This window comes from Hippopotamus amphibius, chromosome 2 (genome assembly GCF_030028045.1).
Source record: "Hippopotamus amphibius kiboko isolate mHipAmp2 chromosome 2, mHipAmp2.hap2, whole genome shotgun sequence".
Lineage (NCBI taxonomy): Eukaryota > Metazoa > Chordata > Mammalia > Artiodactyla > Hippopotamidae > Hippopotamus > Hippopotamus amphibius.
In genome coordinates, this window is record NC_080187.1 from 147823089 (window position 1) to 147894384 (window position 71296).

The 71296-nt window shown below is 49.6% G+C and overlaps 1 protein-coding gene and 1 pseudogene across 1 annotated transcript; one reads left to right on the plus strand and one right to left on the minus strand.

Annotated features, from left to right (window-relative positions):
* Positions 1-30515: 30515 nt before the first annotated feature.
* Positions 30516-36952, minus strand: LOC130845772 (myeloid-associated differentiation marker-like). Its single transcript, XM_057723479.1, has 2 exons — positions 36912-36952; positions 30516-31668 (listed from the first exon to the last, which is right to left on the minus strand). Exon 2 carries the CDS (start codon positions 31613-31615, stop codon positions 30596-30598), a length of 1020 nt encoding a protein of 339 aa, XP_057579462.1. The 5' UTR covers positions 31616-31668; positions 36912-36952; the 3' UTR covers positions 30516-30595.
* An 88-nt stretch (positions 36953-37040) lies between these two features.
* On the plus strand, positions 37041-38602 carry LOC130844105 (myeloid-associated differentiation marker-like; annotated as a pseudogene).
* The last annotated feature ends 32694 nt before the right edge of the window (positions 38603-71296 follow it).

Consider the following 71296-nt stretch of genomic DNA (forward strand, 5'->3'; position numbering starts at 1 on the left):
GCTTCCACCAAGATCTCATGTGAAAATAAGATTGGAAAAATTGGAAAAAACCCAAGTGCTCATCTTCAGGATTCCGGTTAATAAACCAACCATAGTGGAGCCATAAGAGGGTTTCCATCCTGTACAGCTGGAAAAAGTGAGGCTGCTCTCAAGTAATGATAAGGAAATATCTGCAGGATATATTAAGTGAAAACGCTAAGATACAGATCAATGTAGAAGATGCTATTTTTTATGTAATTAAAGGGGGAGAAATAAAATTAAAGACATCTGTATACATTTGATTTGCATTAAGAAGCACAGGAAGGGCCCAGGTAAGTGCAGTGGAGCAGTTACCTGGTACTGATGGGGGCAGGGAGCTGCAGGGAGTGTGGATGGGGCCACACGTAGAAGGGAGGTTTCTCAATGTGTGGCTTTTTAGAGCATTTAGATTTCGAACCATGTACATATATTACCTTTTTAAGAAAATAAAGTTTAAGTTTGAAAAATATACCAAGTGGAGAAGAAGGGTCAGAGGAGGGAGAGTTGGCCAGATGGTCTCCATATTCCCTGCAGCCTTGATGGACAGGCTGCAGGAGAAGCTGAGAGATGCCCACACATGCCTGTTTTGAAAGGCAGAGGGAAGGGAGGTGCCTTGGGTCCAGGGGTCTGGGGAGGGGAGCTGCGGCCCCCAAGCCCACCTGCTGGGCGGTCAGGGCCTCCCCCCCACCCTTTAGCACACAGTCAATGAATCAGTCCCCAGGACTCAAGCCTCAGGTCTTTTCAGTGCTCCCTGCCTGGCAGGACTTCCTGTCTCCCGGGGCAGAGGCCAGAGGCTGCCCTCATCAGCCAGCCAGAGCCTCCTCCACGCAGGGGTGGCTCCAGCTGACGCCACCCCCAGACTGTGGCCTGAGCCGCATCCAGAACAGAGCCCAGGGCACAGGTGTTCCCATTCTCTGGCTCTGCACCAGCTTGTTGGAAAAATCAGAGCCAGCCTTCCTCAATCCACCTTTGAGAGGAGCGAGGAGGGGCCCTTCCCTCCTGGGGCCTCAGGCACTTGGCTACCAGCCTTGAGTGGGGGGGGGGTCAGTGTGGGCAGCTTCCACTGTTAATCTTTGCTGCCTTGTCTGTGCCGCTGAGTCCTGTACAGAGGTCCCTGTAGAGAGGCTGGTGGGCCAAGGAGAGAGTGTCAAGTCTCCATCAGGTCCTGCCGAAGGTCTCCAAGCTCTCTCTGGCGCTTTCGGTTGGCTTGCTAGTGATGTGATCTGACTGGGACGGGGGCGCGGCTGCAGGACCTCTGGGTGGGGCACTGCAGCCAGACCAGGACTCACAGGAGCCAGGAGATGATTCCTGGACCCAAGAGAGGAGGGAAGGGGCTCAGCATGTACTGAGGTTCTATTACCTGCTGAGCTTCGCAGGAAGACACACCTGTATTCAAATGCAGGCTCTGTCAGGGGTCTGTGTGACCTTGATTAAATTACCTAACGTACACTCAGAGCCTCAGTCTCAGCATCTATGAAATGCTGATGGTCACAGTAACACCCCTGCAGGCGAAATGAAACAGAGGTCACACGTCACCTGGTTAGACAGTGCAAAAACGTACTGGCTACTCTCCCTTTGGGTGTAAGTTACAAGGTCAATGCCAGGCAGAGTTTAACCTCCTGAAGCCACATTCCTGGTTCCAATCCCAGCTCTGCCACTTTCTACCTGTGTGATCCTGGGCAGTTACCCTCCCTGTGCCTGTGAAGATGGGGACAGTGAGCACAGAGTTCATAGGGCTGCTGGGAGGGACAAATGCATCCAGAGCAGTGCCTGACCTGCAGTGAGCACGACACGTGGGACCTCTTAGAATTGTTGTGTCCACACCTGCCCCGCTGCAGCCCACGTCCTCAGGGACCCTTTCTTAGCTGAGAAAACCTGTGCGCTGTAAGCTGAGGTCTCTACTGGAGCCAGGCTGGGCTGGTGAGGGTTTACCTCAGCTGGTCTTTTCTGGGTCTGCTCCTGACCAGGGGTGGGGAGGTGGGGAGGGGGAGCGCAGATCAAGGCATCCCGTCACCCCCACTCCAGCCAGCATCTGTTTCCATAAACCCCTCCAGGGCTTTGTCTGGAGGGAGAATGAGTTTCCTCAGGCAACAGTTTTCTCCAAAACCACCCATCTGGGCAACCAGCTGCTCATGGGGTGGGGGTGGGGGGTTCCTCTGGGCCTCCTTCCATTCCCTCATTGGCCCTGACAAACCCTGTTAGCACTACTACCAAGTGTAGTCACTCCCCTTGTCCCGGCTGCAGCCCACCTGCCCCTTGGGCTCCCAGCTGCCCAGTGCTGCCAGCAGCACGCCATTCCTCAGGCCCCCTGGTGACCCCAGTGGTCCAAGTCCATGCTGAGCTGGGCCAGCTGCCCATCAGCCTGAAATGTTGCAGAAATCGGTCCATCGAGAAACCAAGCACCACACTCGGAGGGTTGGAGAACTCAGGTTTGTTAAGCTGGAGCCCCCAAGTGAGCTAATGCTCCAAAGTTCTGGGCCCCAAACTCAGGGGGAGCTTTACTTTTATAGTGCACATGTTTACAGACCATGGAAGTTTCCAAACAGAAACTTACAAGGGCAGGTGCAGAACATTCCATTTTTTAGCAAAACATCTTAAAGTTACATTGGATTGCTAGGTCATCCTGTTTTTTTGCTTTTCTTGGCAGAGCAAGCGTATTTCACAAAAGCAGAACAAGCATGGAGTTATTTCTAGCTGATTGTAGGTTTCTAACTTTCCTCTTCAATCCCCCCTCTTGAAGCCCCTTAAATCCTATAAAGCATCAACTTCTTGATCTTCTAAGCCCAGGGGATGATAACCTCTTAGGGCTAGGGGATGTGTGGTGGCCCTCCTATCTGCAGTGGCCTCAGCTAGGCTGGAAACTACCCTCATGAATAAGGGCAAGAGGCAAGGTAAAAGGAGACAGGTCTCAAGGAGGAGTAGGACTATTCCCATAAGCATTTTGAATCCACCTAGGTAAGAAAACTAACCCCCAAATAGTTCTCCAGGATTCCATCCTTTCCAAGTCTGGACTGGGACATGAGCTATTTTAGTCATCTTGTCGATTATCTCTTCTATAACCTTGCCCTTGTCATCTATCTGTAGGCAGCAGTTACTGAGATTGAACTTCCCACAGACGCCCCCCTCTGCAGCCAGTAAGTAATCTAAGGCCAGGCGATTCTGATAAATAGCATTACGCAGCTTGGTTTGTTGTCCTGCCAACAAGTTAAGAGCCTTGGCCGTTTCATTAGTAATGATTTCAACCACTGCCTGGAGCTGGATAATTCTGTTAAGCATGTAAATTGGGGTTCGGTAGCCCCAGGACCTATCTTCTGCCCAACTGGTTGGCCCATAATATTGGATTATGCGTTCAAGAGGCCTCTCATCATTTTTCCAATTTCCAATCTGTAGAGATCTGCGCTTCCTGGTGAGGCCTCTGCCTTCAGAAACTGGGAACCCTAATGATTCACCTTGGGATAAGGGGAGTAGGAAAAAGGAGAGGCGGATAGTCCCCAGTATGCATACCCCTGACCAGTTGGCTGGCAGGACTGAAGGCATTAGCCCCACAAATCCAATATAACCCTTCTGGAGCAGGCCACTGGCCTTCAGTGGACAAGTCATTCCATCTGGTCTTTAAACTGGGGAAGCTTGCTAGAGAGTGAGGATTGGGCTCTGTATAGTTTGGGCTTCCCCACCAATCAGAAGTATGAGTAGTTGTATTATAGTGTTTTTGGCCTAGGCAAGTGAGATTTCCTACTGGAATATTGAATAATGGGCCCCACCGCGCTAGGCAATTCGTGCTGATTATGGAAGTCTTTAAATGCCAAACCCCGACCCTGGTTGTCTTGAATACCCCTGAGTTGTGGAAGGGTCTCTGGGGATCTAATTCTTTAGCTTCCCAGGGCCATTGGTCTCCCATATTAGTTCCTCCACACACATAGCAAGAGGTAGTCATCAATGTCTGGGCGATGGTTTCTGCTAGGGCTATGAACAGGTTGTTAGTTCTGACTGAAATAGGTGGAGGACCACTTTCTATCTCTTCATAAAAAAGAATGGAAGAGCTTGTGTGTAGAAGCCTGGAGTGGAAGAGAAATACTCCAGAAACCCAACACAGCTCCCGGGTCAATACCCCTCCCGTTGCTATAAATACTGATTTTGAGACCATTTTTCCATTTTGAGTCTCCGGGGTGGAAAATAGTGAAATTGACAGGATTACATGTCCCTAGTTTGCAGTGGGGGTCAACAGCTTCTTTTTGAAGGAGAGCTATCTTGCTTTGACTCTCCCAGGTTGTCCATGTGACACGACTCCAGTAAGGGCAACCAAAGCAGGTGGATGGGGCTGGGGCCTCTTCATACCTATATTTGTCATTGAGTCTATACTCTTGTTCCCATGACAAGCCCCCACATTTTATAGTTGTCCGGGGGTTCTCGTTAATAGCGACACACACATCAATGTGTACCGACACCAGACATTCTAGATTTGTTTTTTTTTTAAATTTTATTTATTTATTTATTATTTTGGGGGGAGTACACCAAGTTCAATCATCTGTTTTTATACACATATCCCCGTATTCCCTCCCTCCCTCGACTCCCCCCCCCACCCTCCCTCAAGTTCCCCCCACCCTCCCCGTCCCAGTCCTCTAAGGCATCTTCCATCCTCGAGTTGAACTCCCTTTGTTATACAACAACTTCCCACTGGCTATCTATTTTACAGTTGGTAGTATATATATGTCTGTGCTACTCTCTTGCTTTGTTTCTGCTTTCCCTTCACCCCCCGCCCCTCCCAAACCTCGAGTTCTCCAGTCCATTCTCTGCATTTGCGTCCTTGTTCTTGTCTTGTCACTGAGTTCATCAGTACCATTTTTAGATTCCGTATATGTGAGTTAGCATACAATATTTGTCTTTCTCTTTCTGACTTACTTCACTCTGTATGACAGACTCTATGTCTATCCACCTCATGACATATAGCTCCATCTCATCCCTTTTTATAACTGAGTAATATTCCATTGTATATATATGCCACATCTTCTTTATCCATTCATTTGTTGATGGGCATTTTGGTTGCTTCCATGTCCTGGCTATTGTAAATAGTGCTGCAATAAACATTATGGTACATGTTTCTTTTGGGATTATGGTTTTCTTTGGGTATATGCCCAGGAGTGAGATTACTGTATCATATGGTAGTTCTATTTGCAGTTTTTTAAGGAGCCTCCAAATTGTTTTCCATAGTGGCTGTACCAACTTACATTCCCACCAACAGTGCAGGAGAGTTCCCTTTTCTCCACACCCTCTCCAACATTTGTGGTTTCCAGATTTTGTGATGATGGCCATTCTGATTGGTGTGAGGTGATACCTCATTGTGGCTTTGACTTGCATTTCTCTGATGATTAGTGATGTTGAGCATCTTTTCATGTGTTTGTTGGCCATCTGTATGTCTTCTTTGGAGAAATGTCTATTTAGGTCTTCTGCCCATTTGTGGATTGGGTTATTTGCTTTTTTGGTATTAAGCTGCATGTGCTGCTTGTATATTTTGGAGGTTAATCCTTTGTCCGTTGTTTCGTAGGCAACTATTTTTTCCCATTCTGAGGGTTGCCTTCTAGTCTTGTTTATGGTTTCTTTTGCTGTGCAAAAGCTTTTCAGTTTCATGAGGTCCCATTTGTTTATTCTTGATTTTATTTCCATGATTCTAGGAGGTGGGTCAGAAAGGATCTTGCTTTGATGGATGTCATAGAGTGTTCTGCCTATATTTTCCTCTAGGAGTTTTATAGTGTCTGGCCTTACATGTAGGTCTTTAATTCATTTGGAGTTTATTTTTGTATATGGTGTTAGGAAGTGTTCTAATTTCATTCTTTTACATGTTGCTGTCCAATGTTCCCAGCACCACTTATTGAAGAGGCTGTCTTTTTTCCATTGTATACTCGTGCCTCCTTTGTCAAAGATAAGGTGTCCATATGTGTTTGGGCTTACTTCTGAGTTCTCTGTTCTTTTCCATTGATCTTCCTTTCTATTTTTGTGCCAGTACCATACTGTCTTGATCACTATGGCCTTGTAGTATAGTTTGAAGTCAGGAAGCCTGATTCCACCAACTCCATTTTTCCTTCTCAAGATTGCTTTGGCTATTCGGGGTCTTTTGCATTTCCACACAAATCGTAAGATTTCTTGCTCTAGTTCTGTGAAAAATGCCATTGGTAATTTGATCAGGATTGCATTGAATCTGTAAATTGCTTTGGGTAGTACAGACATTTTCACTATGTTGATTCTTCCAATCCAGGAACATGGTATGTCCCTCCACCTGTTTGTGTCGTCTTTGATTTCTTTCATCAATGTCTTAAAGTTTTCTGCATACAGATCTTTTGCCTCCTTAGGCAGGTTTATTCCTAGGTATTTGATTCTTTTTGTTGCAGTGGTGAATGGGAGAGTTTCCTTAATTTCTCTTTCTGCTCTTCCATTGTTAGTGTATAGGAATGCAAGAGATTTCTGTGCATTAATTTTGTATCCTGCTACTTTACTAAACTCATCAATGAGTGCTAGCAGTTTTCTGGTAGAGTCTTTAGGGTTTTCTATATATAATATCATGTCATCTGCAAAGAGTGACAATTTTACTTCTTCTTTTCCAATTTGGATTCCTTTTATTTCTTTTTCTTCTCTGATTGCTGTGGCTAACACTTCCAAAACTATGTTGAATAATAGTGGTGAGAGTGGACAACCTTGTCTTGTTTCTGTTCTTAGAGGGAATTCTTCCAGTTTTTCCCCATTTAGAATGATGTTGGCTTTTGGTTTCTCATATATGGCTTTTATTATGTTGAGGTAATTTCCTTCTATGCCCATTTTCTGGAGAGCTTTTATCATAAATGGATGTTGAACTTTGTCAAAAGCTTTTTCCTCATCTATTGAGATTATCATATGGTTTTTATCCTTCATTTTGTTGATAGGATGTGTCATGTTGATTGATTTGCATATATTGAAGAATCCTTGCATTCCAGGGATAAACCCCACTTGAGCATGGTCTATGATTTTTTTAATGTGCTGTTGGATTCTGTTAGCTAGTATTTTGTTGAGGATTTTTGCATCTATATTCATCAGTGATATTGGTCTGTAATTTTCTTTTTTTGTGACATCTTTGCCTGGTTTTGGTATCAGAGTGATGGTGGCCTCGTAGAATGAGTTTGGGAGTGTTCCGCCTTCTGCAATATTTTGGAAGAGTTTGAGAAGGATAGGTGTTAGCTCTTCTCTAAATGTTTGATAGAATCCGACACCAGACATTCTAGATTTGTAATTTGCAATTCTGATTGATCAGAAGCCCTCCTTCTTGGTGCCAAACCTCTAGCCAATTCTCACTGGGGGGAGGGGAGAGATTGGAGGTCTAAACAGATATATTGACCTGCTTGTTGATAAATAGAATAGGTCATTTTGTTATGTACACAGGTTCCTTGGAGCTCCCCTTGGCAGGAGAAGTAAGTAAGGTAAAGCAAGGTCCAAGTGACCCCCCCAACCTGATCTAGTCACGTGGATGCATGGAGTACACGAGGGGTCTATTTTGTTTTCCAATGTATTACAGCTCAGTAGAATATAAATCGCTACTACACAAAACATTTGATCCCACTTAATAATTCCATTACCTTTGGGTAGATTATAGCCAACACGGCCCCTTGTGTTTAGCTTATAGAAAACATCAAGGCCAGTGGTGCAACCAATTCCTACAAGGCAGGGTATCGTTGTAGCCCTGACCCTCAGATGTTCCTCGTCGAATTCCTCAAGCTTCAGCCATGCATAGACCAGTCAGTCCTGGAGTGACTGGAGCAGGGCTGAAGATCTCAGTCGGGACTCGGTTGTCTCCGCAAGGAGACCCAAAGCGGCTGGTTCGGATGAGCCTTGACAGTCCAGGTCCCTCGCCCTTCTAGAGGTTCTGCTCTCTTCACCTGGGTGTGGTGGATCCACGGGGTGACTCCTGTAACTTTAACAGCAGTAGGGGTCACCAGGACGACCGTACGAGGGCCAGTCCAAACTGGCTGAAGTGGTTCCTTCCTCCGATCTTTTACCCTTACCTCATCTCCTGGCTGATAGGGATAAACCCAATTGCCCTACGGAATGGGAGTCCTTTCTAAGGTTTCTTGAGTGATACGGTGGAAGACCTTTCCCAGGGCCTGGAGGTGTCAAGACATCTCCAGGTCTGCTAACTGTCGGGGGTCTCCCTTGAGCTTCCCTATCACTGGAGGAGGTCTCCCGTATAAGATCTCAAAGGGAGAATAGCCTGAGGACCTTGTGGTGCATCGGGCTCAAAGTAAGGCTAGGGGTAGCATGTCGACCCAAGGTAATTGGATCTCCTGACAGAGCTTAGCTAACATAGTCTTGAGGGTCCGATTCATGCGCTCGACTCTCCCTGAGCTTTGTGGCCTTTAAGCTGTGTGGAGCTTCCATTTGACTCCCAGTGTCTTGGACAAAATCTGAACTATCTCAGACACAAAGGCTGGTGCATTGTCAGACTGTATGGAGAGAGGTAGCCCATATCTGGGGATTATGTCTCTTAGTAGGGCCTTGGCCACCTCTCGTGCCCATTCAGTGTGCGTGGGGTAGGCCTCAGCCCATCCCGAGTAGGTGCAGACTTATAGCCTCAGTAAGGCTTGACTTCAGTAAAGTCCACTTCTAAATCTTCAAAGGGCAATCTCCCAACTGTCTGCACGCCTGGGCTGGGTCTTTGTCCTTGGCTGGCATTTTTTCGTGCACAAGTCATGCACCTAGCACTGATCTAGGCACACAGGGTTGGAAGCTTAGGAATGAAATAGTAGCGCCTCTAGACTTTCTAGTGCAGTTTTCCCTACGTGAGTTGTCTCATGGTGTTGCTTCACCAGCTGGACTGCTATAACTGGGGACAAAGAGTCTTTGGTCTGGAAGCTTCCACTAGCCCTCTTTTTCTTTAGTTCCTCCCTCACCTAAAGCCCATTGATCTTCTTCTTTGCTATATCTCGGGGATGAGGACAATTCTGGTGCCAAGATGACCTTGGAGATTGGTTCAGGGCTCAGTGTGGGACTTGGTTGGGTCTCCACCTCCTTGACTGCCTGGTCAGCCAACCGATTGCCTTTGCTAACTGGATCAGTTCCTCTGGTGATCTTTGCAATGGATGACTGCCACCTGGGAAGGCTTCCAAATTACCTCTAACACTGAAGGATTTCTTCTCTGTTTTTGATCCCTTTTCCCCCTGCTGTTAGTAGTCCCCTTTCTTTACAGATGGCTCCATGAACATACAAAACAGCAAAGGCATACCTTGAGTCTGTGTAGATGTTTACTCACTTCCCTTGGGCGTGCCCACAGCTCAGCCTGCTGTGCCAACCACCCCTGTGGCAAGGCCTCAGCCTTTATTATCTCATCTGTTGTTGTTATTGCATAGCCTGCTTTGCGTTGTCCTTCCTGGACGAAACTGCTTCCATCAGTGAACAGTTCCAGTTCTGGGCTCTGGAGGGGAGTGTCCGTCAGGTCTGTCCTGTGTGAGTAGATTTCATCCAGGACTTCTTGACAGTCGTGATTGGGGGTTCCCGCCTCCATAGGTAAGAAGGTGGCAGGATTCAGCGTCCGCACAGTCTCGAGGCGGACCCATGGGTTTTTGCAGAGCAGTCCTTGCTAGTGAGTCATTCTGGTGCTGGTCAGCCATTTATGTCCCTGGCTGTTCATCAGCATGGTAACAGCATGGGGGACTTTCACAGTTATGTTCTGTCCCAGTGTAAGCTTGTCTGCTTCTCTGACCAGGACCACTGTAGCAGCTACTGCCTGGAGACATGGCAGCCATCCCGCGGCCACAGGATCCAGTCATTTGGACAGATATGCAACTGGGTGCTGCCATGGCCCCACTGTTTTTGTGAGGACCCCCAGTGCAGTATGATTTTTCTCATGCACAAAGAGGTTAAAGTCCCGTGTCACATCTGGCAGCCCTAATGCTGGAGCACTGGTTAATAGTCTCTTTATCTCCTTGAAGTCTTTTTCTTGTTTAGGCCCCCACTCTAGGGGGTCCTTACCAGACCCTGTCGTGGCCTCGTACATTGGCTTGGCAGTTTCAGAGAAACCCGGTATCCAGATCCAGCAGAACCCGGCAGCCCCGAGGAACTCACGGACCTCTTTCTTGGTGCCACATGGTTTCTAGAAGCTCCTGTCGCTCTGATTCCCACGTCTGGCTGTGGGCTTTTGAGCTTGTTGGTTGGCCGAGCAAAGTGGCCGCAGGCTTGGAGGGCGCTCTGGATTTTGAGGCGATGGAGACACAGATGGCGGAGGGCTGTCTGGTAAAGGGTGAGGAGGCTAACAGGAACTGGTGGAGCAGCTGGCATATAGGGCAGAGGCACAGGGGGCTCTTCTTCAGGGTCTTCTTGGTGGATAACTTTTGCCTGCTTTTCTTTGCTTGTCCTCAGAGCCAGTTGGGCCATGAAGATCCTACACTGTCCCTGCCTATTTGCACAGAACCGAACCCAAGGAGGCAGCTGAATGGCGATTTGCAACCAGGAATCTATGTATGGAAACTGGTCTGGGTGCCCAGGGGTCCCTGTCACCACCCGGTACACAGCTCTAACTGTAGGAACATTTAGAGTACCCTCCATGGGCCATCCCACCCCAAAGGTGGGCCATTCTAACTCCCACAGGGTGTGGAGCTTTCCCGAGGTCATCTTAACCCCATAGTACCTGGAAAAACCTTTCTTAAAGTTTTTCATCATACAATCCAAAACTGTCAGCTTAGAGGAACTTCCCCCCATGTTGACAAGTGTAGTCTACGTCTTTGACCAGGGAGGAGAGGGACACGCACGGGAAGGGCCTTGTCTTAGCGCCTGATAACCCAGGTAGTGCTGATGTCACTACTCCTGGAAAGCCCAGTATTCCCAGACAGTACGCGTACGTGCCTCCTTGAAGATGGCCCTGAGCGTTAAATGTCTCAGGGAGACAGGGCTGAAAGGAGGCGGTTTTTTTTTTTTTGTTTTTTGTAATGGGGTTTGCGGAGGAATAAATTCAGGTGGGGCTCTGAAGGGGGTCTGGGGTGACTGACCCTCTTGTGGGCACTGAGCAGGCCGAGGGAGCAAGTGTGTGTACTCCTCACCTAAGTGAAGAGCCTGAAATCCTTGGGGAATCAGGGGATTATGAAGGAAAGGTGACAGAGGAAAGCAGCCTTGTAATGAGAATCCAAAAGTATACAAGAACACGTCAGAGTGTGCTGCTCTGTACGGACTGGTCCAGGGGACCAAGAGGGAGGGAGGTACAGATCTGTCTGGCAAACGGGGCAAGCCTCTCAGGGAAAGTCTAACTTCTCAATAAGTCGGCCCAAAGAGTCAGCTGACAGAAGCAGAGAGTGAGCCTTAAAATTTTAAGAAAATAATCTTGGTGGAGGGCCCTAGGGCAGAAGGGCCATTTGGACATACACAATTTCTAAATCAAATCAGTATTCAATTGTCCCCTCCCCCTTTCTCTGTCTATCCCGCCCTGTGTCAGTGTCGCAAAAAACAAGGGTGGGTGCCCCCTCTAAAGAGGAGACCATTCAGGTGCCCTCCTGGCTGTGTCCCTGTGGGTAACTTATGTGCCTCTTAGCTTTGGCAGGCTAGTGCCAACTCCTGCCCTGGATCTGACTCGCAGGGAGGGACTGGGTCTCCCAGAGACAGATACCACCCTGAGTCATATGAGGTCACCACGGAACCGCAGGTTAGGGCCCACTCGGACTCCGTAGCCATGAAGGCCATCAAGCCACACAATTGCCCTGGAATGAGGATGAACCAGGGCACTCACTCACACACACTTTCACACCAGAGTTTATCACAGTGCCTCCCCGCTCTGGGAAGGTCCCTAACTGGTGGTCTCCTTACTGAAGACCGTAGGAGGTGATCAAATTCCTCTTCCGTCCAGAGACAGGATCTGACTGGGTTCTGTGCCCCAGGGCCTTACCTGATCCTGTGGCCATTTCTGGTGAGTTGGTCCATCCCTCCAATGAGTCCAGTTGGGGCCCAGCCATCCAGAGAGTTAGAGCACAGGTCCAAAAGAGAACCCAGAATACCATCAGGTGGTGCGCCTCCTTGTTCGCCTCAGGGCTCCTTCTCTCCAACTCAACCTAGCCATGGGTTGGGCGGCTCAAGGGGCTGGCATGGTTGGCATCCGGCTGGGGCCCCCAGAAATGTTGCAGAAAATTGGTCTGTCGAGAAAGCAAGCACCACACTCGGAGGGTTGGAGAACTCAGGTTTATTAAGCTGGCGGCCCCAGATGAGCTAACGCTCCAAAGTTCTGGGCCCTGAGCTCAGGGTGAGCTTTACTTTTATAGTGCACATGTTTATAGAGCATGGAAGTTTCCAAACAGAAACTTACAAGAGCAGGTGCAGAACATTCCATTTTTTAGCAAAACATCTTAAAGTTACACTGGATTGTGAGGTCATCCTGTTTTTTTTTGTTTTTCTCGGCGCAGCAAGCATATTTCACAAAAGCAGAACTAGCATGGAGTTATTTCTAGCTGAGTGTATAAGTTTCTCACTTTCCTCCTCAAGGCCACTGCCCCCAGGAACCCTCTTGTTGCTAGTCTGGGACCACTCCTTACGCAAATCCCTTAAAAATAAGAGCCTGTGGTTATTTCTAGTGTTTCAGGCGGGAGGAGGAACTTCTAGAATATTCTGTTCCTGAACCCTGCAGAGGCTGGCAGGGCCCCAAATCTCTCCATCATCCCTCTCACCCTCTGCCCCCCTCCCACAGGGCCTTGACACCCCAGCTGTCTCCTCCCCTCCCCAAACTCAGTTTAAGCTTTGTTCTTGGTGTCAGCTAAAACATGCTCAAATATAGGCACATAAAGACACAGTTTTCTGTATCTTCAGGCAAATAGGGAAGTGCAGCCACCAGCCTATTAGTAGGAAGTCATAACTTTTGTATTGAAACAAGCCCTGACATGTTATGGGTATATTATTATGACCCTATTACAAAATAAAATGCAAAACTCCGCATTCGGTTTCAAATACAACACGAGGCTTCAAATATAAATGTGGGAAAACATTCAGGTGTTTTTCTGAATCCTTGAGAATGTAGCAGAAAATATGGCTAAAAGTAGTTAATGTACTTGGGCTTATCAGGTGGGGTCAGGATATCCTGCTTGTGCAGTGGAAGAGAGAAGGGTGCGGATTTAGGAATGCCGGCCGGGTCAGCGTAAGTTAGAATGCTGCTTGTGTACGCACTGATTCTTCTTGTGCTGTTCTTGCAAGGACCACTGTCCAGAGTCACGTGAGGCCCTTTGTACAAGGAGAAAATTGGTTACTACAAAGAAAACATTAATTGTAGGGCGTAACTGGGAGCAAGGGAATCTTACGCTATCTTACTTCCTGGATGCCGAGCCGAGAGCTCAATAAAAGCAATGTGGGATGAATCAGTGGGGCTCTTGACCCTAAAGGACTTGAGTTCCCCAGTCCCATCTTTCTCTGAAGTCTGTCTGTGTGTTTCTTTATGCTTTGCAGCACCCATCATTCGCCCTGAGTTGCTGAGCTGGTCTCAGCATATTAACACTAGAGTATAGATCCACCAAGCAGAGGTATCTTCTTTGTTCACTGTTGTTTCCCAGTGCTAATGAAGTCTGTGAGATCCATCTAGGGGAACAGATTCCCGATCTCTGGAAGAAAAGAATTTCTCCTCGGGATCAATAACAAACTGTTGCTCAGGTTTAAGCAAAAAGTAACAGTTTATTAGAGAGCAGTTAGAGAGAGAGAGTACAATAGCTTCTGGCACAGACACCAGAAGGGGGTGGAGAGACCCACAGAGGGGGTGTACACGGGTGTTTTATATCCCCTAAAAGAAGAGTTCTTTTGTAAGTTTTACAAACATTTTAGATAAAGGCCAAAGAGAGTTCTAACACTTAGTGAAAGCCTCCCTGCACCTGCTAACTATCATTCCGGTTTAGTTTGTGTGCTTATGTGATTTAAGAGGAAGGGTTATAAATGAGATGTATACAACAGGCCCATAAATTCTCCTAATAAGGTGTCACTTCTTGCTTAAGCTTATCTTATTCCCATCATATTCCTCTCACTAAGAAGAAGGCCTCGCACATTGAGGTGTTTGCTGAATGAATATTACACGAGCTTACAGCCTCAGAATCCATGCTGGAGCTCCTGACCAGGGTACATCCCATCCCTTCCAACTTTAGGGGAAATGTCTGAGAATCAGTGCCTGTGTGTTATCTCATTTCATCCTCCTAACACCTCCAAGGTGCTGTGAGATGGACACCTCCTTGCATGGATCCACTGAGAACCTGAACTCCCCGCCACATTTGGGGATGCCCTCCTCCTGTGAGTCTTGGAGAGACTGGGCCTCACCCTACTAAGAAACTTAAGAGCCCGGATAAATATTTGATCTGACCCACAAGTGGATCTTGGACACACACCTAAGGAGCAGGTGACACACAGACTCCAGGTCAGATCAGAATTCCTTCAACTTCCAGTGTGCGCTTCCAATGGCCACAGTGCCTGGACCAGCTGCCCTTGGCTGTGCCCTGGCTGCCCAGCACCCCTCCCCCCTGGTCTGAGCCTGTTCTCAGGCTGGCCCCTCCTGATAATTCTCCAAGCTATCCAGCATCCTTCTGATACAGTTGTTCTCTGCTTAAGCTGCCAGAGATATTTTCTCCAGGATGTAATCAAGAATCTTCATGTCAGGACTTCCCTGGTGGTCCAGTGGGTAAGACTCTGTGCTTCCACTGGAGGGGGCACAGTTTGATTCCTGGTTGGGGAACTAAGACCTTGCATGGTGCGGGATGTGGCCAAAAAAACCCAAACAATCTTCATGTCTAAAAACAAGTGCTATTATTTCCATTATCTGGATGAGGAAACTGAGGCTTACAATGGCATTGACTGGGCACAGGACTACCTTGTGCCAGGCTAAACTCTGGTCTCAGTTCAGGGATGGGGGGCAGGATAGACATGTAAGGGGAAAGGCCCTAAGATGTCAAAGAGGAATTGGAAGAAGTTCTCAGTGGCTGGAGAGGGAGGTGATGAGGCAGGAAAAGTAGAAAGGGCTCTGAGCTGGCAGGGCTTTGGAGGTGACATTTGGGAGTTTGTGTTTTATCTTAAGAGAAACAGTCAAAGGTATCTTAGTTTGAGTTCAGCCCAAGCAGACATTGAGGGAAAGAATGGAAACAGGCATCTGCTGGCAGCTTATGGCAGGAGCGCAGGTAAGGGGAGGGATGGACCACAGGTGCATCTTTGTTCAAGGCTGCCTTTCACTGGGCCCCCACTCTGTGCCCGGCCCTTCACTTCATTGTCTCTGACCCTCACACTCACACTGGGAGGGTTATTATTATCTTCAATCTACAGATCAGGAACCAGAACGTCAACGGGGCTAGAGCTCAGGACCTCCCAGCCCGGAAACCACTGAGCAGGGCCTGGCCTCCAGCCACTGCCCACCAGGTCCTGCCCTTCCCTTAGCTGCTCCTTGGGCCAGGCTCCTGGGGCTTCCAAATGGCAGGTGACCCTCAGCCGTGGACGCTGTCTTCTAGCCTTTTCCTGTCCCTAAGAGGAAAGATGCTAGCTCACATAGAAAGAATTTTTATTAAAAATCTGCCCCTCCTTTCTGTAGACTCCAGTGAGTCCTGGGTGCAGTGAGATCTGAACCGACAAGCCCTTCCAGCTCCCCCTCAGCCTGAGCTCTTCCTCCAGACGGAGGGTCTTGGGTGGGGGTCTGTCAAGCAGAACTGCTCCAGCCTCCACTGGAGGACACCGCGGGGGTAGAGCTGGGACCGGCTGGCAGGGCGGAGTCTGCATCCCTCTTCCTGTATCCGAGCCCTAAACACTGGGGGATGGGCAGGACAATGAAGAGGTGAGGATGCACAGTCTTGAGTGAGGGACCAGCTCAGTGCCTTAAATTAAGCATCCCCTGTTCTCCCCAGAATCTCAGAACAGATGCCAGTTGTTCTACCAGGAGACAGAGCACATGGCTTGAACTCAGGGTGCTGGGGCCAGGCCAGCATTTCCCTTTTCCTCCACGTCTCAGGAAAGCTGCTCAAACCCTCTCATCCCCCAGCAGGAAAAGCATATGTCCTTTCCATATAGAGGAGAAGTTGTTCCACGAGTGAGTTAGCTCCTTGGCTGTGGAGCCCAATGCAACCCACTGCACTCTGGGCAGGAAGCAGGCCCTGGTCCTCCCACTCCTGGGACCAGACCGGGCTGCATCCTCACCTTTGGAGACATCGGGCTTTCAGATGGGGCCAGGCACTGGGGAGCAGCGGTGGGTCGTGTGCCTGAAGACAGTTAGCAGGTCAGGTTAGAGAATCCTTTCCCTGAATAGAAGCCCTTTTCTCCATTGGGCTGGGCTTGGGGTGGAGGAAGGAGGAAAGGAGGAGCGGTTACAGGGTTTGAGAGGGGCGGGCGCCCTTTCCAATCCCCTCATTCCAGCAGCAAATAAACTCTGAGTCAGAGGTGACTCAGGTGTGCTCAGCGAGGCAGGGCCACTTTAGACAGTCCTTTCCAGACACCCCAGATTCTTTTTGATGCCTTCAGGGTGAGGTGGCAGGAGATGACCCTGTCCCCATGTCATAGTTCATTCTGCCAGAGTCCTGTGAACATACAGGTCTTTCCAAAGCCAGCCCTGGGCTGGAGGACGCTGCTTGTTCCCTGGCTCAACAGAGTCCTGGTGTCTATTTGACTCATTTATTAAGAATCCACTCAATGGGGCTTGATGGACGTGGGCAGAGAGGGGATGGGGATGCCAGGGTGTTGGGGTGGGTGGTGGGGCAGGGGGGAAACGGGTTAGGCTCCACATAAGGGGAAAACATTGAAGACATTGGGGACATTTAAACTAGAAAGTCAGAGACTCAGGTTTAAGATGAGAAACATGAAGGTGATGTGAAGATGGGTGACAGGTCACCATGTAGAAGTGACCCTGGATTTATCCTGGGTGGAAGCTTCAGTGGGGAAAGCCTTGAGTGTATAGCTCAGGGACCCCAACCCCCCAAGGAGCACTTTCCATACAGTGAATCGTTTGTCCTTAGACACATCCAGTCCAAGGGTCCATGGCCCCTAAGTGAAAGGAGTCAGGTGGCAGGTGGAAGGCGGACTAGAGCTCAGGTCTCAACCTGGTGGCCTGTGGTCCAGACACAGACCTGAAGGTATTCCCACGGGCCAGCATTTCTGCACAGCCAAGGTCAGCTGGGCTGAGTAGCAACTGTCAAGTGCAGCTAGGCCTGCACTTCCGGTTCTGACAAACATCAGGCCGGGGTCACTCACGTGTTCCTGGACGGGCCCCTTAGGCATTTGGGGTGTGAGCCTGGGAGCAGAGGCCCTGACCACACGCATCACCCTCCCCCTCTCTAGGTTCACCCACAGGCCCACCTGGGGCAGGAGGGGAGGCGGCAGGTCCTTCCCATGGGCTCCGGTGAGAGCACAGGGCAGGAGTGCCCGGCCAGGACTGCGATGTCAGATGGCCCCCACCCGGCTGGAGACCCCCCTGCCCGTTCCTCCTCCCCCTCCTCACGCTGCCATCCTGCCGTGGTCTATGATGGTCTCAAGGATGGGTTCTTACCACCCAGAACAGCAGAGTCACTCACGGGGCCTCCTGCCCTGGAGCAGAGACAGTCCCCAGGGTGTTGGGGGCCCAGGAAGGGCCCCAGGGCAGGTGCTCTGTGAGCTGAGATGAGGGACAGTGTGAGGATGTGCGCCCTCCCCCTGGCCCAGGAGGATGCCCAGGGCAGGATGCTGACAGCAGAGGGGCAGAGGGAGGGTGGGGTGGAGCAGGGGACAAAGGGGGCTGGACACTCACCTGGGGAAGCACAGTGGGGCAGCTAAAGGGCTTGGGAAGGAGAGACCAGAAGGCAAGGTGGTGCTGAGAAGCCCAGCTCTCCCTTCTTTCTGTTGCCTGGGGTGGACCCTCACCTGCACTTTTCAGAACTGAGGGCAGAAGCCCAGGAGGGAGTGGCCTCCAAGGGAAGGAGATTCTAGCAGATGCCTGAACAGGCTGGAGCAGGTTTCACCATGGCCCCATTTGTTTCCATGACAACTTATGGGAGTTAGGACTAATATCCCCATTTCACAGAGAAAGAGACTGAGGCGGGAGTTGCCCAGGGATGAGTAGAGCCACTAGATAAGAGCAGGGCTCCTGGGTGTGTCCCAGGTCCGCTCTCTGAGGAGCTGCTCTGGGCCACCAGGAGGGGGTCTGCTGGGGAGGACAGAGCCTGGGCTCAGGAACCAGGCTTGGTTCCTAATCGATAAGATGGGAAATAAACCAGCCCCAGACAGGGTCCCTGGAGGACAGTATAAGATGCTGTGTGTGAAGCACAGAGCCCAGAACTAGTCACACAGCAGCCACTCAGCAAACATCTCCTTCCCTGCCTCCTTCCTTCACAACCTCGGTGAGGAGACCCGTCATTTGCAGGCATCAACCCCAGGTGTGTGGGGACCCAGGTAGGTCAGGCGTCTAGAGGGGCAGCAGGAGCAGCTCTTCCTTTTATTAGGATCAGTGGTGACGGTGCTGTTTATGGGTCCCCAACACCCCCAGCCTGGTGCTGGGCCCCCTGCCTGTGGGACCTCAGTCCCCTTCTCAGCCCCTCTGATGGACGGGGACCCTGAGCTCACAGAGGGAGACACTCCAGCCAGGTGGGCTGACTGAAGCTGGGGTCTCTCTAGAGCATCAACCCCTGTGCTTCCCACGTGACTGTTCCTCCCTCCACTGAGAAGCTGGCTGTGCAGGAGGCAGGGAGCCCTAGAGAGGGGGTGGAGTCACAGCACATGCTGCCCTCTGGGGTCCTGACCCTCACCTTGGGGCCCACCTGGGAGGTACGGAGGGCCTCACCAACATTTCTTACACCTGGGGGCATCCAAGCCCTAAAGCCGGAAATAGGAAGTCGAGGTAGAGATTTCCTTTGGAAAAGCTTTTCCTCTGGGAATCCTGGTTCCTCTCCTTTCAAGGAAGCTTAAGCCCTGGAAGGAAACTTGGAACATATGCTTTTCCTGCTGGGGCATGAGAGGGCTTGAGCAGCTTTGCCAAGACATGAATGAAAAGGGAAACGTTGGTCTGGCCCCAGCACCCTGAGCTCAAGCCATGTGCTGTGTCTCCTGATAGAACCACTGGCCTCTATTCCCAGGTGCTGGGGAGCCCAGGGGATGCTGGTCGGGACCTTGGTTTAGGGCCCTGAGCTGGTCCCTCGCTCAAGAATTGGTGTCCTCACCTCTTCATTGTCCTGCACATCCCCCAGTGTTTAGGGCTTCAACACAGGGAGAGGGATGCAGACTCTGCCCTGCCAGCTGGTCCCAGCTCTGCCCCCGCGGTGTCCTCCAGTGGAGGCTGGAGCAGTTCTGCTTAACATACCCCCACCCAAGACCCTCTGTCTGGAGGAAGAGCTCAGGCTGAGAGGAAGCTGGTAGGGGCTGGTGGTTCAGATCTAACTGCACCTGGGACTCACTGGAGTCTACAGAAAGGAGGGGCAGATTTTTAATAAAAATTCTTTGTATGTGAGTTAGCATCTTTCCTGTAAGGAACAGGAAAAAGCTGGAAGAGAGTGACCATGGCTGAAGCTCCCCTGCCATTTGGAAGCCCCAGGAGCCTGGCCCAAGATGCATCCCAGGGAAGGGCAGGATCTGGCGGGCAGAGGGCTGGAGATCAGGCCGTGCTCAGTAGTTTACATGCTGGGAGGTCCTGAGGTCTAGCCCTGCTGAGGTTCTGGTCCCTGATCTGGAGATCGAGGATAACAATAACCCTCCCAGGGTGAGTGTGAGTGTCAGAGACAATGAAGTGAAGGACCTGGCACAGGGGGTGCCCAGTGAATCGCAGCCTTGAACAAAATGCACCATGGCTGTGCTTGGGGTAAGGGTGGGGACTGGTGGCCAATGAGGGTGGGGGATGGCACAAAGCCTGGAAATATTTGGTGGATGATACCTTTCGTCTCAGCTCTGTCATGCCTGCCCCTTAGGCTGTGATTGGAAAAAAACACTAACTATACACATTGTGCCTTGTGGTGTATTGTCTGGACCCAGTGTTTTGCCAGGTTGGGTTGTGATAACTTAACACCCTAAGCTAGGCAGGTTAAACAATAGCCATTTACTTCTCACAGTTCTGGAGGCTGGAAAGTTCAAGATTAAAGTGCCAGCAGATCCAACATATCTGTGGGCTCTCTTACCAGTGTGTGGACCACTGTCTTCCTGCCACCTCTGCATGTGCTGGAAAGAGATCTATCATCTCTCCTGCTTCTTCTTATAAGGGCACTAATCCCATTCATGAGGGCTCCACCCTCATGACCTAATTTCTTCCTAAAAGGCGCACCTCCAAATACCCTCACATTGGGAAGTTAGGCTTCAACATATGTATTTTGAGGGGACGCAAACATTCAGTCCACAGCACTCAGCATTAGAAGTCACTTTTGAATTTGAATTTCTAGGGGAAAATCATTTGAACTCAGGTCCAGAGCCCAGGCCAAGAACCAAAAGGACCAGAGTTTTTGGTCAGATTCTGCCAATAAAAAGCTCTTTGACTCCAGACAAGTCAGTTCACCTCTCTGAGCCTGTCTCAGGCAAGCAGAATCTTAGAGACCCTCTCCAGCCTTTGCATCCCCCCAGCACAGCACTCACGGGGCCTCCTGGGAGAGTGGGTGTGGGGTAAAGTGACCCATCAGGGCCTGGCTCACAGCAAGTGCTCGAAAGCCAGTCGCCCAAGTGTGGTGATGAAGCTGCCCTCCCCTCAGCATGTGTTTATGGAGCATCTCCTGGGCACTGAGGGCTGTCCTGGGCCCTGGGGGTCACGGAGGGGGAGGAGCTGGCCGTCCCCAGGCTACCCCCACCCATCTCCCGACTTAGCCCTCACAGCTGTGCTCCTGGGTTTCCCTCTCTCCTCCTCTGCTGCTCTCCTGTGAGGTCCTGGAGGTCGGGGCTGCTCCTCTGTTCATCTCATCATTCCCAGAACTTGCCCCAGGCCCTGGTACTCTGCCGGTGAGGGAGGAGAAGGATGGAGTGATGGAAGGAAGGACAGATGAGGGATGAAACCATCCTTACCCGACATTGGAATAAGATGTCTCATGTCTGACTTAAGCATCCTTTCCTCCTTAAGCTCCCCCACCTGACAGAGCTCCTCTCCTCCCTGAGCAAGTGCACGTCACACAGCCCAGCACAGCATGAGGACCAAGCAACACAGTGGCTGACATTTATCAAGGGCTTGCTGGGCACCAGGCACAGTTCTAAATGCTTCACATGTATGATGTCATGTATAGTAGGTGCTATTATTCTGCTCATTTTAGGATGAGGAAGTTGAGGTACAGGGAGGTTAAGTAACTTGGCCAAAGTTATACAGGGATTAAGTGATAAGTCGGGGACTGAATTCATATTAGGGGAAAAGATACTTTGGAATCCCTCACCTATGTAGGGGAACTGACAGATCAAATCCCTTCTCCTTCTGTAGCAGCACAAGTCCTGTCCCTGGCTTGGAGAGGATAGTATCCCAGGACAATGGGAAAGCGCCGTTCAGCATTCAGGCAGCCTGGCTTCCAGCACCAGGCATTGGAAAAGGGAATTTCACCAATATCTATTGGCATCTGCTATTAGAAATGTATGTTTTAGCATCTCTCTGTTTAAAACAAACAAACAAAAAAAGGCAAACCCTTGATCCTATACCTGCCCAGCTATTTTCCTTTGCACCATTTCTCCACAAGCATCCTGAACATGACCTACACCCCCCTCTCCATTTTCCCTCCTCTCATTTGCTCTAACCCCATCTTTGCCTTCTGTTCCCACCGCTCCATGGAAACCATTCTCACCAGGTCACCAGTGAGCACCACGTTGGCCACTCAAGATAGATGTACCTTCTCATCACTAGGTCTCTCAGTATCACTCACCTGAGTCAGGAAACCTTCCCTGGAGTGATTCTCCTCTTGCTGCTCAGCTTCTCCTCCATCTTTCTCTCCCTCCTCCTCCTCCTCTCCCATCGTCTGAGCATCTCAGGTCCTCAGGGCTTGGGTCTAGACCACCTCTTCTCTGTGCACCTTCCTGTCCTCATCCAGTCTGATGGCTTTAAGATTCCACGCAGCAGACAATTGTCATTGTGCACCGAATGTGTGCCAGGCACTGCTCTAGGCGCTGGACAGAGAGCAGAGAAGAGAACCAATAGTTCTGCCCTCACGGAGCTTCCACTCTGGTACAAGAGATGGAGAATATGCAAATCATATGTATCAGGTCACTGGGTGATAAACGCCATAACAAAGGGAAAACAGGTGAAGAGAGAGTTACTGGAGGGTAGAGGGTGGGCAAAACTGCTATTTTAGGTGGGTGGACAGGACAGGCTGCTCTATGGATGTGACATTTAAGAAGATTCTTAATGCAGTGAATAGGCTGAATGATGACAACTCCCCAGTTCCTGCCTTTGGTGCTAATCTCTATTGAGACCCAGAGTCACATCCAACGGCCTCCTGAGCTCTCCGTCTGGCTGTCTCAGGACACCTACACTCACCATGTCCAATCCCACCTCTTGAATCCACCCCCCGCCCAACACACACTGATCCTTCCTCATCTTTCCTTCTCACTTAATGGCACCACATTCACAGATGCTTCTCACAAAATACTTGTTGACTCCACCCACTCTTCTTCATCTCTAGAGCCACCCCCTGGTCCAGATCCATCTATCCCCTCAGACGCCTGCCACAAGCTTCCAGCTGATTCCTCTATTTCCATTCTTTTCCTAAATGTTTACTTTTGATTGAACTCAAACTAAGATAGCTTGGACCACTTCTCTTAGGATGATAGACACACTCCAGCACGTCACCTCCAAAGCTCTGCCAGCTCAGAGTCCTTTCTACTTCTCCAGCCCCATCACCTCCCTCTCCAGCCACTGAGAACGTCTTCTAATTTCTCCTTGTCATCTCAGGGCCTTTCCCCTTACATGCCTAACCCACCCCTATCCCTGAACTGAGACCAGAGCACAGCCAGGCACAGGGTAATCCTGTGCTCAGTCAATGCCACTCAGTTTTCTCATCCAGAAAATGGAGATAATAGCATCTGCTTTTAGACATGATGGATCTTGATTACACCCTGCAGAGAACATCTCTGGCAACTTAAGCAGAGAACAACTGTACCAGAAGGATGCTGTGTAGCTTGGAGAATTATTAGGGAGGGACCAGCCAGAGAACAGGCTCAGACAAAGAAGCAGGGATGCTGGGCAGCCAGGGCACAGCCAAGGGCAGCTGGTCCAGGCACTGAGGCCATTGGAAGCGCACACTGGATGCAACTGCAGGCCCTAGCAGAGGGAATTCTGATCTGACCTGGTGTCTGTCTGTCACCTGCTCCTTAAAAGTGTATCCAAGCCTCACCTGTGGGGCAGGTCAAATATTTATCTGGCTTCTTAAGTTTCTTATTGATGGCAAGGCCCAGTCTCTCACCAAGACTCACAGGAGAGGGGCATCCTCAAATGTGACAGAGAGTTCAGGTTTTCAGTGGTTCCCCTCCATGGAGATGTCCATCATACAAGGCCATGGAGTGTTAGGAGGAGTGACATGACCCAATGATTCTCAGACATTTCCCCTAAAGGCGGAAGGGATGGAATGTATCCAGGTCAGGGGGTCCAGCCTGGATCCCAAGGCTGTAAGCTCGTGTAACATTCATTCAGCAAACACCTCAGTGTGCCAGGCCCTCTTCTCAGCACTGGGAAAACATCAGTGAACAAAGAAGAAGATACCTCTGCTTGGAGGATCTATACTCTAGTGTTTATCTTTGAAACCTCATGTTTTACTTGAAAGTGCACGTGGAGTTTTGCATTTCATTTTGTAACAGGCACATAATAGTATACCTGTAACACATCAGGCTTGTTTTAATACAATAGTAATGGCTTCCTAATAATGGGCTGGTGGCTGTGCGGCCGCATTTGCCTGAAGATACAGAAAACTGTGTCTTTATGTGCTTATATTTGAGCAAGTTCTGGATGACACCAAGAACAAAGCTTAAAACAAGTGTGTGGGAAGGGAGAAGGGAAAGCTGGGGTGCCCGGACCCTGCAGGAGGGAGGCAGAGGGTGAGAGAGATGACGGAGGGACCTGGGGCCCTCCAGCCTCTGCAGGGTCCAGAAACAGAATACTCTGGAAGTGCCTCTTGCCTGATGCAGCAGAAAGAACTACAGGCTTTCTTCTAATGGATTCAAACAAGGAATGATCCCAGACTAGCTACAAGAGTGTTACTGGGGGCAGTGGTCTGGGCTGATGGGCAGCTGGCCCTACGCAGCATGGACTTGGACCACGGGGGTCCCCAGGTGGCCTGAGGGATGGCGTGCTGCTGGCAGCAGTGGGCAGCCGGGCGCCCGAGGGGCAGGCGGGCTGCAGCTGGGACAAGGGGAGTGACGTCCCTTGGCAGTAGTGCTAAGAGGGTGTCATTGGTCCTAAGGCTTGTCAGGGCCAATGTGGGGAGGGAAGGAGGCCCAGAGGGACCCCCACCGCTGCCCCATGAGCCCCTGGTTGCCCAGATGGGTGGGTTTGGGGAAATTTGTTGTCTGAGGAAGCTCGCTCTCCTTCCATGCAAAGCACTGGAGGGATTTATAGAAACAAATGCTGGTTGGCGGTGGGGGGTGATGGGATGGGATTGAACAGAGCTTCTCCCACTACCACCTCTCCGCCCTTGGTCAGGAGCAGACCCAGAAAAGAGCAACTGAGGTAAACCCTCACCAGCCCAGCCTGGCTGCAGAAGAGGCCTCAGGTTAGAGCGCACAGGTTTTGTCTGATAAGAAAGGGTCCCTGAGGACTTGCGCTGTAGCGGGGCAGGTGTTGACCCAATTCTGAGAGGTCACACGTGTCGTGCTCGCTGTAGGTCAAGCACTGCTCTGGATGCATTTGTCCCTCCCAGCAGCCCTATGAACTCTGTGCTCACTGTCCCCATCTTCACAGGCACAGGGAGGGTAACTGCCCAGGATCACACAGGTAGGAAGTGGCAGAGCTGGGATCTGGACCCAGGCATGAGGCTTCAGCATCTTAACCCCTGCCTAGTGGAGACTTTATACCTTCTACCTAAGAAGAGGAGAGATGCCAATTTTTTTTCAGCACCAACTATCTTACCATGTGATTTTACACTTCATTTCATCTTCAGGGATATTATTATTCTCATTCACATTTTATAGATGGTGAGATGGAGGCGCAGAGATGACATTGTATAATTTGTTCAGGTTCACAGAGCAACTCCTGACAGAGCCTGGACTTGAACACAAGTCTGTCTCCCTGAAAAGCTCAGCACATAATGGAACCTCAGTAAATGCTGAGCCCCTTCCCTCCTCTCTTGGGTCCAGGAATCATCTCCTGGCTCCTGTGTGTCCTGGTCTGGCTGCAATGTCCCACCCAGAGGTCCTGCAGCAGTGTCCCCATCTCAGTCAGATCACTTCCTGTTGGTAAACCAGCCAGAAATCCCTAGAGAGAAAGTGGAGACCTTAGACAGGGGCTGCTGAAGCCTTGCCAACACGCCCCTAACCACCTGCATCTCTACAGGGACCTTGGGACAGGAGCCAGCCTCACAGACAAGGGCCACATGGGTTGGCAGCCAGCAGCTGGTCTGGGGAGGGCAGCCTGGAGCCCAAAACCGCAGGAGAGAAGGGGCATCATCTCTCCACTCAGAGGTGGATTGAGGAAGGCCAACCCTGATTTTTCCAAGTAGCTGGTCTGGAGCCAGAGAATGGGAACATCTGTGCCCTGGGCTCTGTTCTGGAAGCAGCTCAGGTCACAGTCTGGGGCTGAGTCAGCGGCACTCATCCCTACATGGAGGAGGCCTTGTGTGGCCGGCTGATGAGGGCAGCCTCTGGCCGCTGCCCTGGGAGACAGGGAGCCCAGGCCAGGCAGGGAGCAAGGGAAGGGCCTGAGACTTGGGCACCAGGGGGCTTCTCCATCAACTGTGTGTGCTAAAGGGCTGGGGGAGGCCCTGGCCACCCAGCAGATGGGCTTGCAGGCCTCACCTCCCCTCTCCAGACCCCTGGACCCAAGGGGCCCGCCTTCCCTCTGTCTTCGGAGACAGGCATGTGTGGACATCTCTCAGCTCCTCCCCCAGCCTGTCCATCGAGGCTGCAGGGAATATGGAGACCGTCTGGCCAACTATCCCTCCCCTGACCCTTCTTCTATTGGCTTATTTTTCAAATAAATTTTATTTTCTTATACTGGTGATGTTTTTACGTGGCTCCAAATTAAAGGATTCTAAAAAGCCACACATTGAGAACCCTGGCTCCTACCTGGGGATCCATGCGCTCTCACCTCAGCTTCCCTTTCCCAGAAGTACCAGGTGACTGCTCCATTGGACTCACGAGACTCCTTCCCTAGCTTCTTAATGCAAATCAAGCATATACAGGTATTTTCATTTTTTTCTCCCCTTTGTTACATAAAAGTAGCACACAAGACATCGTTTTGTATTTTCCTGTTTTTACTAAATATATCCTGGAGATATTTCCTTAGCAACATTTGGAGAGCAGCCTCATTGTATCCAGCTGTATAGTCTTCCCCCCTGGTCTACACTTGGTTTATTAACCAGCATCATAAAGATGCGCATGTGGATTGTTTCCAGGCTTTCCAGTCTTATTTTCAAATGAGATCCTGAGTGGAGCTTGATTCATGCCAGGCTGCTCCGGTTAGAGAAACTGGTGTCTGATGCCACCACCCTACTTGCAACCCCCACCCCAGAAACCTAGGGCTCAAAACCACCCTTTTAGCCCAGTATGCTCACTTCATACATGGGAGATTGCAGCTCAGATCAGGGACAAGACTGATCTGTGGTCATGAGTTAGCCTGTGGCAGAACTGGAACTAGAAACCAGATCTCTTGGGCTCTGCTCTCCAGCTACTCACGGTTCATCCCCAGGGGGACCAGACCAGGGCTGTGGGGCTACCTGACTGAAGTCAAGAGCAGATGTCACTGCTCTTGGAGCCAGCCATGGACACAGCCATGAAGTTCAGATCTGCCTCTCACTCACTCTGGCCTTCCATTTCCTCTTCCACTACTTGGAATCAGCCCCTTTACACTCTCAGCAGAAAAGAGCTCAGGGAAGAGGTAGAGTTGAGAGGGGACTAGAGGTCTCTGGCACCCCCTCCCCCATTTTGTAGACCAGGAAACGGACTCACCCAGCAGTGGGTGACCTCCTCAGGATGTCGTGGCAGGTTTGTGGCAGAACTAGGGTGGATGGGGCAGAGTCCTAGCCTGGAGGATGCTGCTGCCACACTTGGAACAGGCAGCGTGGGGCAGAGGGAAGACAGCCGGCCTGGGAACCAGGAAGCCTGGGGGACTGTCTCTGACTCTGCCAGACACAGGGTGACTCTGGACAAGTCCTGCCCCCTCCCTGGGGTCCAGCTGCACCTCCTCTATGACGAGAGGGTTGGACTAAGCAAAGGACCTTAAAACTTTCTTTTGAGCTCCAAAGTGAAGAGATTGAACCTTGCCTTAGAATTGTGAGAAATGACCTTTAATCTCCACCAAATAGGAGGGATGAAGCAGCTGCCTTCAGGAACCATAAGGTTTGAACAATGAGCTCCTGAGTTGAGCACATTCTTTGGCAATTATTTATGAAACTACAGAGGCATTTCTATCCTGCTGGGAAATGGGGGCCCAGGGTTGTGTTCAATTTGATTTGGGAAATGCAAGAATATGAGATTTCTGCACAGAGACTTGTGAGGTCAACACACACTTGCCCGTGTGGATGACAAAATTAACCAATAATCCATACAAGAAAGAAATGGAGATTTTATTCACGCAAACCTGAGGATTAGAACCTGGGACACTGCCTGTCAGAAAGCTCTGAGCACTGTTTGGAAGAGGGAAGGGGCGGGGAGCCAGGATGTCTGTGACCTTGGTGAGGGGCGTGTGCAGTCAAGCACACGTCTTGTTAGAAGGTTACTGGTATTTGCTAAGAACATATTCCTTAGTTAACGGTCCAGTGCTTTTCTAAGTCTGGGAAGATACAAGAAACTGGGTTCATAAAACTTACCCCTGTGGATACCTAGCTGAGGGTCGGTTCCGGCAGCTTTCCCAGAGCACAGAGTGCCCCATCCTCCTCTTCGCCCTGAATTCCTTCCAGGGTGGATTGCAGGTCAGCAACTGCAGTGGCTGAGGACTTGATTCTTGTAGAACTGGGTGGTGGGCAGTGGTCTATATTACACAATCCCTCCCTTTCAGTTTTAGTTTCAGTAAAAGTTTGGGAGGCATCTTTGACCAACTTGTCTCAAGGGTTAGGAACGCTCCTTCCCAGGTCAGGTGAGGAGTCCATTGATAGGCCGCTCAAGGTGCTGTTACTCACCTAGTCCTGGTAACAGGAGCCAAAGGCCTCTGGACCAGCTGTCTTACTCGTCTGTCAGCTCTAGGAAATGGTTCCCTCCTGTTGCCTCTTCCCATATCTAGAGTCACACTATCACAGTCCTGGGTCTTAGAGACTATGCATCAGGTCAATCGTTTCAAGTCACTTCCTCACCATCATTTTTATCACAGGCTCAGTGACACATCTGGTGATGCAAGAAACAATAACCGTGTAACATAGGCAGAATACAAGTAGTGTAGCTAGTCATAGTAGTAAAGTCATGAGTCAGCATTGGTATCTTCTAGGAGTTACATGGATGAAAAATTGATCTTTATGGTGGAGCAGGTAATTCTTCCCTTGGGGAGGTTAACACACACTGCAGATGCACAACGCACGCTAGAGGGGAGGGAGGAGGCCCAAATAGGTAGAGAGAAATGTTATATTTACATTTTTCTTGTCTTCCTAAAAATACGGAAATTACTACATTGCTTCTTAAGATTTTCCTGCCACGGTGACCTCCTGGGAGCCCTCCCCACCCACCCAACCTGCCCCTGGGTGAAGGTCCCATGCTCCGTCCCAGTGCAGGGGTGAGTGGCAGCAGTGGGGGGGCCTTCCCCTGCCCCTCCCCCACAGCTCTGCTGGCCTGGCCCCTCTGGCCCTGGGCACACGAGGATGCTGGGCTCTGAGGCGTTGTGGAGAGAATTAGAGGGAATGAAGGCTTGTAAAGCATTTCTGGCCACCAGTTGCTGTCAAGGGCTGCTGGTCTCAATGCACAGGGGCACAGGGGCACGCACACACACACACACACACACACACACACACAAACGCTCTCATGCACACAAACACACACCTTTTAGAGAGGCAACCAGGAGCTGGCAGGGCTCCTTGAAGAGCTAGGGGACCAGATATTGGGCACTGGGGTGAGGCCCACCTCTCCTTTCCCAATGCTGGGCCATTCCCTGGGATTTGGCTGAGGTGGTGGTGGGCGGGCTGGAGGGGTGGGACTGGGGGTGGGGATTGCGGGAGGGGCTCCTTGAGAGGGTGGTTTGGGTGAGGAGGGAAACCTGCTAGGCAGCTGCTGAGCTCTAGGCACATTTGGGACAGTTAGGATCTGTGGATTTTGTGGGTTTTCTCACTTTTATCTTTTAAAGGTTTAAAAACTCACATTATGGATGTGGTAGAAGGGACAAAGCTTCTCTCTATGATTGACAGCAGGGCTGATGGGGACCAGAAGTTCCAGGAATTGTTTTTTAATTAATTTTTAATTATCCCATTATTCATGAGTCCCAGAGGAGCAGGAAGCAGCCGCAGCAAGCCACGGGCACACAGAAAACACACCTGTGCCCACCACACGCCGTCACTGCAGTTTCTTTGGCTGTGGGGGCAGCAATCCCCACCCCATTCACACCACTCCACCAGGAATAAAATGAAAACAAACTTCTCCCTTCAGGATAGAGCCCCCCAGGAATTTGTGACCTCCTAACCAGAAAAAAAAAGGAAAAGAAAACCTAGCCTACCATCAGGTTTACAGCTTCGGTGCCCATGTTCCTCTGCCTGCAGAGGCAGGACGTGCTGTTGTGAACACGGAGGCAGGAGGGCCGCATCGCTGCCGCTCACAAACCCTGCAGACAGTGGTCTTCAGGACCCTGGGGTTCTTCGCCAGCTCTTTTTTGATTCCCCAGAGAGTGGTTAAGATGGATGGCATCCAACGCTGTCTTTCTCTAAGATGCCCCCTAGGCTTTGGGGTTTAGGAAGCCTGCAAACATCCTGGAGAAAATCTCAGGTGGGGCTGAGCACCCATTAGGCCCTAGGGATCTGAGGTCCCTGCTTTAATCCTCCTGCCACTGGAAATCATTGATCTACAGAGATTTTTTTCTTTTCTCCACTGAGAGAAAGGGATTCAAATACCTAGCTACCCACCCCCACCCTCACACACACCCCCACACACACCAACTAAGGCACCTCCAGGGGGACAGGCCTGCTTTGGCAATGAGGCCCCTCCGGAGGCCCAGGGTGTGAACAGCTGCACAGAGGGCTGTGTGATGTGCAGTCAGCACCTTAGGAGGAGGCAGAGGGTGGTGGGCAGAGAAGGAAGAAGTTTCAGGGCCCTGACCGATCAGAAGGACAATGGGAAGAGGTGGTCAGGACACAGGAGACAAGAAAACAAAGGATGACCAAAAAAGGGCCAAGAAAGCAAAAGTGCAGAAAAGTTGAGAGAGAAAGAGGAGACAAAACAGGATGTGAGCAACCACACACAACAGGAAGGACCCAGAGCAGAAGGAGGGAAGGAAACAGAAAAGAGAGTGAGATGAACTGAAGGGTGTTCAAAGGGAGAGAGGGGACAGGAAGAGGACATCAGAGGCCATAAGAACTCAGAGGGAAGCAGAAATTGGGAGCCCCTGGGCTGATCCTCAGTCCCTGACAAAAACCTGGAGGGCCCAGTACACCATGTCAGCCACGTAAACCAGCAGGTTGATGGCTGTCAGGATGGCCACAGTCAGTTGTTGGTCCCAGGTGCATATTGTGGAGGGGAGCTCATCGCTGCAGCTCACATCGCTGGACCGCTGGGGCTGGCCACCCAACTTCTCGCTGAACTGGTAGAGCGGCCAGAGGACCACAGCGCTGGTGTAGAGGAGGACGGAGAGCAGGCTCAGCCCCAGTAGGGAAATGCGGAAGAGGACAGGCTGCCTATTGTCGAAGTCAACCAGGCCCAGCAGGAGGGCCACGATCGCCAGGATGAAGCAGATGTAGTACACAGCCACACACCACAACAGGGCTGGATGGGGCTGATAGACCTGGGGGCCGCTGATGAAGCCCAAGATGAGACTGGCCATGGAGCTCTCCAGCAGCTTGAGCACGCCTGGCATTGTGCGCATAAACCTGGTGATCTCACCTCGCAGGTGACAGGCCCAGGTCCAGGCCACTTCGGTGGCATAAGCCACAGCAGCAATGCAGGAGAATGCAGTGGCGGTGATGGCGTTGTCCCGGGTGGGGCCCTGAGGCAAGAACTGGATGCAGGTGGCGCCAAAGAGTATGGAGGCTGAGAGGCAGACGAGGGTGGCGTAGCAGGCATAGTTGATAGGAAAGTTGTACCAGTAGAAGGGGAAGCGGGATTCAAGTTTCCTTAACTCAACTATGAGGATGAGGAGGGTCACGATGAAGCAGAAGGCCCAGGCAAACATGTACCAGTAAATTTTTCTCTCCCTCCAGGTGCCCATGCTGACCACCAGGGAGAAGGCCGCACAGGTGGAGAGCAGCTGCAGGACGCGGAGGAGTCTCAGGATCTGGATCCAGATGTGGGAGCCCAGACAGGAGGATGATGATTCGGAGGGGGTGGCAGTGGGCATGGTCATGAGTGTCTCTGTCAATGGAATGACAGTGGTCTTCGCTGAGGACCCATTAGAGAAAGATCTGGCTCTGGTGAGGGGCATTAAGTCAGACACCTGGAAAGGCGCAGGGGCCTGTGACGGCTGGGGCTCCGGATCTGTGGAGTTGGAACCAATGGCTCAGACACGGGTAACAGCACAGCTGCTCCAGAATGATTCTCCCCGCCCATCACCCTTGGCCTTGTCAGGAGATTTGTCTTATCCCAAACCTAAGGACTGGGTTGTTCTGGCATCAAACCATGAATATTTCTTTTATCTCTTTGAGCTGTGGCCCATTATCTATGGAGACAAAAGCTACAATGGTCTTTATCTGCAATCCCAATGCTTCAAGTCAATGAAAAAAGTAAAGAACATTTTTAAAAATGATTGGTAACAAGATTTGACCTGAAAGGACAATTTATAGTCTTTGTTTATTTCATTAGTGTGAATGTTCAGAAGATAATTTGCAGAAACACTAATGTCTTTGATTACAAGGTACTTTCAGGCCCTGGTGAGGTGTTATATCATATAGAACATATCTAGCAAGTCACCTGTCTGAAGCTGCAAAATTGTGAATTCTGGAGCATACCTGATCTGAAGGGTTTCAGAAATCAGATTGAGGACTGTACTGCTAACCCCATTCTACAGGAGACAAAACTAAGGCTCACAGAATTAAATCCCTTCTCTAAGGTAGCATGACTAGGAAGTGGGAACCCAGATAACAGCCAAAGCTGTGGGTTGGAGCTCTTTGCTGTACAGCCCAGCATTTCAGCAGGACCCGTGGGTGGGAGCCCAGGACCAAAGCTCAGGCTCTGGAAGCCAGACATGCCTTCAGGGCCATGGCCTCCTTCCACAGCACCCTGAAGAGCCTTTCCTCCCTGCAGCCATCACTAGAAGCAGCTGCCATCTGAGGTGACACAGCCCCACCCGGAGGAGGGCAGCTTCAGGGGTGAACAGGGAGGAGCCACGGGGTGAGAGCAAGGCAGTGGGGACAAGGTGATATGGGAAGGAGGACCTGTTTTAACTTTCCCTCCAGCCCAATTTTGTCTTAACACGTGACTCTTTCCCATTTGGGAAGGGAGACACCAACCCAGCGTTACTCTGAGGTAGAGCATCATGGAGGAACCACAGAATAAACTGACATGATGTTTGACCTTTAAGCTCCAAAGCTGCCATCCAGGTGCGAGTCTGGAAAGATCTAGGAGTAGTCCTACCTGAGTGAGGATTTTTCTGGCCTGGGAGACTGAGTAGCAGCTTCCAAGCTGGGAAGAAGGGATTGGAGATGAACAAGGATGCTGTGTCTGGAGGCTGATGTGGAGCCTTTCAGGGTGTCCCAGGGAGGGGGTGGAGCATGGACGGATGATCGGCCCCCTTTGAAGGGCAGTTGCTGAAAGAGGAGGCACCTGTTAGACCTGGGAGGTGACAGCCCTGAGGATGCACCCAGCACTGGGGTGAGGGTGGGGGGGGCAGAGTGGAGATGGCTGGGGGGATTCTGGGGTCTGAGTGGCCCTGAGGCAGCCCAGCAGGTGTCTTCTGACCCACAAGGGATGCAGGCCTGGAGCCCACCTTCCCCGTGGAGGAGGGGCCTGGCATGGAACTGAGAGAGGAGAACAGGGGCCTAAAGGGGTTTCAGGGCTGGGACAGGGGACATGTGGCGAGAGTGGCAGGGACCATGGAGACCATGGACTTGCCCAGGTCTCCTGCCCAAGACAGTCCTGCTACCCAGGGCCCAGTCCTGCCTCCCACAGGGGCCTCCTGCGAGGGTCCCCGTGTGTGGGGGGAGGGAGAGCCCCTCCCAGCCTGCTCCCTCCTCAGGGACAGCTGCCCTGTTTCAGAGGGCCTGTTTGCTGAGAGGCCCCCAGGGCTGAAGGGCCAGCACCCTGAGCCCACAGCCAGCTTCCTGCCCTCAGGGGCCTTGTCACCTTTGCTGATAAAAACCCTGGGAAACGCTGAGGCTGGAAAGAGAAACACAGAGCAAAGCCCAAGAACCTGCCTGGACTCACAAAGCTCCTTCAGCCCCAATTGCCAGGGGAGCCTGGAGCCTGCTGGCCTCCCAGTGGGCACTGCCGGGGGTAGGGGAGGGGCACTGGCTGTGAGGGGAAGCCTGGGTGTCATGCTGTCTGTCCCCCCGTTTGATCCTTGCTTAAATTCTGCATTCACCCTTTGATTCCACCTAAGACTAAAAGACAATTTTGGATCCTTTACTGCCACAGAGGCCGGCTTGGGGAAGGAGAGCATGGGGGTTCCAGCTGTGTGACCCTGGGTGAGGCCTGTGCCCTCTCTGGGCTCAGTTCCTCCACCTGGAAAGCAGGAGGTTTGCCTGAGTTTCCCCAGCAGCCCCTCCTCCACTGTAACCTGTGAGCGTGGACATGGGGCCCCCGTCAGAGCACAGCCTAGGTGTGGCTGAACCCTGCCTGCCCAGCAGCCAGCCCTCTGGACTCGGAAGACAGTGTGCCGGGAAGGTCATGGCCGGGACAAAGGAAGGAAGGAGGAGGTGCAAGAAAGGCAGGGAAAGAGGAGGGGAGATGGACACTCAGAGGTACAGGGAGGCTGTGGGGCCTGGAGGAGACACTTTATAGCTGGATGATCCTGGCCAAGTTACTTAACAGATGTTCAGTTTCCACATCTGTGCAATGGGCTTAATACCTACTTTGTGTCAATTAAATGAATGAAAGCCTGTGAAGGGCTCATCAGAGGGCCTGGCACATGGCCCACTCAGTTCATGCCAGCCACCTGTTCCCCTTCCCCTCCCTCTCAAAGAGGACCAAGGAGGCCCTGGCTCCACTCTGGCCATAAGCACATGCAAGGTTGATTTGGTCCAGATCAGGGATTGCAAACCAGTTTGTACTGGAGGTGGCCCAGGGATGTGTTTGATATTCCTTCACAGTGTTTTCTGGAAGATAGGTGTAGAATTGGTGTTATTTCTTCCTTAAGTATTTGGTAGCTGCAGTGTTTTCCTTTCACATGAGAATCCAGATTTCCAGCTCCTTTTGAAGCCTCAGGAGATGTGGTGTCACTGGGCTGCGTTCCCTTAGGAAGGGGGGAGTGGCTGGAGCTGAGCAGCTGCTACGCCCTTTATATTGTTTCCCTTTCTCATCATTGTTTAGTTTTCTATAATTTCTTCTTCTTATGTATAATTGACATAAAGCCGGTCTCTAATCAAGTGCGCAGTCTCCCCTCTTCGGCCTGGCCAGCCTTCCTGCCTGCTCACAGGAGTGTCCACCCCTCCATCCAGGGAGCATCCATGTCCTCAACCTCACATACAGCCTTCAGCACACTTCACATGCTCTCACATCATATTTACACATGTGTGTACATACATGCACACATGTTTGTAGGGGTATCTGTGGATTTTTTTCCCTGTTTATAGACATGAGACCATATCATGCACACAGCATCCAGCTTTTCTACCACCCCAGACAGATGCAGCTGGTCCTTTCCAGGGGGCCTTAGTCCTCTCCATCCCCTTCACTTATCTCCTTCACTCCCGGCTCCGGTGGGCCTTTGGACTGACCACCTTTCTCTAGATCAGTGGATCCTCCCCATGAGTCTCAGACACTGGGGACCACCGGGTTATGACAAAGGGTCCTTGGATCCATGTGCCCACCATGCTCCAGAGCAGGAGGTGTTCTGGAAACTTTGAAATAACATGACAGAGACTTCCCTGGTGGTAAGTGGTTAAGAATCCACCTGCCAATGCAGGGGACACAGATTTGATCCCTGGTCCAGGAAGATCCCACCTGCCACAGAGCAACTAAGCCTGTGTTCCACAACTCCTGAGCCTGGGCTCTAGAGCCTGAGAGCCACAACTATTGAGTCCATGTGCCACAACTACTAAAGCCTGCATGCCTAGAGCCAGTGCTCTGCAACAAGAAAAGGAGCAGCAAGGCGAAGCCCACACACCGCAATGAAGAGTAGCCTCCACTGACCACAACTAGAGAGAGCCTGTGTGTGGTAACAAGACCCAATGCAGCCAATAAATAAAGAAATTTATTTAAAAAAATAAAATAAAAAATAAAATAAAATAAAATAAAATAATACAACAAAGAATACCCTTTTATTTCTGGAAATTCCTCTTGGTTTCCAGGGCTACTGCAACAAACTTTCACAGGCCTGGTTGCTCATCACAACAGGAATTTATTCCCTCACAGTCTGGAGGCCAGAATTTTGAAACAAGGTGTCAGCAGGGCTTTGCCTCTTTTAGCTTCTGGGGCCCCCTTAGCTTGTGGCAGTGTTACCCAACTCAGGCTTCCCTGCTCTTCACTCAAGAAGCCAAACACGGAGAGGCAGGTGTTGGGCTTTGTCTAGAACAGGGCGCCCTTCACCACTGCCAACATAATCGTCACCAGCGCCTGTGCATCAGCCCGTGTTGGGCGGTGGGTGAAAAAAGTACTAGTGAATTTTCCACCATTTTTTGTGGATCACCTGGGTATGCAGGATGGGCGTTTTTACAGCTTAGTAGGTATGAGGTGGAAAACGGAGTTTAATTCCAATAATAGCCAACTGGCTGTCCTTGTGCTTTCAGACCTCTTGCAGGGAATTGTCTTTGTGGAAATCCACCCCCATTCCTCCCCCTACCCCAAGTAGGGGACACACTCTGGCCAGACTGAGTGCCCTGTGGGGTCTTAAAGGGAGAGGCTACTTCAGACCTCATTTCCTCCTCATGCTGTGGAGCCCCTGAGGCTGTGCCCAGTGCACTAGGACTGCTCCTCCTTCAAGACTGGAGGGAGGGAGGCCGTGGACCCCGGGCAGCCCCTGCCTGGGGCATCAGGATAGAAAGTACAGTGTTGGGATGGATTCAAGCCCTAAGAAGCTGACCCTCTTCTTCCTCCCTTGCCTGCAGAGACTCATCTGTAAAGGGGGTAGGCTTTTCACAGTTCAGTTTCCCTTTTTGTACCATTAATTTAGTGCCCTTGTTGGAAGAGCCCTTAGTAGGGAGCACCTGCACTTATGGAATTTCCCCCCACTTACCAGATCTTTGACAAAACAGCTCTAACTGCAAAATAGTGGCGTCATTTAGAGACCCATTCAGGGGCCACCGTGCTTCAGAATGGAGAACATACATGGACCAGGCTACATTAAATAAATAATCAAAAAACAAAACTTTTTTTTTTTTGGTTGCAGGGTCATAGCTATAGTTTTGCCAGTCTGCCAAGATACACCCCAGTGGACTGCTAGAAGAGATGGATGTAGACCCCCCACTTCACTTCAGTCTCTCCCCCAGAATAGATTTCAAACAGTCACAAACAAGCTATTTACCACTCCCACGGTGTCCAAAGGGACCCCAAATATCCAAGGAGGAAAGAATATGCCCAATCTGGTGGGAAGGGGGCTCCCAGGGTGGGGACACCCCTCTACTCACGCAGTCAAGAGCTCAGCTGCTTCTTCAGAGGCCAGTTTCCTTCTCTCAATAGAAAGCAAAAGCAGGCTGTGAGCAATGACTGAGGAGGGAAAAGTTCCGGAAACTAACAAGTTCAGCAGCCACTAGAACATGGCCGTAGATCCTCCCAGGCAGCAGCTGGTGCCCCGACCTTCCCAGCTGCACTCCCCTCCGTGCCCCAGGAGCAGGTGGAGGACCAGGGCTCTTGTGGACCTGACTCCTGCCTGGCTGCACGACGCTGTCACCCAGCTCAGGCTCGGGGGCTCTTCAATGAAGAAGCCAATGGTGAGAGATGAGTTTTGGGTAAAAGAAAAGTAACTTTATCTTAAGGAAGCGGACAATCTGGGGAGAAGGTTGTTTACTGTGCAAAAGAACCAACACCCTAGATGCAAGTTTCAGCAGGGATTTATACAAGAAGGGAAGCAGGAAACGGCTGCAGGCCCTGTGCTGGGGGGTGCCCTGAACTTCTATTTTTGAGATATTTACATTAACCACGAGGCTCCCTGGTGGAGTGAGAACCTGAGTGTGGTCCTTACACTGTCCAGATTAGAGGGTCGGTGTTCTAGGGGTCGGTGATCATAGATTTCTAGAGAAAGAAGCACAAAGACAGAAACAGCAAACAGGCGAAGCAAAACAGGAACCAGTCCATCAAACCCCAAAACCGTGTTTATCTCCTCACAAGCCTTTGGTTGTGAAACAAGCAAGGTTACAACACCCCTGACGGAGCCCTGCCTGACCATCCTCATCGCCATGTGCGCGTCCTCAGGCCTGGGCTCCACGCGCATCGTGGGCTTCTTCCTCCGCCTGGGGCAGCTGCTCTCCACTGCGTGCCCTTCTCACTGGTGGCCAGAGAGGACACTCTGAGAGGGGGTGTAATTAACTGGTTTCATCTGGCGCTTTTGCTTCGCCGTGACCCTCCTCATCTTCATAGTGGAGTTTCGTGGGCTCTAGTCCCACCTGCCCTGCTCCTGGGACAGCTCTCTCTATGCCCATTGTCTGCATTGTGACTTCTGTCAACTTCCACACCACCTACATCCAGTCCTTGTCTCCAGGCTCCACCAGAAACCACGCCATCATCACCGCCACAGCATTCACCTGCGTGGCTGTTGTGCTTTACGCCACTGATGTGCCCTGGGTCTGTGTCTGGCCTGGAGACATGGTCTGCTTTGTGCCCACCTTGCCAGGCGTGCTCAGGAGGCTGGAGAATTTTGTGGCCTGTGTCATCTTCGCCTTCATCAGCAGCCCCTGCCTGCACCTGCACCAGCGAGCCCTGCTGTGGTGTGTGGCTGTGTACTCCGTCTGCTTTATCCTGGGGGCCGTGAACTTCATAGTGAATGAATCTGGATCTGACTGTAACAAAGATAAACAGCTGCCCGTCCCCTACGTGCCTTTCATGTCAGGGCAGACTGTGCTCTCCATCTGCTTCCACACCACTGTCTGGTCCTCTGGTCGCTCCACCAGTTGGATGAGATGTTTGGTGGCAGCCCCAGTGTCCAGCTGCAGAGACAGATTCGCCTCCTTGCTGTGCATCTGGGACCAATGCCTGGCTGTTAGTCCTGATGATCTTGACAGCCATTAACCTGCTGATTTATGTGGCCGATGCGGCGTACTTGGCCCAAGAGTCTTTTGTAAGGTCTAAGGATCAACCGAGGGGCTCCCAATTCCTTTTCTAACTGGGAGTTTCTTTACAGAGCTCTGAGGTCCTGTGATGTCCTCATCCCGTCCCCTCTCTCCTTGCTCACATCCTTCTCCATTGATCTCTCTCTGGTTTCTGTTTCCTTCCCTCCTTCTGCTCTGTCTCCTTCCTGTTGTGTGTGGTTGCCTGTGGGAAGACATTCGGGAACCTTTTTGATGTGGGCCGAGCGATGAGATTCTTGAGCAGTGGAGGAGCTGAGGGTGCGGGGCATGGAGACTAATATCACCCTGTTTGGTCCTGAAGGATGGCTGGTTAGCCAAAGACGGGTAAGATTCCTCAGAGGAGGAACAACCTAAGACAGGCACAGCCGCAGAGGGGCCAACACGGGTGGGGCACAGACCCCTAATATCTGAGAGAGGTCTCCTGCCCCCAGGGCTGTTTTGCTCTCCACCCCCAGCTCAAATCCACACCTGCTCAACTCGGACCCAGGAAGTAAACAAAGATAATTGCCTCAACCATGTGAGGCCTTTGACTGTTTATGAGTGTAACCTGAGAATGTTAGCCCACGAACTCAATAAAAGCAGCCTGGGATGAGTCAGCGGGGCTCTTGATCCTAGAGGTCTTGAGTCCCCCGGTCCCATCTTTCTCTTCAGTCTGTGTCTGTGTCTTCTTCAAGCTTGCGGCACCCGTCACTCACCTCGAGTCGCCGAGCTGGTCTCGGCAAGTGGCGCCCAACGTGGGGCTCGAAAGGCTTGAGTGACGAAGGTTCACGGAAAGTGAAATTGATAAAAGTAAAGAATTGGGAAGTGCCGTGAAGCCCCCAAGAGGAGAGTAAGAGGCCTCTGAGAAAATCCTGCCAGTAAGTAAATCTCTTGGGTAGTTTGTGTTCGGGGTAAAATATGGGAAATAAAGTTTAGATTAATATCGACCAGATGTATGCCTGTTACGGCAGCTCCTAAGGGCAGGTGGAGTAAAAAGCAAGTGAAGGTCTTGTAAAAAGCAAGTGAAGGTCGATTCTTAGAAATTCTGTAAATAGTTGAGAATACTGTATATAGTTTCCTTCTTTAGGCTAACACTGGGTTTATGTACTTAGGGATAAGGTTGGGAACGAACTTAAAAACTGCATTCTAAAGGGACTCCCGTACCAGGTTCTGTTTGGTCAAATGTGGTCTCTGATTAAGTCAGTATTAGAGCCTCTATTAGAGCCTCTATGGGCTCTTGAGGGCTCAAATGATAGCTTTGATGAAGAAGCCTGTCCATCAGAGGACCGATGGGCTTGTGCAGTGCCAAACGAAACTGAAAAACAAAAAGGAATTAGAATTCATACTGGAGTGATTGATAATGACTATACTGGAGAAATTAAAGTGATGATATCAACTTCGGTTCCATGGAAAGCCCATCCAGGTGATAGAATAGCACAGTTGCTTATTCTGCCATATTATAAGATTGGCAATAGTACAAAAGTAAGGAGAACGAAAGGCTTTGGAAGCACAGGAGAGGCTGGAGTTTTCCTCTCTGAAAAAATTTTAGAAACACGCCCGACGTGCTCAGTAACTATAAATGGAAAAGCTTTTAGAGGATTAATAGACACAGGTGCTGATGTTTCAATTATAAGCAGTAATCATTGGCCTTCTCGCTGGCCTACTTGTCCTGCAGACATTACAGTGGTAGGTTTAGGTAGAGCTCATGGCTTGCAGCAAAGTGCTAAAATATTGCCTTGTATTGGCCCAGATGGGCAGCCAGCCCACTTACAACCCTATATAGCAGACCTTCCAATTAATTTATGGGGAAGGGATTTATTGCAACAATGGAAGGCTGAAATCCACATTCCAACGATAGATACTTATAGTATGCAAAGTCAAGAAATGCAAATAAATCAAGGATATCAGCCAGGGTTAGGTCTTGGTAAATATCATCAAGGGAAACTATTTCCCATTCCAGCTGAAGGTAATGCAAATAGAGAAGGTCTTGGATATCAATCTTTTCACTAGTGGCCACTGTTTGTAAAAGCTTACTGCTTCCCCCAGCACCAATCCCATTGACCTGGAAAACTGATACACCTGTATGGGTTGAGCAGTGGCCTTTAACCATAGAAAAGTTAGAAGCTCTAACAGAATTAGTGACTGAGCAGTTAGAAAAAGGACATATTGAAGAATCTTTTAGCCCATGGAACTCTCCAGTATTTCCAATAAAGAAAAAAACTGGTAAATGGCGTTTATTAACAGATCTCAGAGCAGTCAATGCAGTTATACAACCAATGGGGGCCTTACAACCAGGCCTCCCATCACCTAATATGATCCCTGCTAATTGGCCTTTAATAGTTATTGATCTGAAAGACTGCTTTTTCACCATTCCATTACATCCCAAAGATAAATTTGCTTTTTCTGTGCCTGCACTAAATAATAAAGAACCTCGAAAAAGGTTTCAATGGAAGGTGTTACCTCAAGGCATGTTGAATAGCCCTACTATTTGCCAGAATTTTGTTGCTAAAGCCCTTGAACCAATACGACTAGAATTTCCTAATTGTTATCTTATCCATTACATGGATGATATCTTGTGTGCTGCTCCTAGTCAAGATTTACTTACTTCTGCATATATTAGCATGCAGCTTTGCCTTGATAGAGCAGGACTTAAAATAGCTCCGGAAAAGGTACAAATGCATAGCCCATATCAATATTTGGGCACAATAGTTGATAGAACAACTATTAGACCACAAAAGGTGGAACTGAGGACAGATCAAATCCAAACTCTTAATGATTTGCAAAAACTCCTAGGAGATATTAATTGGCTTCGCCCATGCATAGGAATCCCCACCTATGCATTGTCTAACCTATTTGCTTTGTTAAAAGGAGATTCAAAATTAAATAGTCCAAGAACTTTAACATCAGCTGCTTTAGAGGAACTAAAACTTGTAGAAAATAAAATTCATTCTTCTCAGTTACAGAGAGTAACTGTTAATCAGCCATTGCAATTAATTATATTACCTTCTCCTCATTCACCTACAGGGATATTAATGCAAAATGAAGGAATTGTGGAATGGTTGTTTTTAGCAAATACTATGGTAAAATCCTTGTCACCTTATTTAGAATTATTAACTCAGTTGGTTCTGAAGGGAAGAACTCGAAGTAAGCATTTAATTGGAACTGACCCTTCACATATAATTATTAATTTAACTACTAAAGAAATTCAGGCTTGTTTCCAAAATTGTGTAAGTTGGCAAATTGCCTTTGCTGATTATATTGGGAAAATTGATAATCACTATCCGAAAAATCCCATTTTGCAGTTTCTTAAGAGAACTCAATGTATTCCTATACCAGATGCTTCTATAATTTTTCTGATATGGTGGCAGGACCCATTGACTAATATCTGGTCATCAGGAAGGTTAATCACATGGGGAAGAGGGTTTGCTTGTGTGTCACCAGGACAAGGCCTGGAACCTGTGTGGATTCCATCTCGGAGAATTAAGCCATATCATGAGCGTTCCAAAGAAACGCCATCTTGAATAGGATATAGAATCTCCGGAGATGAACTTTGTACATTTGTTTTCAGGTTTGAGCTTTGGAGACTAAGTTTACTAATTATGCCATCCCTGATAGACCTTTGTGTAAAATAAAATGGATATGGGCTGACAGACAAGATCAGATTCTTTGGGATTTTTGCCGTGGGACGGAGGGTGTAATACTACTTAATGGTTCCTATGGAACAGTATGAAACTGGTCCCCTAAGGGGTATGCAGTCTCTAATGGTTTACACCAAAAAAACTCCTCCTGCAATCCCTATAAAAGGTTGTGATGGCATATACCAATATTGCCATGCACTCGCCCTATCCCATTTTATGGTTTAGGATTGGATTAGTACCTCCTTGGCCTCAATTAGAGAATGGCAGAGCTCAAACAAAAATATGGAAACTTCCCTTAACTTTAAGAACATTACAAATCTGGAATGGCCATGATGCCAGTGACACATCTGCTGGGATATGGAGCGGATGGTGTCACACTGGACATACAACAATTACAAACTAAAATAACTGGCATGCAATATGCATCTTTGCAATCTCTACACCAAAGTGCTACTTTACAAAGTATAGCTGATGGATTAAAAGCATTGCATCCATTGGATTGGATAAAAGGCATGAATAGCAGTCTCCTAAGCATTTTGATACTTTTTGTTGTCTTTTAATTATCCTATGTTTAAGTTCTCAGGTGCACAGGAAGAACGCTCCAAGGATTGACGGAAAAAGAAATAACTCGAATAGGGTTATCTTCTCCTACAGGCTTATCTTCTCCTACGAAAACAAAAAGGGGGAGATGTGGGAAGACATTCGGGAACCTTTTTGATGTGGGCCGAGCGATGAGATTCTTGAGCAGTGGAGGAGCTGAGGGTGCGGGGCATGGAGACTAATATCACCCTGTTTGGTCCTGAAGGATGGCTGGTTAGCCAAAGACGGGTAAGATTCCTCAGAGGAGGAACAACCTAAGACAGGCACAGCCGCAGAGGGGCCAACAGGGTTGGTGCATAGAACCTTCCTTATATCACTGTGTTTGGCCCTAGAGGATGACTGGTTAGCCAGAGACGGGTAAGATTCCTCAAGGGAGGAACAACCTAAGACAGGCACAGTCGCAGAGGGGCCAACACGGGTGGGGCACAGACCCCTAATATCTGAGAGAGGTCTCCTGCCCCCAGGGCTGTTTTGCTCTCCACCCCCAGCTCAAATCCACACCTGCTCAACTCGGACCCAGGAAGTAAACAAAGATAATTGCCTCAACCATGTGAGGCCTTTGACTGTTTATGAGTGTAACCTGAGAATGTTAGCCCACGAACTCAATAAAAGCAGCCTGGGATGAGTCAGCGGGGCTCTTGATCCTAGAGGTCTTGAGTCCCCCGGTCCCATCTTTCTCTTCAGTCTGTGTCTGTGTCTTCTTCAAGCTTGCGGCACCCGTCACTCACCTCGAGTCGCCGAGCTGGTCTCGGCAGTTGCCCACACCCTGTTTTGCCTCTTTCTCTTGCTGCTCTCATCGTTTCTACATTTTCTGCTCTTTGGCCCTTTTCTGGTCATCCTTTGTTTTCTCGTCTCCTGTGTCCTGACCACCTCTTCCCATTTTCCTTTTTCTGATTCATCAGGACCCTGAGATTTCTTCCTTCTCTGCCCACCGCCCCCTCCTACCGCCTAAGGTGCTGACAGCACATCACACAGCCCTCTGTGCAGCTCTTCACACCCTGGGCCTCCGGAGGGGCCTCATTGCTGAAGCAGGCCTGTCCTCCTGGGGGTGCCTTCATTGTTATGTGTATGTGTGTGTGTGTGTGTGTGTGTGTATAGCTTGGGATGTGAGGCTGGGTAGCTAGGCCTTGGACCCCCCTTTATCCCGGTGGAGTGTGGTATGCAGTTCACCTTCACTTTAAGTTAAAGAAAATCTGTCTGGAGGTCAATAATTTCCAGTGGGTGGGGGTCTTGAAGCAGAGACGCTGGATCCCTGGGCCCCAGCTGGTGCTCAGCCCCACCTGAGATTGGCTCCAGGGTTTTTGCAGGCTTTTAAACACCCACCGCCTAGAGGCTGTCTTAAAGGAAGTTGGGGTAGCTTGCATCTGAGCTACTCTCTGGGGAATCAGAAAGCAGCCGGCAGAGAGCCCCAGGGTCCTGAAGACCACTGTCTGCAGTGCTGGTGAGGGGCAGCCATGAGGCCCTCCTGCCTCCGTGCTCACAGCAGCACGTCCTGCCTCTGCAGGGGGAGGCACACGGGCACTGCAGCCTGAAAGCTGATGTCAGCCTGGGAGTTTTTTTCCCTCTTTTGTTTTTTTCTGTTTTTTTTTTTTTTTTCTAACTTCTGGTCAGGAGGCCAGAAATTACTAGGTGACGCTTTTGTTTGTGTGTGTGTTTGTTTGCTTTTATTGACCTTATTTTTTTCTTTTTTTTTTAATGATTATTTTATTGTGGTAAAAGTTACATAACATAAAACATACTCTTTTAGCCGCATTTAACTGTACAGCTCCATGGCAATAAGTACATTCATCTTATGCAACTCTTACCATCATCCATCCCCCCAAGTTTTCACCTCCTTAAACTGAGACTCTATCCCCATTACACAGCAGCTGCCTATACCCCTTCCCCACCCCACCTCACCCTCAGGCCCCTGCATCTACCAATGTACTTTCTGACTTTATGAATTGGACCATTCCAGGCACCTCCTGTACGTGGAATCACACGATATTTATCTGCACCTAATGTGTATTGGAATGTATTTTTAAGGTTAACAATATATGTGGGTAACCTTGTTCTTAAAGGGAAAGTTTGCTTTCAAATTTCCTTGGGCAGGTGGTTTGGGGAGGGGGAGGGGTTGCTGCTTCCATGGTCAAAGGAACTGCCTAGCTTGAGTGTGAGGGGACACACACGTGCGTTTCTGTGCGTCCCTTGCTTTCTGCTGCTGCTCCCTGATTCTCTGGGACTCAGGCATAATGTGCTCTATATAAATGTATATAATCTAAAAGTTTTTTCTGGAGCTTCTTATTCCCATCAGTCCCTGCTGTCAGTCACAGAGAATAGCCTTGTCCCCTCTACACATTTATAATGGCCTTTCCAACCTCAATATAAAGATGAAAGAAAAGAGACAAAAGAAATCCACATATTCTAATTTCCCCCAGTTTGACTAGAGCTCAGAAGAGTCCTCGCCAATTGCCACCTTCACCCACACCAAGGTTTCTGGAGCCCCTCCCACTGACGCCCCTCCACCCCTGAACCAGAGCCAGGGGGTGTGGCCAGCCCTGTGACAAAAGATGTTGGGCCCCACCCCACTGCCAATATCCTGTCCCCTAACTCTTAAAGGGGCCATGACAGCACCTGGCTGCCTCTCTAGAAAGGTGTGCGCCTGTGTGAATGCTCCGTGCACTTGTTAGTGTGTATGTATGTGTCCCTGTGCCCCCGTGCATTGAGACCAGCAGCCCTTTACAGTAACTAGTGGCTGTGAAGGCACCACAAGCCTCCTTCCTCGTTTAATCTCAGCCACAGAGGCTCAGAGCCCAGCATCCTCGTGTCCCCAGGCCCAGAGGGGCCAGGCCAGCAGAGCTGTGGGGGCGGGGCAGGGGAAGGACCCCCACTGCTGCCACTCACCCCTGCACTGGGATGAAGCCTGGGACCTTCACCCAGGGGCAGGTTGGGCAGTTGAGTCCGTCCCCATAGCAGGAAAATCTGAAGAAGGAATGAAATAAAATTCATATTTTAAGGCAAGACAAGAAAAACTGAAACAGAAAATTTTTCGCTGCCTGTTTGGGCCTCCTCTCTCCCCTCCAGTGCGCATTGTGCGTCTGCAGGGTGTCTTCAGCAGACCTCCTCAAGGGCAGAAATACCTGCTCCACCGTAAAGATGAAGTTTTCTAGTGCAAGCCATGTGCCTCCTTAGAGGATGACCCTGCTTACTTATGACCTGCTTAATGTCACTGGCTATATTGTTTGTATTCTCCCTATTTGACAAGATTCTTGCTTCTTGCATAACAGATCTGTGACCGAGTCTCTGATGAAAACTAACGATGACTAGGCTACTTGAAACAGTTCATGTAATATATAGTCTCTAAGATCCATGATTGTAATAGTGTGACTCTAGACATGAGAAGAAGCAACAGGAGGGAACCGTTTCCTGGAGCTGACAGACGAGTGAGACAGCTGGTCCAGAGGCTCTGGCTCCTGTTACCAGGACCAGAGGATTCATAGCACATTGAGTGGTCGGTCTATCAGTGACATCCTCACCTGACCTGGGAATGAGCATTCCTCGTGCCTTGCCACACATCGGTCAAAAATGCCTCCCAAAACGTGGTTGAAATTAAGGTAGGAACAAAAGGAGAGGGTTATGTAGGAAGGAGCGCTGCCCACCGCCCCGTTCTGTGAGAGTCACGTCCTTGGCCCCTGCAGTGGCTGACCTGCTCTCCTCCCTGAAGGGCCTTCAGCACAGAGACCAGGACGAGGCGCTCTGTGACCTGCGAAAATGGCCGACCTGGCCTCAGATAGATACATGTTCTCAGGAGAACATTTTAAGGACCTAGTTTCTCTTCCCATACGTGGGAAACTCACGAACACCACTAACGAACCTCTCTGTTCCTCCTGAAGAGCATCACCTGTACCAAGCAGGGCACCCCCAAATCACATACGTGCTGGCCCCCCCACCCCTTACCTGTTCAGAACAGTTCTCAGAGCCCCCGAGAGACGGTCTCCCTTGTTATCCTCCTCAGGTTGGCTTGAGTAAAAGTCCCCATTTCTTTCTCACATTGACTAGTGACTAATGTTTCACCAGCAAGAGCAAGTATGCTTTTGTTTGTCCTCCACCCGTCTGGGTGCAGGAATCTCATATTCCTCTATTTTCCTGAATCAAACGGAACACAGCCCTGGGACCTCCCTTCCCAGGAGGATGGCAATGCCCCTGTGCTTTCGTAAAAGAATTGCCCAGGATGGGCTCCCCTGAGGCCCGTTGTCCAAGCCCCAAGGTTCCTGGGGGCGGCTGCTCCACCCCTCCTGTTTGGGGGGTTAAGGGTCCTTTGTCACAATTCCAAGGCAAGGTCCAGTCCCCTCACGTTGCAGCTCAAAAAGAGTGTGAAGGTCCTATGGCCAAAAAAATAGAAATGAGGTTTGTTTGCTCTCCTGATAACCAGGAAAAACAAGGAAAGAATGAACAGGCTGGGGAAACAACGTGAACAGGCCTGAAAGAGTTAACAGTCTCGGTTGTTCTTCAGCTGTGACTACCAAGAAACACTGGTAGCTAGACCTGCCCTTCACAAAGCTGATTACTCTCTGACTCCTTATGAATTACCCTTTGCACCTGGCCTTTCTTCTTCCCCCCCACGCCCTTGTAGCCCTCTTCATTTCAGAAAGAAGGTCCCGGGCTGATACCTTCAGGGACACCAGGCCTGGTTGCTGCACCACCTGATGCCAGCTTCCCCCATGAACTTGCAGAACAAAACAAATGCAAGAACTTCCTTAATTTGATCCTTTTCACATACCTTATCATAGACGACCAGCCCCAGGTGTAAAATCTGCTCCAGTGCCCCAAGGAGGGGGGCACAGTTCTTCAGGTGCTAGCCTGCAGTGTCTTCCCTCTGCCTGGCGAAGAAAATAAAAAGCCTCTCTATTGGAGACTATATTGGAGACAGCCAGTTCTCTGTCTCCATATTTTTATTCGGCCTCGGTGCACAAGGAACCAGATTTGGCAACAGCTCTCTGCTTAGTCCAACCCTCTCATCAAAGAGGAGGTGCAGTTGGACCCCAGGGAGGGGGCAGGACGTGTCCAGCGTCACCATGTGTGTGGTGGAGTCAGAGACAGGACCCAGGTTTCCCGGTTCCCAGGCCGGCTGTCTTCCCTCTGCCCCACGCTGCTTGTTCCAAGTGTGGCAGCAGCATCCTCCAGGCTGGGACTCTGCCCCATCCACCCTAGTTCTGCCACAAACCTGCCATGTCACCCTGAGGAGGTCACCCACTGCTGGGTGAGTCCGTTTCCTGGTCTACAAGATGGGGGAGGGGGTGCCAGAGACCCCTGGTCCCCCACCAACCCTGCCTCTTCCTGGTGCCCCTGGACTGTGCCCGTCTTGGAGACTCAGACGTGGAGATGGAAGCTGGTCCCTCCCCTCTGTGCACCCTCTCTGCTTGTTTCCCTCCTGGCTGCTGGGTCCTGGTTATTGGTTCCATCTTCCCTGATTAGACAGACCCTCCCTCCCCACAAGCTCTTCTTGCTGGTAAGCCTCTTTTTGTTTCATAACATGAGTTTCCTCAATCACTTATCAGTGGTTCAACTCTTCAGTGATTTTTTCAAAATCACAAACTGCTTCCAGGTGCCTCCACAGGCTGAGGTGTCCCAGACACCCTTGTTCCTGCACATTCCTGACTTTCCACTTCAGAGTCCAGCTCAGCAGCCCCAGTGCTCTCGGCCTGCTTGGGGAGCTCATTTTCCTTAAGGGAACGCAAAGTCCTTTCTGCTGGGAGTACAGGGGGTGTGGTCCTAAGCAGGAGAAGAGGAAAGGGAAGCCCAGAGTGAGAGAGAGGCAGATCTGGACTCCATGGCTGGGTCCATGGTTCCGTCCACAGTCACATCTGCTCCTGACTCCAGCCTCAGTCTCGTCCCCCTGGGATGAACCGTGAGTAATTGGAGAGCAGAGCTCAAGAGACCAAATTTCTAGTTCCAATTCTGCCACGGTAACTCACGACCACAGATGAGTCTTGTCCTGGTTCTGAACGGGTTTCCCGTTGATAATATCAGCAGGTTGGGCAAAAATCATGGGTTTTAAGCTGTGTTCTCTGCAGCCCTAGGGTTCTGGTGAGGTGGTAGGGGTTGCAAGTAGGGTGTTGGCCTCACCCACCACTTTCTCTAACCAGAGCAGCCTGGCATGAATCAAGCTCCAGTCAAGACCCTATTTGAAAATATGATTGGAAAGGTTTGAAATGACACATGTGCTCATCTTTTGGATGCTGGTTAATAAACCATGGTGTAGCCACAAGAGGGAACACTGTACAGCTGGGAAAATGAGGATGCTCTCAAATAATGAGAAAATATCTCCAGGATATATTAAGTAAAAACACTAAGATACAGACCTATGTGTAGTATGCTATTTGTACGTAATAAAAAGAGATGGAATAAAATTAAGTATATCTGTATAGGCTTGATTTGCATTAAGAAGCACAGGAAGGTCTCCCACGAGTGCAGTGGAACAGTTCCCTCGTCCTGGTGGGGGAGGGGAGCTGAGGAGAGAGTGGATGGAGCCACAGGTAGAAGGCAGGTTTTACACAGTGTAGCTTTTTAGAGCATTTTGATTTTGTTTTTCTTTTTTTTAATAAATTTTTTTATTTATTTATTTATTTATTTATTTATTTATTTATTTATTCTTTTATTGTCTGTGTTAGGTCTTTATTGCTGCACACTGGCTTTCTCTAGTTGTGGCAAATGGGGGCTACTCTTCATTGTGGTATGAGGGCTCCTCATTTCAGTGGCTTCTCTTGTTGGGGAGTACAGGCTCTAGGCACACGGGCTTCAGTAGTTGTGGCACATGGGCTCAACAGTTGTGGTGCCAAGCTTAGTTGCTCCAGGGCATGTGGGATCTTCTTGGAACAGGAATCATACCCGTGTTCCCTGCATTGGCAGGTGGATTCTTAACCACTGTGCCACCCAGGAAGTCAGGAGCATTTTGGTTTTGAGCCGTGGAAATATATTACCTTTTTAAGAAAATAAAATCTAAGTTTGAAAAAATATACCAAGTGGAGAAGAAGGGACAGGGGAAGGACAGTTGGCCAGATGCTCTCCATATTCCCTGCAGTCTTGATGGACAGGCTGGGGGAGAAGCTGAGAGATGCCCGCACACGCCTGTCTCCAAAGGCAGAGGGAAGGGAGGGGCCTTGGGTCCAGGGGTCTGGGGATGAGACCTGTGGCTCCAAGCCCACCTGCTGGGTAGCCAGGCCTCCTGCAGCCCTTTAGCACACATGGTTGATGGAGAGTCCTCTGGTGCCCAAGCCTCAGGCCCTTCCCTTGCTCCCTGCCTGGCCTGGGCTCCCTGTCTCCCAGGGCAACGGCCAGAGGCCGCCCTCATCAGCTGGCCAGCCAGAGCCTCCTCCACGCAAGGGTGACTCCAGCTGACACCAGCCCCAGACTGTGGCCTGAGCCGCACCCGGAACAGAGCCCAGGGCACAGATGTTCCCATTGTCTGGCTCTGGATCAGCTTCCTGGAAAAATCACCTAGCCAGCCTTCCTCAATCCACCTTTGAGTGGAGGGAAGAGGGACCCTTCTCTCCTACAGCCTCAGGCACTCACCCCAGGGGCCAGGCATTGGCTTTCAATTTATGCCGTCCTTCTCTCTGTCTCTGGCTCCAGTCGAAAAGTCCCTGTAGGAAGGCTGGTGAGCCAAGGAGAGGGTGGCAAGTCTCCAATCAGTCTCTGCCTAGGGTCTTGACCCTCTCTCTCCATTTTTCTGGCTGGTTTGCCAACAGGAATGATGTGGCTGAGATGCAGGCTCTGTTGCGTGGCCTCTGGGTGGGGCACTGCAACCAGACCAGGAAACACAGGAATCCAGGAATCCACTCCTGGACCCCAGAGAGGAGGGGAGGTAGACTCAGCATTTACTGAGGTTCTATTACCTGCAGAGCTTTGCAGGGACACAGACCTCTATTCAAACCCAGGCTCTGTCAGGGAGTACCTGTAGGGGAGACCTTGAGCAAATGAGATAATGTACTCTCAGAGCCTCCGTTTCCTCACCTATAAAATGGGGATGACAATAATAGTATCCCTGAAAATGAAATGAAATGGGGGTAATAAGTCACCTAGTCAGACTGTCGGTGCTGAAAAAAATATTGGCTACTCTCTGCCTTTGGGTATAAGATGCAATGTCAATGCCAATCAGAGTTTAAGATCCTACACCCATGTGACTGGGTTCCAATTCCAGCTCTGCCACTTGCTACCTGTGTGATCCTGGGCAGTTACCCTCCCTGTGCCTGTGAAGATGGGGACAGTGAGCACAGAGTTCATAGGGCTGCTGGGAGGGACAAATGCATCCAGAGCAGGGCTTGACCTGCAGTGAGCACGACACGTGTGACCCCTTAGAATTGCTGTGTCCACACCTGCCCCGCTGCAGCCCAAGTCCTCAGGGACCCTTTCTTAGCTGAGAAGCTATGAGCTGTAAGTTGAGGTCTCTACTAGAGCAAGGCTGGGCTGGTGAGGGTTTGCCCAGTTGGTCTCTTCTGGGTCTGCCCCTGACCAGCGGCGGGGGGGTGGAGGGGAGCTCAGTTCAAGCCCATCCCGTGACCCCCACTCCAGCCAGCCTCTGTGTCTCCTAAATCCCTTCAGTGCTTTGCCTGGAAAGAGAGTGAGCTTCCTCAGGCAACAAAGTTCTCCAAACCCACCCATCTGGGCAACCAGGGGCTCATGCGGTGGGGTGGGGGTCCCTCTGGGCCTCCTTCCCTCCCTACACTGGCCCTGACAAGCCTTAGGACCAATGACACCCTCTTAGCACTACTGCCAAGTGTAGTCACTCCCGTTGTCCTGGCTGCAGCCCACCTGCCCCTCGGGCTCCTGGCTGCCCACTGCTGCCAGCAGCACACCATCCCTCAGGCCCCCTGGTGACCCCAGTGGTCCAAGTCCATGCAGAGCCGGGTCAGCTGCCCATCAGCCCAGACCACTGCCCCAAGTAACACTCTTGTTGCTAGCCTGGGGCTACTCCTTATGCAAATCCCTTAACAGAATAAGCTTCTGGTTCTTTCTGGTGTTTCAGGCAGGAGGAGGCCCTTCCAGAATTTTCCATTCCAGGACCTTCCAGCGGCTGTCACAGCCCCACACCCCTCCATCGTCTTTCTCACCCTCTGCCCCCTCCCACACGGTCTTGGCACCCCAGTTTTTTCCTCTCCTCACCACAAACTTGGTTTAAACTTTGTTCTTGGTGTCAACCAGAACTTGCTTAAATATAGGCACATAAAGACATACTTTTCTGCATCTTCAAGCAAATAGGGCAGCTCACCAACCAGCTTATTAGTAAGAAGTCATTACTCTTGTACTGAAATGAGCCTGATATATTAGGAGTGTATTGTTATGGTGTATTATAAAATAAAAGGCAAAACTTGGTATTCACTTTTGAGTAAAACATGAAGGTTCAAAGATAAACACTAGAATATATATCCATCAGGTAGGCGTAGTGTCTACTTTGTTCACTGATGTTCTCCCAGTGCTGGGAAGAGGGCCTGGCACACTGAGGTGTTTGGTGAATGAATATTACATGAGCTTACAGCCTCAGGCTCCAGAATGGACCCCCTGACCAGGATATATTCCATCCCTTCTGCCTTGAGGGGAAATGTTTGAGAGCCATCAGATCCTGTTTTATCTCATTTAATCCTCCTAACAACTCCAAGGCCTTGTATGATGGACATTTGCATTGAGATGAACCACTGAGAACCTGAACTCCCTGCCATGTTAGAGGATGCCCCATCATCTGAGTCTTGGAGAGACTGGGCCTCACCCTCAATAAGAAACTTAAAAGGCCAGATAAATATTTGACCTGCCCCACAAGTGGGCCTGGACACACAGCTAAGGAGCAGGTGACACACATACCACGTCAGATCAGAATTTCTTCTCTGGGGCCTGCAGTAGCATCCAGTGTGCACTTCCACTGGCCACAGGCCCAGACCAGTCTGCTCAACACCCCTCCTTCCTGGTCTGAGCCTGTTCTCAGGCTGGGCCCTCCCTATTAGTTCTCCAAGCTACCCAGCATCCTTCTGGTACAGTTGTTCTCTGCTTAAGTTACCAGAGATGTTCTCTGCAGGGTGTCATCAAGAACCTTCAAGTCTGAAAGCAGGTGCTATTATCTCCATTTTCTGGATGAGGAAACTGAGACTTAGAGTGGCATTGACTGAGCACAGGACCACCGTGTGCCAGACTGAGCTCTGGTCTCAGTTCAGGGATGGGGGTGGGTTAGACATATAAGGAGAAAGGCCCTGCGATGAAAAAGAAGAATTGGAAGAAGTTCTCAGTGGCTGGAGAGGGAGGTGATGAGGCTGGAGAGGTAGAAAGAATGCTGAGCTGGCGGGGCTTTGGAGGTGACTTTTGGAGTTTGTGTTTCATTCTAAGAGAAGCAGTCAAAGGTATCTTACTTTTAGTTCAGGCCAAGCAGACATGGAGGTAAAGAATGGAAACTGAGGAATCAGCTGGAAGCTTATGGCAGGCATCCAGGTGAGGGGATGGATGGATCTGGACCAGGGAGTGGCTCTAGAGATGAAGAAGTGTAGGTGGAGTCACAGGTGTTCTGTGAGGAGCATCTGTGGAGGTGGTGCCATTGACTGAGATGGAAAGATGAGGAAGGATCAGTGTGTGTTGTGGGGGAGGAGACAGGATTCAAGAGGTGGGATTGGACATGGTGAGTGTAGGTGTCCTGAGACACCCAGAGGGAGAGATCAGGAGGCCGTTGGATATGACTCTGGGTCTCAATAGAGATCAGCTCCAGAGGCAGGAATTGGGGAGTTGTCATCATTCAGCCTATTCACTGCATTCAGTATCTTCTCAAATGTCACATCCATAGAGCAGCCTGACCTCCACTCCCTAAGACAGTAAGTCTTGCTCTAGTGTCCGGTAAGAATGGATCCATCCCTCCGGCCCTCCTTCCTCCCATCACTCCATCCTTCTCCTCCCTCACCGGCAGAGCACCAGGGCCTGGGGCACGTTCTGGGAATGAAGAGATGAGCAGAGGAGCAGCCCCGACCTCCAGGACCTCACAGGAGAGCAGCGGAGGAGGAGAGAGGGAAACCCAGGAGCACAACTGTGATGGCTGTCGGGAGAGGGCTGGGGCAGCCTGGGGAGGGCCAGCTCCTCCCCCTCCGTGACCCCCAGGGCCCGGGACAGCCCTCAGTGCCCAGGAGATGCTCCATAAACACGTGCTGAGGGGAGGGCAGCTTCATCACCACACTTGGGCGACTGGCTTTCGAGCACTTGCTGTGAGCCAGGCCCTGGCGCGTCGCTTCACCCCACACCCACTCTCCCAGGAGGCCCCGTGAGTGCCGTGCTGGGGGGATGTTCTGGGTTCCAGGCTGGGCTGAGGACAGAGGAGGGAGTTTGATAAGAATCCCCTGAGAACGGGGCTTGGGGGAAGTGGGCAGAGAAGGGATGGGGAGGCCAGGGTGTTGGGTTAGATGGTGGGGCAGAGGGGAAATGGGGTCCACGTGGGGGAAAGCACTGAAGAAACTGGGAATGTTTAACTGGAAAGTCAGAGACCAAGCCTGGCTCCTGAGCCCAAGCTCTGTCCTCCCCAGCAGACCCCTCCTGGGGGCCCAGAGCAGCTCCTCAGAGAGCAGACCTGGAACACACCTAGGAACCCTGCTCTTATCTAGTGGCTCTACTCATCCCTGGGCAACTCCTGCCTCGGTCTCCTCCTCTGTGAAATGGGGGTATTAGTCCCAACTCCTGGAGCTATCATGGAAACAATTGGGGCCAGGGTGAAACCTGCCCCAGCCTGTTCAGGCATCAGCTGGAATCTCCTCCCCATGGAGGCCCCTCCCTCCTGGGCTTCTGCCCTCAGTTCTGAAAAGTGTGGGTCAGGGTCCACCCCAGGCAACAGGAAGAAGGGAGAGCTGGGCTTCTCAGCAACTGCCTTCCAGTCTCTTCTTCCCAAGCCCTTTAGCTGCCCCACTGTGCTTCCCCAGGTGAGTGTCCAGCCCCCTTTGTCCCCTGATCTACCCCACCCTCCCTCTGCCCCTCTGCTGTCAGCATCCTGCCCTGGGCATCCTCCTGGGCCAGGGGGAGGGCGCACAGCCTCACGCTGTCCCTCATCTCAGCTCACAGAGCACCTGCCCTGGGGCCCTTCCCGGGCCCCCAACACCCTGGGGACTGTCTCTGCTCCAGGGCAGGAGGCCCCGTGAGTGACTCTGCTGTCCTGGGTGGTGAGAACCAGTCCCTGAGACCATGATAGACCCTGGCATGATGGCAGCGTGAAGAGGGGGAGGAGAAGCGGGCAGTGGGGATTCCCAGCTGGTGGGGGGGGGGGGGGCATCTGACATCCCAGTCCTGGCCGGGCACTCCTGCCCTGTGCTCTCACCTGAGCCCGTGGGAAAGTCCTGCCGCCTCTCCTCCTGCCCCAGGTGGGCCTGCGGGTGAGAGAGGAGGGTGATGAGTGTGGTCAGGGCCTCTGCTCCCAGGCTCACACCCCAAATGCCTAAGGGGCCCGTCCAGGAACACGTGAGTGACCCCGGCCTGATGTCTGTCAGAACCGGGAGTGCAGACCTGGCTGCACTGGGCAGTTGCCACTCAGCCCAGCTGACCTTGGCTGTGCAGAAACGCTGGCCCATGGGAACATCTTTAGAACTGGATCTGGACCACAGGCCAGCAGGTTGAGACCTGAGCCCTTGTCCACCTCCCACCTGCTACCTGATTCCTTTCACCTGTGGGCGGGCCATGGACCCTTGGCCTGGATGTGTCCAAGGACAGAGGATTCACGGTCTGGGAAGCACTCCTTGGAGGGGTGGGGTCCCTGATTTATATGCACAGGGCTTTCCCCACTGAAGCTTCCACCAAGGATAAATCCAATCCCACTTCCACATGGTGACCTGTCATCCATCTTCATGTCATCTTCATTTCTCCCATCTCTACCCCGAGTCTTTTACTTTCTAGGTTACTTGTCCCCAATTTCTTCAATATTTTCCCCATATGTGGAACCTGACCCATTTCCTTCTGCCCCACCACCCTTTCCAACACTGGCCTCCCCCTCCCTTCTCTGCCCACTTTAACTTTAACTTAATCACATCTGCAAAGATCTTTTTGTAAATCAGTAACATTCACAGGGTACAGGAATTTGACACGGATATCTCTCTGGGGAATATTTTTCAGCCTACCAGAGGAACTGATTGATTTTAAAGAAATAGGAATTTTTGGACTATTCCCCAGGAGAAATTCAGTAAGTAATCAAAAAGAGCAGGAAAGAAATTGCTGAATAAAAATGAAACAGACTTGTATCAACCAGCCTGAATTTTTAGTGGACTCTTTCAGAAAAGTTAGTAGGCTCAATTTTGTGTCAAAAATCTTATTTTCTGTGATTCCTTTATCAATTTGATTGGCAAAAAAAACCTGAAATATTTGTGTAGATTGTGTAAATTTCAAGTGTGGCAGGGAAACAAACAGTGTGGAGAAAGATACTTTGGGTAAATGTAAATTAACTAAAGCCTAGGTTTCAAATTTAAATTCTGAGAAACAGATTTTGAGATAACAAACATTATAAGGGACAAGGAAATATTTTCTGAAGTGATAAAATGAGCATAGATCAAGAAGACATAACAAACACAAACATATATGCATCTAACTCTATAGCCTTGGAATATATGAAGCAGGGCAGTCCACTTGGTATTTCATATACATGTATATGAAATATATATATCTTTGGCTGCATCGGGTCTTAGTTGTGGCATGCAGAATCTTTTGTTGTGGTGCACGGACTCTCTAGTTGTGGTGCATTTGCTCAGTAGTTGTTGCACATGGGCTTAGTTGCTCCGTGGCATGTGGGATCTTAGTTCCCTGACCAGGGATCGAACCCTCACCCCCTGCATTGCAAGATGGATTCTTAACCACTGGACCACAAGGGAAATCCCCAGTAGAACTTTCTGCAGTGATAGAAATGTTCTATACCTGCCATGTCCAACACAGTAGCTGCTAACAACATGTGGGTATGAAGTGATTGAAATGTGGCTGGTGGGACTGAGGGGTTGAATATTTCAACCTATTTAATTTTACTTAGTTAAAAATTAAATAGCCACACATGTCTACTGTCCACTATGTTGGACAGTACAGATAAAATAAGATCTGAAGGAATTATGAGGAGAAATAAATAAAGCAATGATAATAGTTGAAAATATTAAGGTACTCCTCTCAGAACTGGGTTCATGAACTAAGTAACCCTGAGGTGGTAGCCACAGATTTCTCCATAATAATAAACTTTACCTTCTTTGTCTTTATTTCCTGTTTTGACACAAAAAAACTTGCACCGTTCACACTGTTTGATAACAAATAGGCATATTCTAAATGATTTCATACACTGTCATCATGATTCATGTTTTATCATGTTTTGGGAATTAAAAAAATATTTTCCCCTTTAGCCCTTGGGTCAGTATTGGATATTCCATTGGTTTGAAATCAACCAATAGTAGATTGGCTTCTGCAAACTCATCATCTAGGTTCCCTTGATCCTTGGCTCCTCTCCAGCTATGACCATGAGTCTCCTTCCCCTCACAGCCTGTAGCTGCCCCAGGAGAAGCATATACTTACTGTCCTCCCTTCTCCTCCCTCTCCAATGCACTGGCTTCTATCCTGAGGACTTCATGAAAAAGTTCTAACCAAGGATCTCAATGACCTTCAAATAGTCACATCCAACAGACACTTTTCAGTGCTTATTTAATGTGATCTCTGCTTATCTCTGAGGCATGCAACAATGCTGACCACACTCTCCCGGCACTCTTCTCTATTATTTTTTTATGACATGAGCATCTCCTGATTCTTTCCAGCTCGCTTCCTAGTCCTTGGCAGATTCCTCTTCTGCCTGCCGCTTAAACATCAGTGTTTCCTTGGCACTTTCTTCTCAGCCCCCTCTACTTCTCACTCTGCCTAGTCTCCCTGGGAAATTTTACTTACGTCCATAATTTCAATTACCCCTTTAGGTGATGACTCACTAAAACTCTAAACCTGCCCAGTTGGGCTATCCACAGGCACTTCCAACTCAGCATGTCCCACAATTCTACCTGGCATCATCATTCATATTTTACCTTCCTCATGTACTTCTCTCTTGGTTTCATGACATGATCCATCTGTCCAGTCACTTAAGCCAGAATCCAGGGTTTCCTTACCCCCTTCGTCGCTCTCTCACTCGCCATATCCAATCATTCTCCAAACACCTCTTGCAGTTACTCTTATCTTCACTGCTCATGACCTCATCTCACTCTCCTGTATTTTATTTAAATTTTCTTCCACTGGCTTCTTATCTACAGTCTTGCTTTACCTTATTCCTTATTTCACATTGTCTTCCTAAAAGTCAAAAACTTGCTTTCTGGTTCAAAATATCTTTTATAGTCGAGTCTAGTGGATATTTGTTACATAGCATAATAATTTCTTTTCCTTTTGGAAATAACACTTCATCATTTCTTTGCAATCTACTCCTCTACAGTATGCAGACCTGATGAAATCACAAATCAAGAGTTCCTGGCCTCCCCAAGAGGTCCCCGTTGCCAAGAGGTCTGAACCTTGTGTGCACTGATTCAGTTCTGAACTGAAAAATATCGCCCATTTATTCCAGTAGCAGCAGCAGCACACTGACCAATCAGATGTTCTCCCCTCCTAGACTCTCGGTTCTTTCTGAATCGTTTTCTTTCTCAAGTTCATGAGTTCATGACCCTTTCTTTTTTTTTTTTCTTTCTTTTTTTTTTTTAGGTCTGTGAGTTACCAGATATTCTCAAATATTCCCTTTTCTGATGAGATGAGAAAAAATCTATTTCTTTTGCTTACAACCTGGAAGACTGCTCCAAACCACAAACTCATTAATAAGGCAGGCAAGGACCCCTCAGTAAGTGGCCTCCACCTTCTTCTCCTGCATCACTTCCTGTTATGGTCTCTGTGCACCATTCACTGCAGCCTCCAGAATAACACACCACACACTTAACATGCCCCGCCTAGAAAATTCCTCCCCACCCCACCCCCTCCAAGTCGCAACTTGTGCCACTTCCTCTGTGAAGGCTTGCTACTCCCAGGCACTCCACTTTCCATGGCCCCTTGTGGAACCTTCTATCACATCTTATTGAAACTGCCCCCTTACATGGCTAATCTGCACCCCCTCCCCCCGCCCCTGAACTGGACCAGAGCACAGCCTGCCTGGCACACGGTAGTCCTGTGCTCAGTCAATGCCACTCTAAGCCTCGGTTTCCTCATCCAGAAAATGGAGATAATAGCACCTGGTTTTAGACATGAAGGTTCTTGATTACAGCCTGGAGAAAATATCTCTGGCAATGTAAGCAGAACACAACTATATCAGAAGGATGCTGGGTAGCTTGGAGAATTATTAGGAAGGGCCAGGCTCAGAAAAGGCTCAGACCAGGAAGGAGGGGTGCTGGGCAGCCAGGGCACAGCCAAGGGGAGCTGGTCCAGGCACCGTGGCCATTGGAAGCACACACTGGATGCTACTGCAGGTCCCAGCAGGAGGAATTCTGATCTGACCTTATATCTCTGTGTGACCTGCTCCTGAGGTATGTGTCCAGGCCCCATTGTGCAGCAGGTCAAATATTTATCTGGCCTTTTAAGTTTCTTATTGAGGGTAAGGCCTACTCTCTCACCAAGACTCACATGATGGGGACATCCTCAAATATATGGGGAGTGCATGTTCTCAGTGTTTCCCCTCCATGGAGATATTCATCACAGAAGGCTATGGGGTGGTTGGGAAGATTAAATGAGATAAAACATGACCCAATGACGTTCTCAAACGTTAACCCTAAATGCAGAAGGGATGGACTATATCCAGGTTAGGAGGTCCAGCCTGGAGCCTGAGGCTGTAAACTCCTATAATATTCATTCAAAAAATACCCAGTGGGCCAGGCCCTGTTCTCAGCACTGGAAATACACCAGTGAAAAAAACTGATGATACCTCTACTTGGTGGATCTATATACTAGTGTTTATCTTTGAAGCTTCATGTTTTACTTGAAAGTGAATGCAGAGTTTTCCTTTCTAATTTGTAATAGGCCGTAATAATATACCCATAACATATCAGAGCTTGGTTTCAATGCAATAGTAATAGCTTCCTATCAATGGGCTGGTGGCTGTGCTGCCCTACTTGCTTGAAGATAGAGAGAACAGTGTTGTTATGTCCCTATATTTGAGCAAGTTGTGGTTGAAGAAACTAACCTGAGTGTATTGGAGAGAAGAAGAGAAAGCTGGGGTGCCAGGATCCTGTGGGAGGGGGGCAGAGGGTTAGAGAGATGATGGAGGGACCTGGGGGCCTGCCAGCCTCTGCAGGGTCCAGAAACAGAATATTTTGGAAGTGCCTTCTTCTCCCTAAAGCACCAGAAAAACCACATGCTCTTTCTTTCAAGGGATTTGCATAAGGAGTGGTCCCAGACTAACAAGAATGTTACTGGGGGCAGTTGTCTGGGCTGATGGGCAGCTGGTCCCAGCTCAGCATGGACTTGGACCACTGCGGTCACGAGGTGGCCTGAGGGATGGCGTGCTGCTGGCAGCAGTGGGCAGCCAGGAACCCGAGGGGCAGGTGGGCTGCAGCCAGGACAAGGGGAGTGACTTCCCTTGGCAGCAGTGCTAAGAGGGTGTCATTGGCCATAAAGCTTGTCAGGGCCAATGCAGGGAGGGAAGGAGGCCCAGAGGGACGCCCACCCCCACCTCATGAGCAGCCTGGTTGCCCAGATGGGTGGTTTTGGAGAACTTTGTTGCCTGGGGATGTTTATTCTCCTTTCAGGCAAAGCAGTGGAGGGATTTATAGAAACACATGCTGGATGGAGTGGGGGTGAGGGGATGGGCTTGAACTGAGCTTCCCCCTGCCACCACCTCCCCACCCCTGGGCAGGAGCAGACCCAGAAAAGACCAACTGGGCAAACCCTCACCAGCCCAGCCTGGCTCCAGAAGAGACCTCAGATTACAGCACACAGGTTTTGTCAGCAAAGAAAGGGTCCCTGAGGACTTGGGCTGCAGCGGGGCAGCTGTTGACACAACAATTCTAAGCAGTCACAGGTGTGGTGCTCACTGCAGGTCAAGCCCTGCTCTGGATGCATTTGTCCCTCCCAGCAGCCCTATGAGCTATGTGCTCACTGTCCCCATCTTCACAGGCACAGGGAGGGTAACTGCCCAGGATCACACAGGTAGTAAGTGGCGAGCTGGGATTTGAACTTGGGCATTTGAATTCGAGATCTTAAACTCTGCTCGCCATTGACCTTTCACCTTGTATCCAAGAGGGATGAAGTAGACAATATTCTTTCAGCACAAACTTGTCTGACTAGGTGACTTATTACCTCTATTTCAATTCATCTTCATGGATATGATTATTGTCATTCCTGTCTTATCGATGGCGAAATTGAGGCTCAGAGTGTAATTTACGTCATTTGCTCAAGGTCACAGTTACTCCCTAAGACAGAGCCTAGATTTGAATACAGGTGTGCCTCACTGCAAAGTTCAGCAGGTAATAGAACCTCAGTACATGCTGAGCCCCTTCCCTCCTCTCTTGGGTCCAGGAATCATCTCCTGGCTCCTATCTGTTCTGCTCAGGCTTCAGTGCCCCACCCAAAAGTCCTACAACAACATCGCCAACTCAGCCAGACCACTTCCTGTTGGCAAGCCAGCCAGAAATAGCCTGAGAGAGTTTGGAGACCTTAGACAGGGGCTGAGTGGAGTTCTGCCAACCATCCTCTGACCACCTGCCTCCCTACAGGGACCTTTGGACAGGAGCCAGCCATACAGACAAGGGCTGCATGGGTTGGCAGACAGCACTGGGGCCCCAATTCCAGCAGGTGGATGCCTGAGTTCCCAGGAGAGAAGGGCCCCTCTTCTCTCCACTCAAAGGTGGATTGAGGAAGGTCAGCCCTGATTTTTGCAAGAAGCTGGTCTAGAGCCAGATAATGGGAACATCTGTGCCCTGGGCTCTGTTCTGGATGTGGCTAAGGGCCACCGTCTGAGGCTGGTGTCAGCCAGAATCATTCCTGCGTGGAGGAGGCTCTGTCTGGTCAGCTGATGAGGGAAGCCTCTGGCCACTACTCTTTGGGACAGGAAGCCCAGGCTAGGCAGGGAGCAAGGGAAGGGCCTGAGACTTGGCCACTGGGGGGCTTCTCCACCAACTGTGTGTGCTAAAGGGCTGGGGGAGGCCCTGGCCACCCAGCAGGTAGGCTTGGGGGCCACAGCTCCCCCTCCTCAGAGCTCTCGACTCAAGGTACCTCCCTTCTCTCTGCCTTTGGCGACAGGCATGTGTGGGCATCTCTCAGCTCCTCCCCCAGCCTGTCCATCAAGGCTGCAGGGAATATGGAGACCATCTGGCCAACTCTCCCTCCCCTGACCCTTCCTCTCCACTTGGTATATTTTTCAAACTTAAATTTTGTTTTCCTGAAAAGGTAATATATTTCCACAGTTCAAAATCAAAATGCTCTAAAAAGCCATGTAATGAGAAACCTTGCTTCTACCTTTGGCTCCATCCACTCTCCCCTCAGCTCAGCTCCCCTCTCCCACCAGGAGCAGGGAACTGCTCCACTGCACTCACAGAAGTCCTTCCAGTGCTTCTTAATGCAAATCAGGGATAAAAGGTGTATTCGTTTCTCCTCCTTCTATTTCATAAAAAATAGCATACTATACACAGGTCTCTATTTTCCTTTTTTTGTTACTGAGTCTAAGCTCGTACCACTCATCACACAGCAGGCCAATAAATTGGGAGATGAGGTGTTAAGGCAAGGAAGGGCCACTTTTATTCAGAAAGGCAGCAGACCAAGAAGACGGTGGACTTGTGTCCCAAAGATCCATCTTCCGCTAGTTAGAATTCAGATTTCTTTCATACTCAAAAGGGAGATTGGTAAAGTCCTGGTTCCAACCAGAATGCAGAGGAGAAGGAGCGGGTGTGTTAATTTCTTCCTTCCTGCAGCCATTCACAGGTGGGCCTGGTGGGATGTTGCTTGTAAACAAAGGTATTTTAGCTTCATGCTCATTACCTGGGAGGCAGGGTTCACAGAGATGTGCCACTATGTGTAATACAGCTTATAGACGACAGCCTTGTGGTGATTAATTTGTAATAGAATACAAAGTTTCTTCACTATCACATTTCTACTAATATATCCTGGAGATATTTCCTTATCCTTATTTTGAGAGCACCCTCATCTTTTCCAGTTGTACAGTGTTTCCTCTTGTGGCTACGCCATGATTTATTAACCAGCATCCTAAAGATAAGCAAGTTGGTTGTTTCCAATGTTTCCAATCCTATTTTCAAATGAGATCTTGAGTGGGAGCTTGATTTACGCCAGGCTGCTATGGTTAGAGAAAATGATGGGAGAGGCCAACCCCTACTTAAAACCCCCACTACTGTTGCCCAAACTCGGCCTCTGTTCACCAATGCCAAATAGAAATGCAGAGACAGTTTTGGGTGAAGTAGAAAAGGATAACTTTTATTGCTTTGCTAAGCAAAGGGGGACACAGTAGGCTGATGACCTCAAGACTATGTGACACCACCCAGCCCTCCCCCCCGCCGCTGGAGAGGGTAGTGAGGAGTTATACAGTGTTCAAGGAGCAGGGCATAGTCAGCTCGTGGACAACTCTCCGACTGGTTGGCAACGAGGTGAATTTTCAAGCATTCGCAACCTTCTGGTTTCAACCAGTCTAGAGTCTATGTTCTTGCAGCCAGCAGTTTTCATCTGGTGGGAGGTCAGCTTCCTGTAAAAACAACTTAGGAATGTGTGTCCGGCCTTAATCTATATCTTTCAGGGCACTGGGATTCCCCACGATTCTGCTGTGGGGCAGAATTATAGTCTATATCGTGACTGGTTCCCCAGCCCAACAGCCTATTTTGTTTTCACATCTTCACATTTCCCAATCATTAACTCCTGAGTCAGCATTTTACTTCAAAAGACATGCACATAGGGGCTTGTACATGGTTTCACTACCTCACCAGAAACATAGGGTTCCAGAGAGCACAGCTCAAAAACCATGATTTTAGCCCAATCTTCTCCTTTCATAAATGGGAAATTGAGTCTCAGAACAGGAACATGACTTCTGTGGTCATAAATTGCCCTGCAGCAGGATTGTAGCAAGAAACCAAATCTCGAGCTGTTTGCAATACAACTCAGGTTTCATCCCCATGAAACTATCTGGGGCCAGTATCCTGTGTTTTCTCATTCGGAGTCTCCTTGGGGTGCACTGTCCGGGTGACTGCAGCAGAAAACATTTTGTTTCCACCCTGAGTTCCCTCAGGGCTCACTGGCTACAATGTGGTGGATTGTTGGTTGCAATATCCTTTGTTTACTGATATGGCAAGTGGCATTCTTAGTTCGCACACTAACTGAAATATGAGCTCTCCAAACAGTGTGAGAGCACTGGGTCTGCTGAGCTGGACTCTGAAGAAGTGGAAAGTCAAGAATGTGCAGGAACAAGGGCGTCTGGGACACCTCAGCCTGTGGAGGCACCTGGAAGCAGTCTGTGTTTTTGAAAAGCATCACTGGAGAGTTGGACCACTGGTAAGTGACTGAGGAAACCCATGTTATGAAAGAGAAATATGTTTGCCAGCAAGGAATATGTTGTGGGGAGGGAGGGTCTGTCTAATCAGGAAGGATGGAACCAATAAACAGGACCCAGCAGCCAAGGGGGAAACAAGCAGAGAGGGTGGACAGAGGGGAGGACCAGCTTCTATCTCCACGTCTGAGTCTCCAAGACTGGCACAGTCCAGGGGCACCAGGAAGAAGCAGGGTTGGGGAGGGGACCAGGGGTCTCTGGCACTGCCTCCCCCATCTTGTAGATGAGGAAACAGACTCACCCAGCAGAGAGTGACCTCCTCAGGGTGATGTGGCGGAACTAGGATGGGTGGGGCAGAGTCCCAGCCTGAAGGATGCTGTTGCCACACTTGGAACAAGCAGAGTGGGGCAGAGGAAGGACAACCAGCGTGGGAACCAGGAAAGCTGGGTCCTATTGAAGAGGAAAATTAGAAACTTGCACTCAGCTAAAAATAACTCCATGCTTGCTCTGCTTTTGTAAAATATACTTGCTGCACTGAAAAACAAAAACAGGATGGCCTAGCAATCAAATGTAACCATAAGATGTTTTTGCTAAATATGGAATGTTCTGCACCTGCTTTTGTAAGTTTCTGTTTGGAAACTTCCATGCTCTGTAAACCAAGTAATGAATCTACCAATGCTAACTCTAACCATGTGCACTGACCCCTATAAAAGTAAAGCTCACCCTGAGCTCGGGGCCCAGAATGTTGGAGCCTTAGCTCATCTGGGGCCACCAGCTTAGTAAACCTGAGTTCTCCAACCCTCCTAGTGTGGTGCTCGGCTTCTCGACCTCCAACCCTCCTCCAGCCCTCCAAGAGCGGTGCTTGGCTTCTCGACGGACTGATTTCTGCAACACTGTCTCTGACTCTGCCACACACAGGGTGACTCTGGACAAGTCCTGCCCCCTCCCTGGGGTCCAGCTGCGCCTCCTCTATGACAAGAAGGTTGGACTGAGCAGAGGACCTTTACACTTTCTTTGCACTCCAAAGTGGGGGAACTGAACCTTGCTTTTGAATTGTGACAAGTGACCCACATCTACACCAGACAGGAGGGGTGGAGCAGCATTCTCAGGAACCATGAGGCTTGGACAATGGACGCCTCAGGTGAGCCCATCCTGGGCAATTCTTTGGCTAAAGCACAGAGGCATTGCCGTCCTCCTGGGAATTGAGGTCCCAATGTTCTATTTGATTCAGGAAAATAAAAAGAATGTGAGATTCCTGCACCCAGGCTTATAGAGATAAATGCACACTTGGATTTTTCTCAATAAAAAAAATTAATAGTCAATCTAAGAAAGAAATGGAAAATTTTATTTGAGCCAACCTGAGGATTATAATCTGGGACACAGTTTTTCAGGAAGCTCTGAGAACTGTTGTGAAGATGAAAGGCAGGAGGCCAGTATGTATGTGATTTGGAGGAAGGGGTACATGCAACCAAGCACATATCTTGGTAGAAGGTTACTGCTCTTCCTAAGTAAAAATACCTTAATTAATGGTTTTAGTGCTTTTCTAAGAATGTGAAGATGCAAGAAACTAGGTTCATAAAAGTTTCTTCTGAACAACTCTCGCTATCTGAGCACCAGTTCTGCCAGTTTTCCCAGACCACGAAGTGCCTCTTCCTGATCTTCACCCTGAATTCACTTCAGGGTAGATTGTAGGTCAGTGACTGCAGTGGGTAATGACTTGATTCTCGTCGAACTGTGTGGTGGGCAACATTCTTTATTACACAAACTCCCTCCATTATGGTCTTAATTTCAACCAACGTTTGGGAGGCATTTTTGGCCATTTTGTCCCAGGGTGCTAGGAACGCTCGATCCAAGATTAATCTAGGATTTTGTTGATAGGCCACTGAATGTGCTATTACTCACCTAGTCCTGATAACAGTAGCCAAAGCCTCTGGACCAGCTGTCTCACTAGTCTGTCAGCTCCAGGAAATGGTTCCCTCCTGCTGCTTCTTCCCATGTCTAGAGTCACACTATCACAATCATGGATCTTATAGACTATACACATCAGGTCAATTGTTTCAAGTCACCTGGTCATCATCATTTTTTTTAATCACAGGCTCAGTCACACATTTTTACTGCAAGAAACATGAATGTTGTAAAATAGGCAGAATAAAGTCATATAGCTAGTGACGTTAATCAGATCTAGAGTAAGTAAGTAGCGTCATCTTCTAAGGAGTTACAAGGCTTGCACTAGAAAAATTTATGTTTATGATAGAGCTGGTATTTCCCCCCTTGGGGAGGCCTGGTTAACACACACTGCAGATGCACAATACACACTAGAGGGGAGGGAAGAGGCCCAAATTTGCAGAGAAAAACTTTATGTTTAAATTTTTCTTATCTTGCCTTAAAAATATGAATTTTATTTCATTCCTTCTTATGGTTTTCCTGCCATGGGGACCACTTCCTGTAAGCCTTCCCCATCCATACAACCTGCCACTGGGTGAAGAACTCATGCTTCATCCCAGTACAGGAGTGAGGGGCAGCAGTCTGCCCCTCCCCCACAGCTCGGCTGGCCTGGCCCCTCTGGCCCTGGGGACACTAGGATGCTGGGCTCTGAGCCTTTGTGGCTGAGAGGAGGAGAGGAACGAAGCTTGTGGTGCCTTCACAGCCACCAGTTGCTATAAAGGGCTGCGGGTCTCAATGCATGGGGAGCACAGGAGCACGCGCGTGCGCGCACACACACACACACACACACACACAGAAATGCACCCTGAGCGTGCACACAGGCACACAGCTTTATAGAGAGGCCTCCAGGTGCTGTCAGGGCCCATATAAGACTGAGGGGACGGGATACTGGGCATTGGGGTGGGGCCAGACACCTTGTGTCACAGGCTGGGCCACACCCCTAGGCTCTGGTTCAGATGTGGGTGGGGAGCCAATGGGAGGGGCTCCCAGAAACCTAGGTTTGGGTGAGGATAGAAATTGCTTAAGACCCTCTGAGCTCTAGGCAAAGTGGAGAAATTAGAATATGTGCATTTTGTTCTGAAGCTTTTTGTCTTTGTTTTCTTTGATTTTTATATTGAGATTAAAAACGACATTATAAATATGGGAGAAGGGACAGGCTATGCTCTATGATTGACAGTGGCTGATGGGAACCAAAAGCCCAGGGGAATTTTAAAAAATTGTATACATTGATCGAGATCACACTATGCCTGAGTCCCAGAGAATCAGGAAGCAGCAGCAAAAAGCAAGTGACACGCAGAAACACACGTGTGTGTCCCCTCACACTCAAGCAACACAGTTCTTTTGACCATGGAAGCAGTAACCACAGCCACCCCACCCCCCCAAAACCATCTGGCCAAGAAAATTTGAAAAGAAACTTCCCCTTTAAGAACAGGGTCACCCAGTAATTTTTGCCCTCCTGACCAGAAAACAGAAAACAAACAAACAAACAAAAAAACAGGCTAACATCAGCTTTGAGGCTGGCAGTGGCCCTTCTCTTCTCCCTGCAGAGGCAGGACATGCTGTTGTGAAGACGGAGGCAGGAGGGCCACATTCCTGCCCCTCACAAACCCTGCAGACAGGTGTCTTCTTCAAGACCCTTGTGTTCTCTGCTGGCTCCTTTTCTTGATTCCCCAGAGATTGGTTGGGATGGAAGGCATCCAGCCCTTGCTTCCTCTAGGATGCCCTCTAGGCAGTGCGTGTTTAGGAAGCCTGCAAAAATTCTGGAGCCAATCTCAGGGGGGGCTGAGCAGCAGGTGGGACCCAGGGATCCAGGGTCTCTTCTTTGTCTCCAGCCAACTAGAATTACTGACCTCCAGAGACTTTTTTTTTTTAACTTAAGGGGAGGCACACTGTACACCCCACTCCATTGGGAGAAAGGGGGTCCAATGACTAGCTACCCACCCCCACACCCCAGACCCACACACACACCTCAACTAAAGGCATAGCCAGGGGAACAGGCACGCTTTGAAAACCAGACCCTGCAGATGCCCAGAGTATGAACAGCCGCACAGAGGGCTGTGTGGTGTGGAGTCAGCACCTTAGGGGGAGGGAGGGGGGTGGCGGGCAGGGAAGGAAGACGTCTCGGGGTCCTCATTAATCAGAAGTAGGACAATGGGGCAGACGGGAGGGAGTGAGAAACATACAGAGGGTCCGCAGCGCAGCTCAGCGTTCCCGGACCGAGACATCGATCCGCGGCTGAACGGAGGGTCCAGGAGCGGGAGCGTGGGAACCGGAGAGCTGGTTCAGGGTGAGAAACATTGTTGCCAGTGGGGTGACAGACCGAGAGGACAGGAGGGAGGAGGTCCGCGGAGAGGAGTGCCGGTCCCTGAGAGCTGCCCGGCCATGATGGCGGCTGGAGGCTGCAGGCTCCCGGGCGGGGGGGAGGAGCCGTGCGCATAGCCTCTCCCTCTCTTTCGGTGCCTCTGCAAAAGGCAGTGGAGAGACGCCCTGCGGGCTACCTAAGGCGCTCAGGGATAACAAGCACCCTCAGGCACTCGGGCAGGGCTAGATTAAAACTCCTTGCAACGCCAGCGGCAGGGAGGCTGCCGAGAGAAAAAAAAAACCAGCATCAAAAAGAAAAAACCCCGAGAGAGGCCCAACTCTAAGACTTTCTGTGTACGCCTGAGCCACCAGCGCCCTCTGCAACAGGCACCTCCAAGCCTGACTGAAACAACAGTGCGCCACTGCTCACTCACTCCCAGGAGAAGGAGCCACTATTGTACCCTCTCCCTCCCCACACACCGATGCTTACAGACGAACAATAAAGGAACCTCTGCTGGTCACAGAATAACGCAAAAAAAAAAAAAAAAAAACCCAAGGCAAGGAGAAGGACACTTACAGCTGAGACACTAAGGAAACAGAAATAGTAGTATCAATACCTATTGAACTGGTCCATTCGGGGATCAGTTCTGGATTTTTTTTCTTTTTTTCTTTCTCTCTCTCTCTTTTTTTTTTTTTTTTTTGATTTATTAAATACGATCTTAGCCCTAAGGGATCTACAAGTTTTACAACATAATTTTTTAAGGATATTTTTTATTCTTTTTTTTTTTTTTTTTTTTTTGCCTTTTTATATACTTCTATATCTAGCTAAGTTTTTGGTAGTATGGACAAAATATCTTTCATACTTTCCTTTCATCCCTTTCTTTTATACACTTCTATTCCTTTCTTTTTCTTTGCATATTTCCAACCACATTACACTCTTCTGTTCCCCTTTCTTCCAGCCATTTTAAGTGTATTTTATCTTAACATACTTATACGCAACACTATCGGTCTGCTCAGACTCCTTGCTCTATTCTCCAGATGATGCACTGCCTTGGTATTAATATTAGGCTTTTGTCTTTATCTTAGTTCTTAGTACAGTTGTCTAATTACATTCTGAGAATCTCCATTCTCTCTGGTGGTACTCCAGCTCATTTCTATATTTGATCCTAGCTTACAAAATCTCCCTGGATTGATGTTTGTATGTGTAGGGTGTTATTTGTTGTTTGTTTGCTATTGCTTTTGTCTCTGATTTGTTCTGTTTCAGTTGTCAATTTCTGCTGGGTTTCTCTTTGAATATCTGATAGCACACTGGGGTTCTGTCAGGTCTTTCTAGAGCCTTATGTCCTAATGGATTCAATAATTGTGTGTCTTATACATGTATGTGTTTCCTAGACTGAATATTCGTTTAATCCAATACTTGGACATTAGTCTGAGGCTTGGACAGTCTTCTATAAACACCTCTATCACCAGGACAAGCAACCCCAAAAGCTTGGACAACCATGAGGAAACAAAGAAACCCCATGCAGGCAAAGGAGCAGGAAAAAAACCCACAAGACCAAATAAATGAGGAGGAAATAGGAAAAATGCCTGAAAAAGAATTTAGAGTAATGATAGTAAAAATGATACAAAATCTCGATAACAAAATAGAGAAAGTACAAGAAACAGTTCATAAGAACTCAGAAAAACAAACAGCAATGGATAACAAAATAACTGAAATTAAAAATACTCTAGATGCTATAACCAGCAGAATGACTGAGGCAGAAGAACGAATAAGTGAGTTGGAAGATAGAATGGGGGAAATAAACGCCACAGAGCAGGAAAAAGAAAAAAAAATAAAAAGACTAGAAGACAGCCTCAGAGACCTCAGTGATAACCTTAAACGTACCAACATTCGAATTATAGGCATCCCAGAAGAAGAAGAAAACAAGAAAGGGTCTGAGAAAATATTTGAAGAGGTTATAGTGGAAAACTTCCCCAACATGGGAAAGGAAATAATGAACCAAGTCCAAGAAGCACAGAGAGTCCCATACAGAATAAACCCAAGGAGAAATACACCAAGACACATATTAATCAAACTAACGACAATTAAACACAAAGAAAAAATATTAAAAGCAGCAAGAGAAAAGCAACAAACAACATATAAGGGAAAACCCATCAGGATAACAGCTGACCTTTCTACAGAAACTCTGCAGGCCAGAAGGGAATGTCAGGATATACTGAAAGTCCTGAAAGAGAGAAACCTACAGCCAAGAATACTCTACCCAGCAAGAATCTCATTCAAATTTGAGGGAGCAATCAAAAGCTTTCCAGACAAGCAAAAGTTAAGAGAATTCAGCACCACCAAACCAGCCTTACAACAAGTGCTAAAGGAACTTCTCTAAGTAGGAAACACAAGAAAAGGAAAACACCTACAAATACAAACCCCAAACAATTCAGAAAATGGGAATTGGAACACACATGTCAATAATCACTTTAAATGTCAATGGATTAAATGCTCCAACCAAAAGACACAGACTGGCTGAATGGATACAAAAACAAGACCCTTCTATATGCTGCCTACAAGAAACCCACTTCAGACCAAGGGATACATATAGACTGAAAGTGAAGGGATGGAAAAAGATATTCCATGCAAATGGAAGTCAAAAGAAAGCTGGAGTAGCAATACTCATATCAGACAAATTAGACTTGAAAGTAAAGACTATTAAAAGAGACAAGGAAGGACACTACATAATGATCAAGGGATCCATCCAAGAAGAACATATCACAATGGTAAATATCTATGCCCCCAATATAGGAGCACCTCAATACATAAGGCAAATGCTAAC

Excerpts from the sequence above, each read along its gene's own strand:
- LOC130845772 (XM_057723479.1), bottom strand. The coding sequence starts at position 31,615 with ATGCCCCTCACCAGAGCCAGATCTTTCTCTAATGGGTCCTCAGCGAAG.